Source organism: Lathyrus oleraceus, chromosome 4 (assembly GCF_024323335.1).
Source record: "Lathyrus oleraceus cultivar Zhongwan6 chromosome 4, CAAS_Psat_ZW6_1.0, whole genome shotgun sequence".
Classification (NCBI taxonomy): Eukaryota; Viridiplantae; Streptophyta; class Magnoliopsida; order Fabales; family Fabaceae; genus Lathyrus; species Lathyrus oleraceus.
Genome location: NC_066582.1, coordinates 497,082,331 through 497,154,419, shown reverse-complemented (window position 1 = coordinate 497,154,419; position 72,089 = coordinate 497,082,331). Strand labels below are relative to the sequence as shown.

At 35.7% G+C, this 72,089-nt stretch overlaps 2 protein-coding genes across 2 annotated transcripts; both read left to right on the top strand.

The window, feature by feature from the left end:
- The first annotated feature begins 14,027 nt into the window (after positions 1-14,027).
- On the top strand, positions 14,028-14,774 carry LOC127135703 (uncharacterized). Its single transcript, XM_051062348.1, has 2 exons — positions 14,028-14,241; positions 14,395-14,774. The coding sequence occupies exons 1-2, from the start codon at positions 14,051-14,053 to the stop codon at positions 14,585-14,587; spliced, it is 384 nt and encodes a 127-aa protein (XP_050918305.1). The 5' UTR covers positions 14,028-14,050; the 3' UTR covers positions 14,588-14,774.
- Positions 14,775-30,054: 15,280 nt separating this feature from the next.
- On the top strand, positions 30,055-30,736 carry LOC127135701 (uncharacterized). The gene is made up of 2 exons (XM_051062347.1): positions 30,055-30,306; positions 30,455-30,736. The coding sequence occupies exons 1-2, from the start codon at positions 30,071-30,073 to the stop codon at positions 30,645-30,647; spliced, it is 429 nt and encodes a 142-aa protein (XP_050918304.1). The 5' UTR covers positions 30,055-30,070; the 3' UTR covers positions 30,648-30,736.
- The last annotated feature ends 41,353 nt before the right edge of the window (positions 30,737-72,089 follow it).

Here is a 72,089-nt window from a genome sequence, read left to right as displayed (position 1 = left end):
TCATGACAAACCAGTTCAATTCCAATTGTTGACATTAACCAATAGCTCCTAGTTCACACGACAATCAAACCATATTTTAACATATACTTCATACATTTGATATGGCAAAGAAAGGGAAAATTCAATTGAATCTTGAATCAAAAAATTGCATTGAGTAAGTGTTTATTACATAAGCATGGTCCATAATCATCACTTGCATTTACATGGCACAAGCATACTACATGGTCTTATCCTAATGCTATGACACCATGTTACATCCTAATGACTAATACATGGCTTGAATCAAATATGAAAAGAGTTCGGGAGGACCTTTGCCATGAGGTTTCTACACTTCTATTGGCCATGTTACATCATTCTATCCATTTTCCATATGGGACCTGCAAAATAGACCTGCACAATATCTTAACATCAAGGCATACCCCATAACAAAATCGGATTTAAACCATAATCAAATCAAGAAGTCATTTCATAACAAGAAAGGAATTTCATATCTTACATTTACATTTCAAGTTTTCCATTAACATTGAGCATAGTGCAGGAAAATGAGTCTTCCTTTCATTCAACATGGAATTTCACCAATACATCCCCGCATAGTTTTTCTAGCAGTTTCTTACTAACCATAAACATAGCAAAAGAGTCACTTGAATTTCAAAACAGAATAAAATTCATCAATTAACATTTCATATTTCTCACTAACTTAAGAGACTAACAGTATCTCATCCAAGGTTGTCAAAATCGAGATCTTACATGAGATCGGAAGAGAATATGAAGATCGTAAAATATAAAATCGTAGTTAAGATCAGAAGATCCTACCCAATTATTTTTGTAAAATCGAAAGGGGGTAACAAGATCATAAAACATAAGATCACAACAAAAATCGTAAGATCCTACTAAAATGAAAAAATAATATTATATATTTGAAGTATTTTTACATGTTAGTAGGCAAGTGTATTAGTGAGAAAATGACTTTTTTTTTATATTCTTTAGATATATATGTCTGAGTTTTTATACTTTACTACTACAACATGGAACATTTGTTAGACATTAATGACATATTTAATCAATGACTAGGATTATCATAAGTCAATTAGTTAAAACAAACCCTATAAATGAGATGTTTATTCTCAAAACCTTAAATCTAAAATTTCATAATTTCAAAAGACACGCATTTGTCTCTATCGAACCAAAATTGGCGTGCCTCTGCATCTTCTCATCCTTTTCACATTTTAAGATAGTGGCAAAAAAACGGTCTATCATAGTCGAAACTGGCAAAGATCCCACAAAATCAATGATTTTACGATTTTTTTTCACAATTTGACTACAACATAAGATTTTACTTAAGATCCGGATCGCTAGGGTTGAATAAGATCGTAAAATCTTAAGATTTTAAGATCTAGATCGAGATCTTGACAACCATGATCTCATCAATATAGCAGAACCAAAACTAGTTTCCAACTAAATTCATTTATACTCATTTCACAACAAACTACCAACTGAATTGAGCACTTGTTAACTAACTTGTTAACTAACACTAACAGAATAACTGCATTCCTAACCAACAATCTTAATATAACCCTGCAACTATTTGATTTTAAACTACCTCCTAATTATTCGTTTTTCAGTTAAAAATGATTAACACCAAAATAATTCACAACCTGCCACAGATCAGCATAACATCATATCATTTTTTTCTCTATCAAATAAATCCAGTTGGCATCCAGAGCAGACAAGCATTTGGTATCAGTTAGTAATAAATTGAGGGAAGATACGTGGAAGCATGGGATTCTGAAGCGAAGCTCTGCACCGTGAAGAGCGTGCGCGTGCTACGATATGAGGATGTTTGGGCATGAGAGTCAAGTGTGTGACCCGGGTCATCTGGGGCTTGGGCTCAAGCCCAGGAAATTCCTGAACTCACACCTTCCTCCATTGGATTGTACCCCTAGCCCCATTGATTCCAGGCCCAATCTCCTTTTTTGAACCTTATTCTTTTCTTTTGTGATATAGGATATAATTAGTTAAACAATTAGATATTAGTGTAATCAGGATTAGATTTTAGTTAATTAGGTTATAAGATTATATTAGATATTTTAGATATTAATTTGATTAAATTTTGGAAATTAATTAATTTGATTCAATTTTAAAAAATTATGATATTAAAAGAATTAGTTAGAGATAGGTTTTTAGAATGTTAATTCACTCATTTTCATTGTTTTTAGAAAATTAGAATTAATCAGATTGGAATTTAGAACAGTTAGAATAGTTGAGAATTTAGAATTGATTAGAATTTGCAATGTTAGAATTTAATTCAATATCCATGATTTGTGAATTCATTGTGTTTGCCCCTAGGTTTAGAAATAGTCTAGTCTTGCATGCTCCCTTAGTTTAGAGCCTTGACCAGACTTGTCTGATTTCACGTAGTTGATTAATTCAATAGTTTATTATTGTACATAATTCAACTATTATTTTAATCCCATTCATTAATGTTGACCAAAGGTCACTTTGATCAACCAAATCCTTTGTAATCGTGTTGTAAAACCCAAGCCTATTTCAAGTCATCAAAAGACCCTTGGTCACTTGATATGGAAAGTTCATTGCGCTCAAGCTACTATGGATACGCTGTATCTCAGGAGCTCAAGACCTCAAGGTTCAAATGCAAGATCAAGACTTCAAAGTCAACATCAGTCAAGCATAACTAGCAAAGTGGACTACTTCCAAAGCACAACAAAGGTATCAACACTTGACAAATGTGATTCAAATTATAAGCCATAAGCCTTAAGTAATGAGGAATGGTGAGAAGGAGTTTCTCCTACTCTTATCTAGAATGACTTTGCGTACGGGGCGTAGGCCTAGCTATTTAAAGCATTCACCCTCATTCATAAACTTTAGCATAACTCGTATCATACAATGGTAAAGTCTTCGCAATACAACAAACAACATGACATCATAAAGATCAATAATCAAAAGCCTCTGACAACACTTGTCAATCATGATGAGGGTTACGCGTTATGAGCCTTAAGTGATAAAGAATGATGAGACGGGGTTTCTCCTTCCCTTGTCTAGAATGACTTAGCGTACGGGGTGTAGGCCCTATCTATTCAAAGCACTCGCCCTTATTCGTAGACTTTGGTGCAATTTGAATCACGCGATTGATGTCTTCTTCAAGCCAACACCAATCATTCAACACTTCAACTAGTGAAGCACCATCGCACTTCAATGGTTCTCCTCAATGGATCATTAACCATACTCTCTTTGACATTCAGACATCCTTTGGATCAATTCACTTATGATCAAATATTGAAATCCTATTCAACCAGTCAATCATTTTTTGCCTCGTTAGTCCTCTTGTGCTTTGGAAAACCTTTATTCATTATGAGCCTTATCAGACCTCTTGTGCTTAGGCCCACTCTATTCAATCATTGTTGGCCTTATCAGTCCTCTTGTGCCTTGGCAAACCCCTTAATCATTATTCTCCTTATAAGACCTCTAGTGCTTCGGGGAACCCCATTGAGCTCTCTTGCCTTATAAGTCCTCCCGTGTGTAGGCCAATCATTTCAGAATCTTTGTTCGTCTTATAAGACCTTTCGTGCTTAGAAGAATCTCTTGCCTTATAAGTTCTCTCGAGTATAGGCCAATCATATCTCTTTTGTCCTTGTGGTTGATCAACACTATTGGTTAGTGCCACACCATTGCTTGTTAAGCAACCTACCTTGCCTCTTGGAAATCAATATATTCTCCTTTGTTTCAGCCTTAGTGGGATGAACTACGATTGCTCTGATTTTCTCATTGCACGATGAGAATACCTAGGCACGAGGGTTTGAATTCTCCGCGAGCATACTTATTTATTCCTTCTTCCTTAGGGCATTTCCTCCATTCATCTCCATGGATCATTAATCACGACCTACATTCATATTCTACATTCATTCACTTCAGGTGATATACCATACTCTTTGAGTCGACTACATTATCTTTTTAAGCTCAATCTTGTATCTCTTTCTGAACCAAGAGCCGGTTTGTTTGTCTTGTTAGTCCCCTTGTCGCGTAGACGAACATATCCTTACTTACTTTATAGTCGTATACAAGCAACCCTTTCTTTTTGGTTATTCCAATACAATGATACCATGCCTTATGCCCATCACTTGTTAGTTCATACTAGTTTTACTCTTGGGTTCATATTTTCACCCCTTGTTGAAGTTCAAACAACATTATCCTTTGGTTTAGACCATACCTTGATCATAATTCTTTTCACCTCCTACCACTAGTTCTTTGAACTATGGAGCACTGAACTCCTCATTGCACTATGAGGATACGTAGGCATGAGGGCCCCAATCCTCACCGAGCACTTTATGTATTTCTTTTCTTTTCCCCTCATTCTTTTACGAGTAATCTTTAGATATCACACCCATTCGAGCTTGAACAATCAAAACGGTTCCCATGGAGTACCATGGATGTTTGGGGTGCTAATACCTTCCCCTTGCATAACTGACTTCCTTACCCAACATATCTCTTTCCCCCGGTTTTATCAATGTTTTCCCTTTCCTTTGGGAATAAATAAAGTTCGATGGCGACTCTGTTGTATGTTCGAGCGTGCGATGCATTCAGGTATGTTTCCGCTAGCTTCATCAGGAATCTCAAATCCATATCATCTTCAGTTTCAGGAACAATACAACTTCGACATTGCCTGAGCTCTTGCAATCAGCGACACACTGCACCAACTTGTCAAAATAATTGGTAAGTACTTGGTTTATATCCAACCAATTTTCCCGAGAATAACGTCAACTTATTCCAAAAAAATACAAACCGTACAAATCCTTAGGGAGCATGCCAGGATACTCAACACACCGGTGAATCATCTCTAGGCAAAAAATCGTCTTCCCCCTCAAAAGGAAGCGACCAACGAGAACACCTGACTATCTTCCTTCAAGGATCACACCATTTTCTAACCGACAAAATCCTCGAATCCAACCTCTCTTTAAGTTCAGGAAAAGCACAACATTCTTAAAACAGTTGAACTAGCTAACAAGACACTCTCGCTTGTAGCAACATGATGTCCAAGCTTTATGTAGTTGGAACATCCAAGAGAAGAAACCACTTCTCCCTCACTTGTTTCATTACCAACCTACAAATGAAAAACAAAACAAGCATCGACAGTGTTTTCACACACATTTCCCATACTAGGGAACAAACATAATTAAACAACTTGGCCGAACAATTTTAATGCATACAATTTGTAACACCACTTTGTAACACCCTAAACCCCGTATACAATTTTAACGCATAATTTAATGGAAATTACAACTACAAGGGTGTCACTCACATAAAAAATTAATCCTTCTCCATAACATTGGTTACAAATATCACATAAAACCTGTCATCAGGTGCTCACTTTCTCTTAGGGTATCATAGTAGCATAATCATTATCAATCAATTTAAACATTTAATAATCACCATTCAGGAAATTAAATCTTATAACTTCAACTTCATAACATCTTAATAAGATTTGTAATGATCAACTCATCACCCTTTAAAACTTTACTAAACCTGACTAGAAAATTTAACAAGACAAAAGGAATTAGAGCAAACGTTCCCCAGCCAGATGTTACATTTACCAGAGCAAGACCCTACTAAAATAACGACAACTAATGGGAAGTCCATGTGAATGCAACATTCAAACAGAAGGGGGTGAGAATACACTTCAATAATCGGCGGGAAAAAACAAGTGGAAGTAAATTATTGCATAACATCGACATACAAAATGTTCAATCAATACCGACATACTAAGTATTATCGTCCAATAATACATCTTCAACATTCAACGTAGTGCAACAATTATGCAATGTAAAATTCATTTCAATCATAAACGATATAACATGAAGAGTAGAGTACAACATCTACACAATCATGCACAACAACATATCAAATTCTCACACCCAATTCATCATCAACATCATACACGACAACATCTCGACTATCATTAACATTGTATGCAACTGCATATCAATTATCATTAACATCATATGCAACACATCTCAATTATCATTAACATAATTTGCAACATATCTCAATTATCATTAACATCATATGCAACATATCTATCAACATCATATGCAACACATCTCATCCAAAATCACATCAACAATAATCAATGCAAATGTAATACATATGCAATGTACTCAACATTGACTCTTCCCATTGTACCCTTCAACTTATCATTTCATCCTCATTCTATACTCCATATCTTCCTTATTCCCAACCTTTCCCCCACTTTCTTTACACATCTAATTTCCTCATTATTTTAATTAATTCAAAAATAAATATTATTCTAAATATTCATTAAAATCTTAATAATTCAAAACATTAATGCCCATATCATACTCTCCCTATACCTCTATTTCAAGGACACTTACCGCTTAACTATATCATAAACAATTTAACAGGACAATCAATTCGAATAAAATCTTAAATAATTTGATTAAATCAAATAATTTAACTTGGGGTGTTACATGATTCACCTGAGTTTCTAATCTTGGTTATTTCTAATTTAAGAAATTTATTGCTTTCTTCAGAAAAACCTAAATACTCTTTAAGGTCGGAGGTGTGTTTTCTAAGTTTATCATTTTATACAGCCAACTTAACACTTGTTCTAAAAAATTGCTTATAAGATGGTTTATTTATCTCAATATTATCTTCCTCGTATGATACCTTTAAGTGGACTTCATCTTCTTCGCTGGAAGAAGATTCTTCTATGTTTCTCCTTGAGGTTGATGTTTCTTCTCCTTTTCTTATTTTGAAGATTTGACTTGAAGATACTTATCATTCAGAATTTCTTGCACTTAAGGTTCTTTCATTTGATGTTTAATCTAATGAAGATCGTTCAATTATTGAGTATGTTCGTTCGAAGGAAGCTTTTGGAGTTGTCTGATATGAGTTATATGAGGTTGGTGATTCTTTAGTTTTTGAACTTGTTCCTTCATCCTTATGCAATTGAACTAGTTCACTCAATTTCTCTATGATTTCCCTCTTCCTTGATTTTTCTTGAAATTCATGAAGGCTATTATCTTTCGATTTAAGAATTAGACTAAAATTTCATATCTTAACTCTTAAGTAATGTTTAACGACAAACGTTCCAATATAATTTATATTTTTTTCTAAATTTTGAAAAACATTTAAATATGATATCTTCATGTTCTTCGCTTTGTGTGTTCATCTCCTCTAGCTTGATAACTGGAGAAACTCCATATATCATTTCAAGAGTATCCCACACTTCCTTGGAGATTTTGTAATTCTGAACATAAAATAATTTGCTATCATCTAGAGAAATTACTATAAAACTTTTTATTTTGAAATCTATTTCAAAATTTCTCTTTTCTTCTATGGTCCAAAGAGACCCATGTTTATCTACTACTTCTTTATTTACTTGGTAAGTAGAGATAAACAAACCATTGATTAAGATTTCCCATAATTCATAATTAATACTTTGAATAAATATTCTAAACCTAACTTTCCATAATTCAAGCTTAATACTATCAAAAGGTGGAGATGTGTTTAGAAAAGATCTATTGTTGCAAGTTATCTTCCTCCTGAGATAATTAATCCTTAAACATGAGTTAGAATCTGGTACCACTTGTTGGACATGTGACTTCACATACAAGAGGAGGAGGGGGGATTGTGTGTTTTAGAAAAACTTGCTTTTGAATTTTTTTGGGATCAATTTCAGAGTTTGAAAATATTTTAGAATTTTTTTCTAAATAAGTAGCGAAAAATAAATTACAAAAATAAAAAAGCTATTGGATAAAGAGATAACACCAGAAGTTATATAAGTTTGGTAAAAAAGAAAAGACCTGGTCCTATCCCCAATATTTGTTCTCGAGAGTATCCAATAAACTTAAGAGTATTTAATAGGTTGAATGCGAACCCCTTTATACAAGGAAAATGAAGTTTGTGGCTAGCTTCCAACCAAATAACGAACAAGAAGAGAAGCGACGACTCTTCCTTCCAAACGATGGATCGGAGTGGTTAGTCTTCTTTCCACAAGAAACTTGGAGTCGTTAGTCTTCAAGCTTTAAAAAAAGATTTTATACGGGAAGATCTTGAACCTGGGTGAGCTTTTAAAATGAGCTGAACTCACGAACCTAGAAGATTTTATATCGGGTTGATCTCCAACCTTAACAAGCTTTTAACACCGGGTTGAACTTGAATCGAAAATAGGTTTTACATAGGATAACCACCAACCATGATGAGATTTTAATACCGAGATGATCTTGAACCGATGAAGGCTTTTAAATAGGCTGAGCCTTCAAACCGAACCGATGACTTAGTAACTAAATCCCGAAAACTAAGTTTTTAACGGATTTAACTTCGGGGGGGGGGGGGGGGGGGATTGTGTGTTTTAGAAAAACTTGCTTTTGAATTTTTTTTGGATCAATTTCAGACTTTGAAAATATTTTAGAAAAGTTTTCTAAATAAGCAGCGGAAAATAAATTACAAAAATAAAAAAAGCTAATGGATAAAGAGATAACACCAGAAGTTATATAAGTTTGGTAAAAAAGAAAAGACCTGATCTTATCCCCAAGATTTGTTCTTGAGAGTATCCAATAAAGTTAGGAGTATTTAATAGGTTAAACGCGAACCCCTTTATACAAGGAAAATGAAGTTTGTGCCTAGCTTCCAACCAAATAACGAACAAGAAGAGAAGCGAAGACTCTTCCTTCCAACGATGGATCGAAGTGGTTAGTCTTCTTTTCACAAGAAACTTAGAGTCGTTAGTCTTCAAGCTTTAAACAAAGATTTTACACGGGATAATCTTGAACCTGTGTGAGCTTTTAAACTGGGCTGAACTCACGAACCTAGAAGATTTTATATCGGATTGATCTCCAACCTAAAAAAGCTTTTAACACCGGGTTGAGCTTGAATCAAAAATAGGTTTTACATAGGATAACAACCAACCATGATGATATTTTAACATCGAGATGATCTTGAACCGATGAAGACTTTTAAATAGGCTGAGCCTTCAAACCAAACCGGCGACTTAGTAACTAAATCCCCAAAACCAAGTTTTTAACGGATTTAGCTTCGAACCAAAATAAATATTCCCTAAATGGATGAATTGTTCAACTAATGTAAAAACAAAAACTGCTTTGGTAAACTTACAAATTTACCCTTCCAAAATTATAAATGCCTCACTTGCAAAGCAAAATTTTGAAAGTGCTACAGATAAAATTGAGTGAGAGAAAGTAAATAAAATATTTTAGAGAGAGAGAGAGTAAGGAGTGAGGTATGAGAGCTCACGTTTATGGATGCGAAAATATATGAGAAGGAATCTCTTTTTATAGGCTAGAGGTTGACACAAAAAATGAAAAAAATTGGGCCAAAGTTGATGAGTCAATCGATTGACACACATACCAATCGATTGGTTGGACTAAAAATAATTGATTAATAAGTTTAAAAAGGCAAGCAAAGATATATATTTGTTTCCTATCATTAAGATGTTGTCCTAATTGCTAAGGGCACATTTTTGCACAACCTTAATTGATTGGCTAAAATTTCAATTAATTGGCAAGAGAATAAATTTGCCAAAAGCTTTTCTGACAACTCTTAACTCACCTGGGATGATTTCAAGGCATTTTTAGAAATATTTTCTTGAGTAAAAGAAGTTTTAAAATTTGTGTGTGTGTGCGCGTGCGTATGTGTGTGCGTGTGTGTGTATGTATGTATGTGTGTGTGTGTGTGCATGTGTGTGTGTGTGTGAGAGAGAGAGAGAGAGAGAGAGAGGGAAATTAGTCGTATACTTTACGAGAAAGCCATTATACTTTTACAAAATATATTCACTCATACGTATCAAGGCAAGCTTTCATACACTTTAAGACTTGTCAAATACTTCCAATATTGTAGACACTTGCTTGATATTTATTTTAAGATGAAGCTTAAGTTATATTCCATTTAATTGTCATCATCATAGAGTCGAGTTTATCAAACCCTATTAATTTGTTTGCATTTGAACCGCTTTATACTTAGTTGTTGTCATCATAAAAAACATGTTCATCTCTAAAAGAGCTTCCTTGATCAATAACTAGAAAAATATGGTTCCACTTTCTCTACAGTCTTGGGAGAGTTATTTTTGTAGTAAAAATTGGGTGGTCTTTCTAGCCAAGATTATAGATATTTTGAGTATGGGTTTACTCTTTGGAAATTATTCTTGTAATTAGCCATTTCTTGGTTGGGTTATCCCATTGCATTCACCTAGCATGCAATACTGGTGTGACCAACCACTCCCGAAATCTCACAGGTTGGGGACATGAGGAGTTACAATGCCCAGACTAGTTTTATCAATCATAATACATCAACTTTAACATTAATGTGGTCTTGAGCATTTACCTCATATAAAAGATGATTTCTTTAGCAAGTGCACTTAATCATCGTCAAGTAATAAATTAAAAGTTCATATCCAATAAAATTTCTCAATTTCAACTCAATAATACTAATGTGTTAAAGATGATAAATTGAAGGTTTTCATAATAGTTTGGTTATCAGATAAGAAAATAAAATAGAATAAATTTGACAAAGATTAAAAACGATTAGATATTTTTGAATACTTTATTTTTCACTATTTGATAATTGCATATATTCCCTTTAATTGCTTCTCTAGTATCATAATGAGTTAACAAAACAATTATGATCAATTTATGGACTCATGACCCTCTATTTCAATTCAATTACAATCCCCTAATGTCTTTGGTGAATTTGTATCCTAAAGAAGTTTCATTGAGTGTTAATTCCAATATCACAATTGAATAATTTAATATGTCTAAAGTAATTATGAATTGAACAATCAAATTAGATTGATTTTCAAAAGTTAGGGTCAACAATCAATCTCATCTTGGAATCAATTCATGCATTCGTCAACATATAAAAGACATTGAACATAAATTTAACTGAAAAAATATTAGAATTATAATTTCATAACATAATACTCCACCAGTAATTCAAATAGTTCAAAATAAATTCATCTAAGGACCTAGTCAAAGGGAATTTAATTACTCATACTATAATTATTCATAGTATTTTTTTTTTAAAAATGATATAAGATTTAAAGATGAAAATTGATTTTCAATAGTGTATTGACTTCAATCTTGGTCTCTAAATTCTGGCTATAGTCAAAATCCAGTAAAAATTCGGAATCCCATAAAATTTGACAAAATTTTCCTTTTAAATTAGGTTCATATGCTTCAGAATAACATCACAATACTAAAGCATTGTGCCATAATTTTCTCCAACTCGTGCCATGATCTATAAAAATCGGAGCACAATTTTTCCAACAACTTCTTTCTTCTCTTGCTTATAAATTCTTTTTTTCTTTATTCTTTTGACAAATTTCTCTTCTGTGTCAAATATTACCAAAATCCATATCTGAATTATGTATTTTTCCCTAAGATACTATTAAAAACATTAATAACCACTTACAAAACTAAATACTCAATAATGACAGACTATCATCACAACCTCAAACTTAAACGATTATTTATCTTCAAATAACATATTTGAAAAATGAAAATTTTGATAGTAAAATAATATTCTCACCACCCCAATGATCATCATGCAAATCAAACTCATATGTCAATTATGTTTTTAACTTCAATTATTCAATTATTTAATTAAATATTAATATGGTGATTATTCAATTAACACACAATAGCAATCAATCAAAGTCAAAATTCAAATACCCATTTTTAAAATCTTTAAATGTCAATATATATGATATATTTTGAAATAATTGAGTTAATATTTTGGAGTTAAAGTCTTGCTATTTTTCTTTATTATACAACCATCTTTCCCTTTTAACACATATACTAATTAAAAATTCTAGAGAATATTATATATATATATATATATATATATATATATATATATATATATATATATATATATATATATATATATATATATATATATATATATATATATATGTATATATATATATATATATATATATATATATATATATATATATATAATCAATCTGCACTTTATTAAAGTTGTTTTTATTAATATTATTAATAAATATTATATATTAGTATATATATAATAATAATTTAACTTTCATTATTATATATTAGTATATATATTTCTTTATTATAAATATATTCATCAATATAATATTATCACTATTATTATTAAACACTGTCAAAATTAATAAATGCATTACTATTGTAAAATTTTAATGTAGAGATCGATCCCTCAAATTCTAGAGGAATATTTAGGGCGATAAAACCCTCCCTTAAGAAACAACAATGATATATTTTCGAGGCTGATTTTAAGATTTAGTAGTAATGCATTATCTTAAATGAATTTAAACTGAAACTTCTAATTAAGTTATAATAGATTCGTGTCATTTTATCCATGTTTTGTTGACTAAAATTTTTGTTCTTAGATTCATTGTTTCTTGTCTTAAGAAAATTCATTTGAGTATAATTAAAAAGTATATTCTTTTAATATATAAAAATAACCCCCACTCTTTTATTCATCTCCAATTTCTCTCTTCCAATACTCTTACTAACTCTAGTTCATAATGGATTCTACGAATCCAAATGATGAAGCCAATAAATAGTTCAACTCCTTCGACACAAATAAAAAAAACATTCAAATAAATTTATCTAGTGGCCTAATCAAAGAATATTTCACTACTCATTCTATAATTTTAGCCAAAAAATTAAAAAAAATGATACATAATTTAAAGATAAAAGTTGATCTTTAATGGTGTAAAATGTTTTATATTTGATCTATGAATCCTTGTTGTAATCAAAATCCTGTAAAGATTCTTAACCCATTAAAATTTGACAAATTTTTTCTTTAAAATTAGGTTCACATGTCTTATAATCGCGCAACATTATGCTAATTTTTTTTCCAAATCGTATCACGATCTATAAAAATTCCACCACAATTTTTCTAGCATCTTCTTTCTTCTCTTGCTTCAAAATTCTTATTTTCTTTATTCTTTTAACATTCGATTTTATATGTGTCTCAAAAATGATCAAAATTCATATTCAAATCATGCATTTTCCCCAAAAATATTAGAACAACATTAATAATCATTGACAGTTTGTCATCACAATCTTAAACTTAAAATGTTACTTGTCCTGAAAGAACATACTTAAAAAATAAATTTTTTAAAACGAAAGTAACATTCTTGTCCAACTAATAATCACCACGCAAATCAAACTCAAATATCAATTATGTTATTTGCTTCAATTTAGACTAGTCCAATGAAGTCTTTCCAACTTCAAACATCATCAACTTTTTTATCATTCTTACATTTTTTTTCAAGTGAATGATACGGTCATCACTCAATTAACACGCAACAATTATTTTATGATAGACTTGAACTTTTTTTAATAGTCAATCAAAGTCAAAACTCAAATACCCACTTTTAAGATATTTAAAATACGAGATATTTTAGAATTGTAAACTTAATATAAGGGTAGTTCTGGAACTTGTGTAATCCATTTGTATACTTTATATATATATATATATATATATATATATATATATATATATATATATATATATATATATATATATATATATATATATTATTAGCATAATCTCAATTATGATATTATAACCATTATTATTACAATATTATCAATAAAAATAAAAATATTATTATTGTAAAAAATATGTACATTTTATTTGTGGTATAAATCAAATATCATTTACGTGTAATTGAAGAGACCGATTCATTAAATTGCATAGGATTATCTAAGATGACAAAACTCTTAAAAATTACATTTTCAAGACTAATTTCAAATTTTAACACTATTTTATTGTCTTAAATGAGTTCAAATTCAAAACTTCTAGTTAAATGATAATAGATCTGTGTCATCTCATCCATTTGTTGTTGACTAAACATTATATCCTTACATTCATTGTTTCTTGTCTTAAAAACTTCATTTGAATATAATTGAAAAATGTCATATTTTCATCTATAAAAATAACCCCCACTCTTTATTCCTCTCCAATTTCACTCTTTCAATACTCTCCCTATCTCTATTTCATAATGGATTCTACAAACCCAAACAATGAAGCCAATAGTTCAACTCCCCCAACACAAATCGAAAACACATTCAAGCTAAACCCAAATGCACAAGAGTGGACTCGAGTAAAGCAAGAGGATAGGTGTCTCTTCCTAACACTTTCAAAACATAACACATCAACCACAACAAGAGATATACATACCTACTTTACCAAGTATGTTCCTTTTTCTTCTTCTTCTCAATTTGGATAAATTTACCTTATACTTTATGATCTACTAATTATTTATATGTTCGAGCTTCATTTCATGTAACCCTAGCTTTTTTTCTATCCAATTTATATATGTCATTTCTTATGAATTTTTTCCAGAACATATGGTGACTGCCTGCAATCAATTGTGATGTTTGGAGGTCAAGATTCACCACTTTGTGCTAAAGTGCTTTTCAAGTCTTCAATTATACCAATGATGTTTTTGGACAGATCAAATGAAGTTTATATACACATTAAAGGACAGAGAGTGTTGTGCAAGAAGTATGATCCAAAGAAGAAACAACACCATTAAGAATCGATCCAGAATATGGAATAAAAATTTAAGAAATAAATGAAGATGGAAAAATAATTAATAATAGTGACATCAATGAGGGTTCAGGGTTGGATCTAGCTAGTTATATATCTTTTAATATTGTGATGTTCTTAAAATGTATTTCAGACTTTTCCTTCAAGGATGTTTGAATTGGAATATCTCTTTTAATTATATCCCTATTTACCAATTAAATTACTTGATGCCTTTAATTTTATTTAAAGTTACATTATTTTTTATGAAAAAAGGAAAAAACTGCATATATCTTCTTTAAATTATGCATTTATTCTCCATCTTCTGTTTTATATCTTAACAAAAAAATCATTTAAAAAAATGAAAAAAAAAATGGAATATAAATCGAACTAATGAAAGAAAAAGTGTTACCAGAATTCTTCAAATTAGTTTTTGACCATTAAATTAGTATTATGAAATTTGTGTTTCTTCTTTACTTTGTTTGTCTTTGTTTTAGGAATCATTTATGTAAAAAAAACTCTTCAATTATAGTATAATAATTCTACATTTTTTTAAAAATAAAAATGATATATTATCCCCGTTTTTTATTATAAATCGTTTTTAACTTTTCACATGTATTAAAAAAAAATTTGTTGTATAGAAATGAGAAATCATGAATATTTTTATAAAATTGTCTTTCATTAATAATATGAGAAAGATAAATTTACATAATTGAAAGTGGAATGAATAATAAATTTTTAAGGGTATAATAGAAAAAATATTATTAATTATTCATTGATAATATAAAATGATTTATATTGTGATACAATTTCTTTTTCTAAAATAACTTATAATAAAAAACGAAAGAAATATTAAATAAGAGAAAATAGTAGATGCTTACTAGAAATGAAAAAAAGTATTAAAAAAAAATAAACAACCAACATAAAGATATACACAACTACCTAGAGCCTCATCAGGTCAACTACAATATAATAAAATATAAGAATCCTCTACAATAAGTTTTGAGAAATTACACTTTTGTTCAATTAAAAAATATGTATTATATTTATATTCTTTTAATATAAATAATATTTTATGGTAGCATTTAATTTAAAGTCATCATTTAATAAATCAAATTTCTTATATGACTTTCAATGTCAATGGAGACTAATTTTGAACAATTTATTACTAGTTTATAGGTTTTAGAATATAAAATTCATTTTTAAATAGTTTTTGGTATTGAATTTAGTTCATAATTTATCAACAAAAATTATTTAATCTTGCATTGTATTTTTATTATTTTATAGATTTTAAATTTATATGTTAATGATATTTATTGTACTTTTTACTGACTATATAATAATAATAATAATAATAATAATAATAATAATAATAATAATAATAATAATAATAATAATGTGATAAGAAAATATACTCGAATACAAAAGTGTCCACAAACTCATATAAACTTAAAATAAGAAGCATCTGATAAAGGTGAAACGTAAATTATACCAAAAGAAAAGCTCCGAAAAAAGGATAGGATAACATAAAACAACAATCACCCGCAAAAATACCACAAAAAAAGATGAAAACTACTTATGAAATCACAGATAAAACCAACAGCAATGAGAATCAGAGATCTGAGCAGAATCCTCCACAAGAAGAGGAAATAAAACATTCATCCTGAAGCAAGTTAAAGGCACATAAGAGCCCCATAGACCCATAATAAGGGTAGTTTACTTCAACCAAGTAGAGAAAGAACAAGAATAATGCGGAAAATTTTTCATATACCATTTATAGATGAAAGTGATGCCCATGACCTCTATGTTCTTCACTTTCACAACTTTTCCTGAAAGAATCAAATCATTACACGAGACATCCAGATAACGCATACCATGAAAAGACTCCCTCTTTTTTTATTCGAAACTCCTAAAGTACCAAAAGACTCAAAAAGCGACTTGATATCCCCATTAACAACAAAAAAACAACCCGGACACCTAAATATCCTATATGAGAGTTTAGAAAACATCATAAGTGACAAAAAAAATGAGAAGTTGACTCTACAACACTCTAACAAGGACTACAAGACACCTTTACATAATGTAGGAGGACCTTGCACTTGTTCAAATTAACTATAGAAGGGAACTTATCTAGAAGAAGTTGCTAGGAAAAGACAGTTTGGACGGAGCCCAATTGAGTCAAGTAGAGGACAAAACATAATATATTATGATCAAGGATAGAAAATGTCAGAGCTTCTCATAAAGGAGAGAGCTATAAGTAGAATCAACCAAGTATACTACATCCTTCCCCAACTTCAACCACTAATAATCAATATATATATATATATATATATATATATATATATATATATATATATATATATATATATATATATATATATATATATATATATATATATATATATATATATATATATATATATATATATATATATATATATATATATATATATATATATATATATATATATATATATATATATATATATATATATATATATATATATATATATATATATATATATATATATATATATATATATATATATATATATATATATATATAGAGAGAGAGAGAGAGAGAGAGAGAGAGAGAGAGAGATCCCTTGAAAAAATAGAAAAAAACTATCTACTAACACTTGTTCCCGAATAAAGAAAGGTTTCCTCCATTGGGAAACCTACCTCAACTGACCCCCCAATCAGTTCCACCTCACCCAATAATCTACTAGGATCACAGTTAATGAGATACGCTCTAAGAAACCTCTCTTTTAGAGAGATTAATCCCAACCAAAAGGAGGTGTACAAACCATCCCCTACTTTCCTACTTATACCATCTACAAACCAGTTAGAGACACCCCCTGATTTAAAACCTAAGAAAGAGACCCCTTCCACCAAGATGAGGCTGAATGGAGATTAAAAGATCTACCACCTCTAAGGGAAGAAATAATAGGCTCACCATGTCTAGCATATAAGACCCCCCTCCATAGACTAGTGGAGTGAGATAACAATCTCTAACACCACTTTCTAAGCAAAGCTAAATTAACAAGGTGAATCCCCAACCCTAAAAAACTCTTAGGCTTACAAACATCACACCAAAATACCCAAGGAATATTAGCTTTGTCTTTCACCCCCTCCCATAGAAACCTTCTTTGAATCCTCATTATTTTATTCTAGACCTTAATGAGCATCATAAGAAAAGAAAGGTAAAACACTAGGATATAATTAAGGATTGAGTTCAACAGAACCACTCTTCCCCCTCATACGCACACACCTATGACACCAAGTAACCAACCTCCTAGAAATATTATTGATCATAGGATCCTAAGAAGACTCATAATGGGGATTAACTACCAAAGGAAGACCAAGATACTTAAAAGAGAGAGAACCCAATCTATAATGGAGAAAATTGCTCACTTTCTCCAAAAAAGTGGGTCCACACTAACATCTATAAGACAACTCTTAAAAAATTAACACTGAGAACTGAAGCTAACTCGAAACCCTGAAGGATAGATTTGATCATCCAAATATTCTCTATTGACGCTTCAACTAGAATAAGAGTATCATATGCATACCGAAGGTGAGAAACCAATAAATCAGAAGACCCAACTCTAAACCATGAGAAAACGCCAAACTCTAAGGCCTTGGAAAACATCTGACTTAGCCTTTCAACCACAATAAGAAAAAGTAAATTAGAAAATGAGCCACCTTGTTTCAACCCTATCTTAATACTGATTTCATGAGTCAGGCTCACATTAACTAAAACAACCAAATTTCCTAAAAACACACTGATAAGCATCCAAGCACACCACTTCTGATCAAAACCAAATCTAGATAGCATATAGTCCAAGAAGCTACAACTAATGAGTCATAAGCCTTCTTAAAACCCACCTTAGCGATGAGACAATCTTTCTTAGATCTCTTGGAAAATTCCACTAATTCATTAATAACAACCACCCTATCAACCAAGTGCCTCCCTTTTAGGAAAACTAGATTGATTTGGAGTGATATGATTCTCCATAAATTTACCCAACCTAGACTCCAATAATTTGGCTACATGCAAATAAAGTGAGCCTAGGAATGAAATAGGCCTAAAGCCATATAGATGGGGCGTAAAGTCCACATTTAGAATCAAGTCACAAAGTAGGAAGATAAATCCATAAGGAGAGAAGCTTGGGAATCAAATTACTCAAATAATAACCCACTGTCTTCTTTCAAAAGATACCAAAACCTCCTAAGGAAGGTAAGATTGAAACCATTTGGACCATGACTCTTATACCCATAATTGAGGGAGACTTCCATACCAATCTCAGACAAAAGAAAAGGAGAAGATAAAATCTCAACATTATTAGATGAAAGAGACTGAAAAAGAACATCATCCCACTGAAGCTTAACCAGAAAAGGTTCCTTAAAATGTCAAGTAAAGAAATTAGACACTTCATCGCGAAACTCACTCACACCTTGAATCTAGCCTTCTCCTACTTGAAGAACCAAGATTGCCTTTTTCCTCTTCATAAGTAAGGACCACAACTCTGATAATGCTTTAGATCTAGCATAAATATCTTCCTTAATAAGTAACCTTTGTTTAGCTTTAAGGTCCCAAGTTTTAATTTTGTCACTTAATTCCTTTAACCCAAAATCCAAGTTACAAAAATCTTGCCTATTCCAAACTTTCAGAGCATTTTTCAAAGGATTAAGCTTCTCTTTAATAACAAAGGCTTTCCACTCTAGGAAATTAGAGGAAGCCCAACTCAACTCCACCACCTCGCACATACTAGAATTGCCAAGCAAATGATTATCAAATATGAAGTTTTAGGCACAAAATATGATTAGCATAACAGAGGTGTTAGCCTGGAATTTCTATTTAGGAAAAAGTAAATTGAATATTGCATTGGGAAAATGCTAAATGTTAGCATTGATTGACACAAGTCGACAAAAATGAATACGTTGACTGGAGCATTTCGACTAGCATCTTGAACCATGGTTTGGAAGAATCCCATGAACATATCTTGAAACATGGTTTAGAAAAATCTCAAGAGAAGATCTTGAAACATGGTATGGAGGAGTCTCAGGAATAAATCTAGTAGATCTCTCGACACTGTGTTGAAGTCTAAGCGTTCGACGAACTTCAAAGACTTAGAAGATTTTGGAAACCAAAGACTTGAGATGAGTCTTAGCACTTTCAATAATAACCTTCATCGAACAGACAATTATCTAGTCAATAAGAGCAGTTACAAATGCTGAATACTGGTTTTCAGCAGTTTTCAAGTATTGATAACATGGAAATGCATCAAAAGATTAAGTTGCATGTTCTTGAAGACGTGTCTATTTTTTAGGAATAAGCTATCGGAGATAGTTCTTTAGTGCCGCATCTCGAAAAATACGATCCTTCGCGATGGTCGCGGAAAAATGGTTCGAACAGAGTCGCTACCAAAATTTATTTATTCCAATGTGGGAATAGGAAAATATCGATAAGACCTTTAAAAAGGAAGAAGATGGTCTTTGTAACACCCTTCTACCCAAACGACATATTTAATAGATTATCAGAGTACAACATGTAGAAGAGTTTACATTTCTTACAACATAACACTTATCGCATCACAACATAAATCATATTATTTATTTTATTAAAACTTCGCAGCGGACAACAACATAAATATTATAAAAATGCTTCAACATTTTCTCAACAAATTAGTCATCATAAACAACGTAAATAATGATAATAATTTAGCTATCGAATCCCATAATCCCCGGTGTCACATGACCAGAGCATTTGACTCGACTCTGTAGAATAACTCTACACTTATTCTTCGGACCTCAACAATAGCTACTCCACTTTATCTGCACATTGCTCATCATAGATGAACATAAACACATGCAGAAGGGGTGAGAATTACATTATTAAATAATAATATAACGACAGAAATATAAACATAAATATATATTTCACATAGGCACACACAACTCATCATCATCATCAACATTAACAAACTCATGAACATCAACAAAGCAACACATCAAATGCAATGCACAAACCCATGCATGACTCAACACGACTCGGTATACCCATTTTGTGATCAACTACAGGATCACCACTCCCAGATTCATCACCATAGAATCCGAGTCCCCCGTAAGGAACCAAGCCTCTCAACAAGCCCGGAGTCAACAACATCATTGGAACTCATGTCCGTTCATCACTAGGCATCGGCCTTTCATGAATGCATGCACATCAAACATGCATCATAATCATCATAGCAACAACAACATCATATAGTCATGTTATCATCATCATTAATATCATGACATACAACTCAACAAAACAACAACAACATCATAACGATATCACATCTTCACATAACATATTCATAATTAAACACATAAGTTCAACATAGCATCATCATAACACCTCATACAATTCATATAATCACTATTAATGGTTTATAGTACAACTACAGCGACTTACTAAGAGTCTCGCAACTCGACGTACTCCAACCCATCAACATTAGCTTCTGCATTTCACCAGTTCGCGCCGCCAACATAGGGACGCGCCGCGAACTCTCCAACACAACACAGTTCGCGCCGCGAACGAAGGGTCGCGTCGCGAACAACTTATTTCGCTTCAGTGCGCGCCGCGAAGCAGGGTTCGCGTCGCGAACAACGAATTACAGAACCCCTCTAAATCCTGCCCAGTTCGCGCCGCGAACTAGGCTTCGCGCCGCGAATCGCGCGCAACCAGAACCCTCTGCTGCAGAATTCAGCGCAGCTTTGCTCTTTTACTCGCCATAATCCGTACTCCACAGCTAACAAACCAAAATCGACATTTAACAGACATATATACACAACATACTTCGATTACAGGGCATATAATACAACAAAACTCACAGATCGATGCAATTTCCATCAAAATCCCAACTCTCCCAATCTCCCTAAAATTCCCAAAATCCATCAACAATCACACAAATAACACGAAATTGATCGCATATTATCGTTTAATAATGGTTCAGACCCCTTACCTCTTTGGATTGAAGGAAGCTCCGAGCAATCTTTGGCCTTTTCCTCTTCCTTCTCTTTCTCTGCAGCTTTTTCCCCTTTTCTCTGCCTCTGAAGCACAACACGTGAAAACCAACTGAGTTCTCCTTTTGGCCTTTTATATCCAATTCCACCTTTACCCTTCCACTCTTCATATTCCATTTATTTTATTTATTTAATTATTATTAAAATAAATAACATCTATAATAATAATAATAATTCCCAAAATCTCAACTTTATTTAATTAAATTAATAACATAATATTAACTTAATTAAATAATTCTCTTATTTTAAATCGGGGTGTTACAACTCTCCCCCACTTTAGAAGTTTTCGTCCTCGAAAACATACCTCAAGTAAATAGAGCCGGATACGACTCCTTCATCTGATCTTCACGCTCCCAAGTCAAGCTCTCACCAGCTGGACCTCCCCAAACAACTTTCACTAAAGCAATCTTCTTACCTCTCAGGGTCTTCTCTTCTCGGTCATCTATCCGAATTGGCAACACCTCAACGGTCAAATTATCCCTCACCTGGATATCATCCAACTGAACAACATGCGAAGGATCCGCAATATATTTTCTCAACTGAGATACATGAAACACATCATGTAGATTAGAAAGCGACGGCGGTAAAGCTATCCGATACGCCACTTCCCCGACCCTCTTCAAAATCTGATACGGACTCACAAACCTCGGAGTAAGCTTTTTAGACTTTAAAGCTCTACCCACACCTGTCGTCGGAGTAACTCTCAAGAACACATGATCTCCCTCTTGGAACTCAAGTGCCTTTCTCCTATTATCATGATAACTCTTCTGACGACTCTGAGAAATCTTCATTTTCTCCTGAATCATCTTAACCTTTTCAGTCGTCTGCTGCACAATCTCAGGTCCGAGTACAACACTCTCACCTGATTCGTACCAACACAATGGAGTCCTACACCTCCTACCATACAATGCTTCATATGGAGCCATACCGATACTAGCATGAAAACTATTATTATAAGTAAACTCCACCAACGGCAAATAACTATCCCAAGAACCACTCTGCTCCAACACACAAGCTCTCAACAAATCCTCCAAGGATTGGATAGTTCTTTCAGTCTGACCATCAGTCTGAGGATGATAAGCTGAACTCAACCTCAACTTAGTCCCCAACGCTTTCTGTAAACTTTCCCAAAATCTAGAAGTAAATCTGGGATCTCTATCAGACACAATACTGGATGGAATACCATGCAGCCTCACTATCTCCTCAATATACAACTCTGCCAACTTCTCTAAAGAGTGATTAATCTTCATCGGCAAGAAATGCGCCGACTTAGTCAATCGATCCACAATCACCCAAATAGAATCATTACCTTTCACCGTCCTCGGCAATCCCGTCACAAAATCCATGGAAATGCTATCCCACTTCCATTCAGGAATCTTCAAAGGTTGCATCATACCTGCCGGTTTCTGATGTTCAATCTTTGACTTCTGACAAGTCAAACAGGCATACACAAACTTAGCAACATCTCTTTTCATACCAGCCCACCAAAACAATTTCTTCAAATCTTGATACATTTTAGTTGCACCTGGATGGATACTCAATCCACTCCTATGGCCCTCTTCAAGAATACTCTTTTTCAATTCAGACACCTCAGGAACACAAACTCTACCTTTAAATCGCAGGATGCCATTCTCATCAATCTCAAAATTACCACCATTACCCTGGTTAACCATAGTAATATGATCAACTAGAGCGACATCAACTTGCTGACCATTCCGAATATCTTCCAGAATTCCACTAGTCAACTTCAGCATACCCAACTTTACACTATCAGCGGAAACTTCACAACCCAAACTCATATCACGGAACTGTTCAATTAACTCCAGCTCCCGAACCATCATCATAGACATATGTAGAGACTTTCTACTCAGCGCATCTGCAACTACATTAGCCTTACCGGGATGATAACTCAATTCAAAGTCAAAATCCTTCAGTAATTCTAACCACCTTCTCTGCCTCATATTTAACTCTTTCTGATCAAACAGATACTTCAGACTCTTGTGATCACTGAACACTTCGAATCTGGAACCATACAAATAATGCCTCCACATTTTCAACACAAATACAACAGCTGCAAGTTCTAGATCATGCGTAGGATAATTCCTCTCATGAACTTTCAACTGTCTAGAAGCATAAGCTACAACTTTACCATTCTGCATCAAAACACCACCAAGACCCATCAAAGAAGCATCACAATAAACAACGAAGGACTCACCAGGTTTAGGCAAGATCAACACTGGAGCACTAGTCAACCGCCTCTTCAACTCAACAAAACTCGCTTCACAAGCTGCATCCCACACATACACTTGACCCTTCTTAGTCAACTGCGTCAACGCCAATGCCAACTTAGAGAAGCCCTCAATAAATCTGCGATAATAACCAGCTAACCCCAGAAAACTGCGTATCTCAGTAGCAGACTTCGGAGTCTCCCACTGTAATACGGCATCAACTTTAGCAGGATCAACAGAAATCCCACCACTCGAAATCACATGGCCAAGGAAACTCACTTCCTTCAACCCGAACTCACATTTAGATAACTTTGCATATAATTTCTTTTCTCTTAACACTTGCAAAACAATTCTCAGATGTCCTGCATGCTCTTCTTCCGTCTTAGAATATATCAATATATCATCTATGAACACCACAACAAAATTATCAAGGTACGGATGAAATATACGATTCATATATTCCATAAACACACCTGGAGCATTAGACACACCGAATGGCATCACAGTGTATTCATAATGACCATACCTCGTACGGAAAGCAGTCTTCGCAATATCATCTGACTTCACTCGAATCTGATGATAACCCGACCTCAAATCAATCTTACTGAAAACATGAGCTCCAACCAACTGGTCCATCAAATCATCAATCCTCGGCAATGGATACCGATTCTTGATAGTCACCTTATTCAACTGCCGATAATCGACACACAACCTCATCGTACCTTCTTTCTTCTTCACTAACAATACTGGTGCACCCCAAGGAGAAACACTTGGACGCACAAACTTCTTCTCAAGCAATTCTTCAAGTTGCTTCTTCAATTCAACCAATTCAGTCGCCGACATTCTATAAGGAGACATCGACACTGGACTCGTACCTGGTACTAAGTCAATGGCAAATTCGACTTCATGTTCTGGAGGTAATTCACTTACATCCTCCGGAAACACATCCTGAAATTCACAGACAACAGGCAAATCTACACTCACCACTTTCTTATCCGCTTGCAGAGACGCAAATAAAGCGAATATCTGAGCTTCATCTTTCACAAAATCCCCCACCTGCCTAGCAGATAGAAATCTTGCCTCATCATTCTCATCAACTTCAGAAAACCGCACCGTCTTACTATAGCAGTTGATAAACACGCCATAGAATTCTAGCCAATTCATTCCCAGAATAATATCAATTTGGTGCAAGGGTAAGCACACAAAATCAACCACGAACTCTCTCTCAAAGATCGTCAAATGACACCCTCGACAGACAACAGAAGTCTGCACAGAACCATTAGCAGGAGTATCTATCACCATACTTCCGCCTAAGGATGACACAATCACACCAATCCTGGTCGCACACTCATACGAAATAAAAGAATGCGTAGCACCAGTGTCAATAATAGCAAGCAATTCAACATTATTAATCAAGCAAGTACCTTTAATCAGATTATCTTCTTTAGGAGCTTCAGTCCCACTCAGAGCAAACACCCTACCAGTAGTATGAGCTGCAGTAGCCGCCTTCTTCGGTTTCGAGCACTGCGAACTGATATGGCCTTTCTCGCCACAATTAAAACATGTCGGACCAGCATCCTTACATTCAGTAACTCTATGACCAGCCTGACCGCATCGGAAACATCTCAGCACTTTCTTGGTACAGCTATCAGCACGGTGGCCTGGCTCGCCACACTTGAAACATTTACCAGCTATGGAAGATCCTCCCCCACTTGGCTTCTTCTCATCTACCACTTTCTGCTTACCTTTACCATTCGGGGATGCATAAGGACTACCACGATCCTTATTCTTCTTCTCACTAAGATTCTTGTAGTGAGCAGTCCTAGCCTTGCTATCTTCATCAAATATCCTGCACTTGTTAACCAGTGTAGGAAACCTACGAATCTCCTGGTAACCAATGCCTTGTTTGATCTCGGGACGCAACCCGTTCTCAAACTTGACACACTTGGATCCCTCAGCACCAGCATCATTATAATGAGGACAATACTGCACCAGCTCCTCAAACTTCGAAGCGTAATCAGCAACAGACATGTTACCCTGTTTCAGTTCTAGAAATTCCATCTCCTTCTTACATCGCACATCAGCAGGGAAATATTTCTCCAGAAAGGCCGTCTTGAACCTTTCCCAAGTCATCTCAGCACCTGGTACTTCAATCCTCTGGCGAGTGTTATCCCACCAGTTCTCAGCCTCCTCAGATAACATATGCGTACCAAACTGCACCTTCTGTGCTTCAGTACACGTCATCACCCGGAAAATCTTCTCAATTTCCTTCAGCCAAATCTGAGCACCATCTGGATCATAGCGCCCCTTGAATGTAGGAGGGTTATTCTTCAGAAACCTTCCCAAATTCTTAAACTCGTCGACCGGCGGATTCTGCTGCGCCTGCATAGCCTGCGCTATAGCAGCCAAAGCCTCAGCAATCGCACAGTCATTTTCTCCAGCCATACTCTACACAACACAACCACAACCGTTAAATATCGACAGTGTCATTTACACTAATCGACCAACAGGGAAAACATCACATTACGACTCGACTGGACTGACCATGCTCTGATACCACTAATGTAACACCCTTCTACCCAAACGACATATTTAATAGATTATCAGAGTACAACATGTAGAAGAGTTTACATTTCTTACAACATAACACTTATCGCATCACAACATAAATCATATTATTTATTTTATTAAAACTTCGCAGCGGACAACAACATAAATATTATAAAAATGCTTCAACATTTTCTCAACAAATTAGTCATCATAAACAACGTAAATAATGATAATAATTTAGCTATCGAATCCCATAATCCCCGGTGTCACATGACCAGAGCATTTGACTCGACTCTGTAGAATAACTATACACTTATTCTTCGGACCTCAACAATAGCTACTCCACTTTATCTGCACATTGCTCATCATAGATGAACATAAACACATGCAGAAGGGGTGAGAATTACATTATTAAATAATAATATAACGACAGAAATATAAACATAAATATATATTTCACATAGGCACACACAACTCATCATCATCATCAACATTAACAAACTCATGAACATCAACAAAGCAACACATCAAATGCAATGCACAAACCCATGCATGACTCAACACGACTCGGTATACCCATTTTGTGATCAACTACAGGATCACCACTCCCAGATTCATCACCATAGAATCCGAGTCCCCCGTAAGGAACCAAGCCTCTCAACAAGCCCGGAGTCAACAACATCATTGGAACTCATGTCCGTTCATCACTAGGCATCGGCCTTTCATGAATGCATGCACATCAAACATGCATCATAATCATCATAGCAACAACAACATCATATAGTCATGTTATCATCATCATTAATATCATGACATACAACTCAACAAAACAACAACAACATCATAACGATATCACATCTTCACATAACATATTCATAATTAAACACATAAGTTCAACATAGCATCATCATAACACCTCATACAATTCATATAATCACTATTAATGGTTTATAGTACAACTACAGCGACTTACTAAGAGTCTCGCAACTCGACGTACTCCAACCCATCAACATTAGCTTCTGCATTTCACCAGTTCGCGCCGCCAACATAGGGACGCGCCGCGAACTCTCCAACACAACACAGTTCGCGCCGCGAACGAAGGGTCGCGTCGCGAACAACTTATTTCGCTTCAGTGCGCGCCGCGAAGCAGGGTTCGCGTCGCGAACAACGAATTACAGAACCCCTCTAAATCCTGCCCAGTTCGCGCCGCGAACTAGGCTTCGCGCCGCGAATCGCGCGCAACCAGAACCCTCTGCTGCAGAATTCAGCGCAGCTTTGCTCTTTTACTCGCCATAATCCGTACTCCACAGCTAACAAACCAAAATCGACATTTAACAGATATATATACACAACATACTTCGATTACAGGGCATATAATACAACAAAACTCACAGATCGATGCAATTTCCATCAAAATCCCAACTCTCCCAATCTCCCTAAAATTCCCAAAATCCATCAACAATCACACAAATAACACGAAATTGATCGCATATTATCGTTTAATAATGGTTCAGACCCCTTACCTCTTTGGATTGAAGGAAGCTCCGAGCAATCTTTGGCCTTTTCCTCTTCCTTCTCTTTCTCTGCAGCTTTTTCCCCTTTTCTCTGCCTCTGAAGCACAACACGTGAAAACCAACTGAGTTCTCCTTTTGGCCTTTTATATCCAATTCCACCTTTACCCTTCCACTCTTCATATTCCATTTATTTTATTTATTTAATTATTATTAAAATAAATAACATCTATAATAATAATAATAATTCCCAAAATCTCAACTTTATTTAATTAAATTAATAACATAATATTAACTTAATTAAATAATTCTCTTATTTTAAATCGGGGTGTTACAGTCTTCGCAACCATATTCGGGTTTGGGAGTCGATTACGCAAGGGGAAGGTATTAGCACCCTTCACGTCGTTTGTACTCAATGAGAGCCTTTTAGTCTAATTTGCGATTTGAATGTTAACTAATGTTAATTGTTTTCCTCGAGTGAATAAAAGAGATTGAAAAGAGAAATGAAAGGAAACCTCAAAAGGGTAAATGAAGTTTTTTTATTAGTGTGCTCGCCAAGATCTCACAATCTCGTTACTATGTATCCTTATAGTGCAATAAGGAAATCAAAGCACTCGTAGTTCGGGGTACTATGATTTGTTGGTGCTTTTTAATGAATAACTGTTTATATCGCGTTCTAAAGGCTAAAAATTGGCTTGTCTATTCTCGGCGGAGGCTTAAGCACTAGTTTGTTATGCGCGTTAGAAGGGATTGAGCAATGTTCTTTCTAGAAAAAGTTTTGATCACACGGGGGTGACAAGTTAGATTAATATGTTGGAAGTTTTATTTGAATGACGATTACTTAGATGACCGAGTAAGGCAACTCGTATCCAAATAATCGAGGAGAGGAATCAAAGTCTCTAGACCATCTTCCTTTTCATCCTTAATTGCAACATAATTTGATATAGTTAAGGTATTTTAAATGGATGACGAATACTCAAATGACTTAGTAAGGCAACTCGTATCCAAGTATTCGGGAAATGAAATAGAAGGCTCTAGACCACTTTCTTTTTCATCTAAATTATTATTATAAAAATACAGGTTTGTGTATGATTGATATTTTTTAGATAAATGACGAATACTCGAATGACTGAGTAAGGAAACTCATATCCAAGTATTAGAGGAGAGGAATCGAAGGCTCTAGACCATGTCCCTTTTCATTTAATTTATTATGAAAATGATTTGATTTAATCGATTTATAACTTTTTTTAGAGAAATGAAAATTGCTTGACTAATCGAATAACATTTTTTTTCAAGTGAATGATATGGTGATCACTCAATTAACAAGCAACAATTATTTTATAATAGACTTGAATTTTTTTTAATAGTCAATCAAAGTCAAAACTCAAATACCCACTTTTAAGATATTTAAAATACGAGATATTTTAGAATTGTAAACTTAATATAAGGGTAGTTCTGGAACTTGTGTAATCCATCTGTATACTTTATATATATATATATATATATATATATATATATATATATATATATATATATATATATATATATATATATATATAGATATATATATATATATAGATAGATATCTATATCTATATCTATCTATCTATATATATATATATATATATCTATATATATATATATATATATATATATATATATATATATATTAGTATAATCTCAATTATAATATTATAACCATTATTATTACAATATTATCAATAAAAATAAAAATATTATTATTGTAAAAAATTTGTACATTTTATTTGTGGGATAAATCAAATATCGTTTAAGTGTAATTGAAGAGACCGATTCATTAAATTGCATAGGATTATCTAAGACGACAAAACTCTTAAAAAATACATTTTCAAGACTAATTTCAAATTTTAACACTATTACATTGTCTTAAATGAGTTCAAATCCAAAACTTCTAGTTAAATTATAATAGATATGTGTCATCTCATCCATTTGTTGTTGACTAAACATTATATCCTTACATTCATTGTTTCTTGTCTTAAAAACTTCATTTGAATATAATTAAAAAATGTCATATTTTCATCTATAAAAGTAACCGCCACTCTTTATTCCTCTCCAATTTCACTCTTTCAATACTCTCCCTATCTCTATTTCATAATGGATTCTACAAACCCAAACGATGAAGCCAATAGTTCAACTCCTCCAACACAAATCGAAAATACATGCAAGCTAAATCCAAATGCACAAGAGTGGGAAGGAACCAGCAAAAAAAAGCTAAACCCAAATGCACAAGAGTGGACTCGAGTAAAGCAAGAGGATAGATGTCTCTTCTTAACACTTTCAAAAAATAACACATCAACCACAACTAGAGATATACATACCTACTTTACCAAGTATGTTTTTTTTTCTTTCTCAATTTGGATAAATTTACCTTATACTTTATGATCTACTAATTGTGTATATGTTTGAGCTTCATTTCATGTAACCCTAGCTTTTTTTCTATCCAATTTATATATGTGATTTCTTATGAATTTTTTCCAGAACATATGGTGACTGCCTGCAATCAATTGTGATGTTTGGAGGTCAAGATTCACCACTTTGTGCTAAAGTGTTTTTCAAGTCTTCAATTATACCAATGATGTTTTTGGACAAATCAAATGAAGTTTATATACACATTAAAGGCCAGACAGTGTTGTGCAAGAAGTATAATCCAAAGAAGAAACAACACCATTAAGAATCGATCCAGAATATGGAATAAAAATTTAAGAAATAAATGAAGATGGAAAAATAATTAATAATAGTGACATCAATGAGGGTTCAGGGTTGGATCTAGCTAGTTATATATCTTTTAATATTGTGATGTTCTTAAAATGTATTTCAGACTTTTCCTTCAAGGATGTTTGAATTGGAATATCTCTTTCAATTATATCCCTATTTACCAATTAAATCACTTGATGCCTTTAATTTTATTTAAAGTTACATTATTTTTTATGAAAAAAAAAGAAAAAAAAGTGCATATATCTTCTTTAAATTATGCATTTATTCTTCATCTTCTTTTTTATGTCTAAACAAAAAAATTATTTTAAAAAAATGAAGAATTTTTTTTGGAATATAAATCAAACTAATGAAAGAAAAAGTGTTAAAAGAATTCTTCAAATTAATTTTGACCATTAAATTAACATTAAGAAATTTGTGTTTCTTCTTTACTTTGTTTGTCTTTGTTTTAGGAATCATTTATGTAAAAAAAACTCTTCAATTGTAGTAGAATAATTCTACAATTTTAAAAAAAATAAAAAATACATACTATTCCCGTTTTTTATTATAAGTCGTTTTTGTTTTTTCACATGTATTAAGAAAAATAATAATTATTGTATAAAAATATGAAATTATGAATATTTTTACAAAATTGTCATTCATTAATGACATGAGAAAGATAAATTTACATAATTGAAAGAGGAGAGAATAATAAACTTTTAAAGGTATAATAGGAAAGATATCATTAATTATTCGATAATAATGTAAAATGACTTATATTGTAGTATAATTTCTTTTTTTAAAACGACGTATAATAAAAAACAAAGAGAGTATTAAATAAGAGAAAATAGTAGATGCTTACCAGAAATGAAAACAAAGTATTAAAAAAAGAAATAAACAACTAACATAAAGATATACACAACTACCTAAAGCCTCGTTAGGTCAACTAAAATATAATAAAATATAAGAATCCTCTACAATAAATTTTGAGAAATTACACTTTGTTCAATTAAAAATATGTATTATATTTATATTCTTTTAATATAAATAGTATTTGGTGATAGCATTTATTTATAGTCATCTTTTAATAAATCAAATTTCTTTTATGACTTTCAATGTCAATGGAGACTAATTTTGAACAATTTATTACTAGTTTATAGGTTTTAGAATATAAAATTCAATTTTAAATAGTTTTTGGTATTGAATTTAGTCCATAATTTGTCAACAAAAATTATTTAATCTTGCATTGTATTTTTATTATTTTATAGATTTTAAATTTATATGTTATTGATATATATTGTACTTTTTATTGACTAATAATAATAATAATAATAATAACAATAATAATAATAATAATAATAATAAAAAACTGATAAGAAAATATACTCTAATACAAAATTGTCCACAAACTCATATAAACTTAGAATAAGAAGCCTTTGATAAAGGTTAAACATAAATTGTACCAAAAGAAAAGCTCTGGAAAAAAGATAGGATAACATAAAACAACAATCACCCGTAAAAATACCACATAAAAAGACGAAAACTACTTGTGAAATCACAGATAAAACCATCAACAATGAGAACCAAAGATCTGGGCAGAAATCTCCACAAGAAGAGGAAATAAAACACGCATCCCAAAGCAAGTTAAAGGCACATCAGAGCCTCATAAACCTATAATAAGGGTAGTTTACTTCAACCAAGTAGAGAAAGAGCAAGAATATTGCGAGAACTTTCCATATACCATTTATAGATGAAAGTGATGTCTATGACCTCCATGTTCTTCACTTTCACAACTTTACCTGAAAGAATCAAATCATTACGAGACATCCAGACAACCTAGACCATGAAAAGACTCCGTCTTTTTTTCATCAGAAACTCCTAAAGTACCAAAAGACTCAAAAAGCGATTTGATATCCCCATTAACAACAAAAAACAACCCAGACACCTAAATATCATATACCAAAAATTAGAAAACATCATAAGTGACAAAAAAATGAGAAGTTAACTCTATAACATTCTAACAAGGACTACAAGACACCTTTACATAATGTAGGAGGACCCCACACTTGTTCAAATTAACTATAGAAGAGAGCTTATCTAGAAGAAGTTGCTAGGAAAAGACAGTTTGGACGGAGCCCAACTGAGTCAAGTAGAGGACAAAGCATAATCCATTATGATCAAGGGTAGAAAAGGTCTGAGCTTTTCATAAAGGACATAACTATAAGTAGAATCAACCAAGTATACTACATCCTTCCCCAACTTCAACCACTAATAATCACTATCAGGAGAGAGAGAGAGAGAGAGAGAGAGAGAGAGAGAGAGAGAGAGAGAGAGAGAGAGAGAGAGAGAGAGAGAGAGAGAACAATATCCAACACCACTTTCCAAGCAAAGCTAAATTAACAAGGTGAACCCCTAACCCTAAAAAACTCTTAGGCTTACAAACACCAGACCAAAAAACCCAAGGAATATTAGCTTTGTCTTTCACCCCTCCTATAGAAACCTTTGAATCCTCATTATTTTATTCCAGGCCTTAATGAGCATCTTAAGAAAAGAAAGGTAAAACACTAGGATATAATTAAGGACCAAGTTCAACAGAACCACTCTTCCCCCTCATACACACACACCTCTGACACCAAGTAACCAACCTCCTATAAATCTTATTCATCATAGGATCCTAAGAAGACTCGCAATGGGGATTAACTACCAATGGAAGACCAAAATACTTAAAAGAGAGAGAACCCAATCTACAATGGAGACAATTGCTCGCTTTCTCCAAAAAAGTGGGTCCACACTAACATCTATAAGACAACTAGAATAAGAGTATCATATGCACACCGAAGGTGAGAAACAAATAAATCAGATGACCCAACTCTAAACCATGAGAAAAGGCCAAACTCTAAGGCCTTGGAAAACATCCGACTTAGCCTTTCAACCACAATAAAAAAAAGGAAATTAGAAAATGAGCCACCTTGTTTCAACCCTCTCTTAATACTGGTTTCATGAGTTGAGCTCACATTAACTAAAACAACCAAATTTCTTGAAAACACACCTATAAGAATCCAAGCACGCCACTTTTAATCAAAACCAAATCTAGAGAGCATATAGTCCAAGAAGCTACAACTAACTAAGTCACAGGCCTTCTTAAAATCCACCTTAACAATGAGACAATCTTTCTTAGATCTCTTGGAAAAGTCCACTAATTCATTAATAACAACCACCTTATCAACCAAGGGCCCCCCTTTTAGGAAAACTAGATTGATTTGGAGTAATCTGATTCTACATAAACTTACCCAACCTAGACTCCAAGAATTTGGATACATGAAAATAAAGTGAGCCTAAGAATGAAATAGGCCTAAAATCATCTAGATGGGGGCGTAAAGTCCACTTTTAGAATCAAGTCACAAAGTAGGAAGATAAATCCATATGGAGAGAAGCTTGGGAATGGAATTACTCAAATAATAACCCATTGTCTTCTTTCAAAAGATACCAAAACCTCAAAAGGAATGCAAGATTGAAACCATTTGGACCATGACTCTTATCCACATCATTGAGGGATACTTCCATATCAATCTCAGATAAAATAAAAGGACAAGACAAAATCTTAACATTATTAGATGAAAGAGACTGAAAAGGAACACCATCCCACTGAAGCTTAACTAGAAAAGGTTCCTTAAAATGTCCAGTAAAGAAATTAGACACTTCATGGCGAATCTCACTCACACCTTGAACCTAACCCTCTCCTACTTGAAGTGCCAATATAGTCTTCTTCCTCTTCATACTCTTAATACATGCAAGTAAGTATTTATATTTTGCATCCTCTACTTTGAGATCTAGGAGAAATATCTTCCTTAATAAGTAACCTTTGTTTAGCTTTAAGGTCCCAATTTTTAATTTCGTCACTTAATTCCTCTAACCCAAAATCCAAGTTACAAAACTCTTCCCTATTCCAAACTTTCAGGGCATTTTTCAAAGGATTAAGCTTCTCTTTAATGAAAAAGGCTTTCAACTCTAGGAAATTAGAGGAAGCCCAACTCAATTCCACCACCTCACACAAACTAGAATTGCCAAGCAAATGATTATCAAATCTAAAGTTTTAGGCACAAAAGCTTATTAGCATAACAAAGGTGTTAGCCTGGAATTTCTATTTAGGAAAAAGTAAATTGAATATTGCATTGGGAAAATTCTAAATCTTAGCGTTGATTGACACAAGTCAACAAAAATGAATATGTTGACTGAAGCATTTGGACTAGCATCTTGAACCATGGTTTGGAATAATCTAATGAGTAGATCTTCAAACATGGTTTAGAAGAATCTCAAGAGAAGATCTTGAAACATGGTTTGAAGGAGTCTCAGGAACAAAACTAGTGGATCTCTCAATACTGTGTTGAAGTCGAAGCATTCGACAAACTTCAAATACTTAGAAGATTTTGGAAACCAAATACTTTAGATGGCTCTTAGCGCTTTCAACCATGACCTTCGACGAGTAGACAATTATCTAGTCGCTAAGAGCAGTTACAAATGTTGAATAATGGTTTTCAATAGTTTTCAAGTACTGATAACATGGCAGTGCATCAAAAGATTAAGTTTCATGTTCATGAAGACATGTTTATTTTCTAGGAAAAAGCTGTCGGAGACAGTTCTTTAGTGTCGCATATCGAAAAATACGATCCTTCACGATAGTCGCTGAAAAATGTTTCAAATAGAGTCGCCACCAAACTTTGTTTATTCCAATAAGGAAATAGGAAAATATTGATGAGACCTTTAAAAAGGAAGAAGATGGTCATCTCAACCATATTCGAGTTCGGGAGTCGATTACGCAAGAGGAAGGTATTAACAACCCTCATGTCCATTGTACTCAACGAGAACCTTTTAATCTAATTTGTGATTTGAATGTTAACTAATGTTAATTGTTTTCCTTGAGTTAATGAAAGAGATTGAAAAGAGAAATGAAAGGAGACCTCAAAAGGGGAAAAATGGAGGTTTTTTATTAATGTGCTCGCCAAGATCTCGCAATCTCGTTCCTACATATCTTTATAATGCAATAAGGAAATCAGAGTATTCGTAGTTCGGGGAACTGTAATTTGTTGGTGCTTTTTAATGAACAACTATTTATATCACATTCTAAAGGATAAACATTTGCTTGTCTATTCTCGACGGAGGCTTAAGCACTAGTTTGTTATGCGCGTTAGAAGGGATTAAACAATGTTCTTTCAAGAAAAAGTTTTGATCACATGGGGGTGACAAGTTAGATTAATATGTTGAAAGTTTTATTTGAATGACGATTACTTGGATGGCCGAGTAAGGCAACTCATATCCAAATAATCGAGGAGAGGAATCAAAGGCTCTAGACCATCTCCCTTTTCATCCTTAATTGCAAAAGGATTTGATATACTTAAGGTATTTTAAATGGATGACAAATACTCAAATGGCTGTGTAAGGCAATTCGTATCCAAGTATTCAGGAAAGGGAATAGAATACTCTATACCACTATCTTTTTCATCTAAATTATTATTATAAAAATAGGTTTGCATATGGTTGATACTTTTTAGATAAACGACGAATACTCGAATGACTGAGTAAGGAAACTCATATCCAAGTATTAGAGGAGAAGAATCGAAAGCTCTAGACCATCTCCATTTTTATTTAATTTTTTATGAAAATGATTTGATTTAATCGATTTAGAAGTCTTTTAGAGAAATGACAATTGCTTGACTAATCGAGTAAGAGAACTCGTTTTCAAACAATTGAGGAAAGAAGTAGAGGGCTCAAAACCATCCCCCTTTTCGTTTCTAAATTATGTTCAAGTATAATTAGAGTATATTCGTTTCAATTTAATAAAATACTAGACGTTGAATCGAGTTTTTGAATTTGCATTTATAAATGAGTTAAAGGTATATTGGGTGAACTAATCGTCTAATTAATTAACTAAAACATAATAGGCCTCATTGTAAGAAAGTCCAAGAGTAAGCTATGTAAGATTGATGGCGATGCTAAAAGCAATCGACTTACATAGGTGCTGAAAATGGATTCGACTTTGAATTGAGAATTATTTGACTTTTAAATGGTTTAATGTGATCATTATGTTTGAAGTAATTAACAAATTAATATCATAAATAAAGCTTAATGCATGGTTTATTCAAAATGAGAATTATACAAGTTAATGGATCAATCAAACACAAAATGATAAACCCATCCCAATTTCACAAAAATAAATGGCTAAATAATTAAATAAAAACTATTTAATAAAATTAATCAAAATGTTAATTAATTAAATTAAATAAGATTATGTAACAAAATTTAATCAATATTTTAATTAAATTTAGCAAAATTAACTATTCAATTTAACAAGAAAAATATAGAATAGAAACAAAACAAAATAATAAAAAAACAATTAAATGGTCCAAAAGAAAAAAAAAGAAAATGGGAGGTGTGATCAGAAAGTTTCCAAGGCCCAAATAAAATAGGGACCCAACGCAATCAGGGTTCACCATGGAATCCAGTCAACAATGGTTGACTCTAAAACAATCCTAACGCGTTAGATCTTGGATGAGTCATACCTTGACTCATATCAAAGGGCCATATGGGGAGGGTACATGGCACGAGAGTGAGGATGCACACGTGGGATCAAGGAGAAAGGCTGCAAAATTGGTGACAAGTTTCCCAGGGGTGGAGACACGTGTCTGTCATACCCCAAAATTCGCCCGTTAATTTTGCAAGACATTTTTTAAGGCACCCCAACTTATTTTCCAAGGCATTGACCTTAAAGGAACCAAGACCTAGCTCACAGATGGCCAAATCCAGAAAATGGCCCAAACTGGCATGCTCGCTAGGCGAGCAATTCCTTCGCCTAGCGAACCCTTCGCTACGCCACTCGCCTAGCGAAGCTTGCGAATACCAGAAAATTCTGGGCTTCATTCTGAGCCCATTAGGTCACAACAAACCATTATAAATACCAACATTTCAGTCAGAAAGAGGGACAACAGAAGGAGACGAACCGGAACCCTAGCAATCAAACCTTGGAGGCTAACCAAGAGAATTCAGAGCAACCCTAAAGGAAACCCTGAAGGCAACTCATCTGCACAAAGGTGACCTCCGCCCAACTCAATCCGATACCAAAAGTGATCTGCCAATTCAACGTTGCAATTCAATTGCAAACAGGTTTGCGCATCACTACTGTTTTATGCTTCCAATCTGTATCCTCTAAATACATAATGCATCATGATTGAATTTTTGGATATGTAATTAGATTTTGCATGTGAGTTTAAGTATGCCTGAATATCCTAAATGTTTGACCATGTTATTTCTGTAATTGAATGCCATAGGGTTCGGAGTTCCGGAAATCGTACTGCTGTCAAACTCCAAACCCGTAGCCGCTCGCTGAATTTTTCTGTTCTGTTTGTGCCTACCTGATCTGATTCATTATAATCATGCATTATTTCGCCTGACATTATTACTGTTGTGTTTCTTTTATAGTGCAATTCTCAATTGCCCTTGGTCTCGATATTCTAACCCGTTTGCTGAATTTTGTAAGGGCTTACATATTCCCGGAAAAGTAGCTTGCTAGGTATTCCACTTTATTTGTGGGATACCCATGTGGAGATTCATCCTAGTTACTTAATTGATTATAATATGGACCTAATTACCTAATTGATTACAACTACCTAATTGATTGTAAAATATTGCCTTTGAATATGTGATCTTGGACCTCTCTTTGTTGCCTCACGATATTACGGCATTATGGTCATGTCCCGCGAATGTGGGGATACACTTAGCAAAGACCCTTCGGTTAAATCATCATGTCCCTATAAAATAAATCATAGTCCCTCGGATGTTGCATGCGGATATATGATTTTGTCCCTCGATGACCCTTCGTTGTAGCCTACGGTTAAATGATGATCGTCCCTTCGAATGCTAAGGTATCCTTACAAATGTTGCCTTTAATGACCAATCGATGACCCTACGATGACCCTTTTACATCCAAAGGATAAGACTACTTACTTCTCAATAGTAAGGACAATTTTACCCTCATAAGGATAGGAAATGCCCATAAAGACCTTGGGCAGGTATAACTCTTAATTGCTGGCTCACAACCTAAAACATTTTTCATACTCCACACTTTGCAAATACTAGAAAATCACCACTTGGTATACATTCGTACTAGAATCATTGCCAAGTTATATTTTTTTAAAACCGCTTTCAAAATTAAACAAGATAAATACTTTGTATACATTCGTACAAGAATCATTACAAAGTTAAACTCTCTTTTCAAAATATTTTTTAAGCAATCCACAAACACTTTTCAGACAAACATAAGTGATCAAGCAATTAAGAGCCCATGGATAACCATGGATACAAAGGGTGCTAACACCTTCCCTTTGTATAATGTACCTCCCGAACCCAAAATCTAATTAAGGTCTTTCCTGTTCTTTTCCACCTTTCCTTATTGGATAAAAGAAAAGTCGGTGGCGACTCTTGCTATCCGCGACATTTGCTTTCCAAAGCAAAACACACAAAGTCAGTTCACCGTATGACAGAACAGGCGACTCTGCTGGGGAACCTTAAAAAGAGAGGTTACCTTAAGAACAAGATCACTTATTCAAATTGTCTGATTTACTTTTAAGGGATTGCTTGGGTATTTTACGCTTGAGTGAAAGATCCTACACCCGGATCTAGTGTACCTTAGGTAAGTAGCAAAAGATCATCGCGACTATCCGGCGTATACTGGAATGGTTAAAATGATGGCTACGGTTAATGTGACACTTTGGATGTCCTGATGTTCCTCATGTTTACTTGAGGAAAAATTTGGCTTCCGCGTGGTGTCATCAAAGCATTAACCAGACCTTTAGAACCCTAATTGACTCATCCTAGCCATTAGAAAGTAGTGAGATAACTGGCTTCGGTTCCGACTGGGGTTGGTTGATACTCGATACTACACTATTTGAGATTGGACCTTTAGGGAAGCTTCGGTCAACCACTTGGTGTTGCACTGAGGTGGACTTAAAGGAAGGTCAATGATTTGAGATCCTTCTAGAACCCGGTTACTATTCTAGGACAGGTTGAACCAAACAAAACTTCAGTGGGGAGGGTACTTACCTATGGAACGCATGCAAGCCTTAAAACCTAAGAATGATTGTTGTGTGACTTGTTTGTGCTTGTTACTTATTTAACATCATAACATCATAACATCATAACATCATAACATCATGGCATTGTACTAACCATTTCAAGGACTTAGGGATTTAACGTTGCTCTATTTTGTAAGGCTATGACTCCCAGGAAGACCATCCGGATCAATTTGGTAGCCATCTCTCCTCAACTCAAGGATTTAGTGTCAAAACTTCCCGATCAGGCTCAGTTCATCAAGAAACATGGTTCTCTCCTCAATTTGGTTACCACTGGTTTCAAAGAAGATATGATGAGAGTCCTATTCCAGTTCTTCGATCCTAAACATCATTGCTTCACATTCCCAGATTATCAGTTGGTACCCACATTAGAAGAATTCTCCAGGATGCTTGGGATACCTATCCTTGATCAAACACCTTTCAGTGGTTTAGAAAAGATTCTGAAGTCGGAAGAAGTTGCCGCGGCTTTACACATGACAAAGTTCGATATTGAAACCAATTGGGTAACAAGAAGTGGAGTTAAGGGTTTACTTGCCAAGTTTCTGATAAATAAGGCCCGAGAATTCCTCAAAGTTATGAATATCCATGCTTTCGAAGATGTTCTAGCATTATTAATCTATGGTTTGGTGTTATTCCCTAATCCAGACCAATTCATAGACGTGAATGCTATTAAGATATTTCTCACTCATAACCCTGTACCTACCTTGCTTGGAGACATTTTGCATTCCCTTCACACCCGTACTATGAAGAGACAAGGGACTCTCATATGCTGCATACCTTTATTGTCTAGGTGGTTTATTTCGCACCTTCCTCAATCAGTCTTGAAGAATGGGCAAAATCTGAAATGGTCTCAAAGGATAATGTCGCTCTCCCATTCAGACATCCGCTGGTGTCCTCATCTCGAAGAAAATGTTATCCTCATCGACCGTTGTGGAGAATTCTCTAACGTACCACTCCTGGGGATAAGAGGAGGTATTACTTATAACCCAGCTTTAGCCCTACGCCAGTTTGGTTATGCTCGAAGAGGCGGTCCACATGAAATAACTATTCAAGGTACGGTGTTTGACTATGACAACGATTCCCAAGGTCTCCGTCAAAGATTTGTACGAGCTTGGGGCATGGTGAAAAGAAGCACTTTAGGACAGAAAAACTCTATTCCTATGGAACCTTATCTCAGATGGGTACGCGCCAGAGCTCGTGAACTTGTCATGCCATATCTTGCAGTCGGACCGCTGGTTGTTGAACCAGAAGTTGAAGGAGGTACTCCCCAGATCATTCCTTATCCAGATATGCCTACCGATGTTGAAGAATTGAAAAGATCCTGGATCCAGTTGAGAGAGGAGAGGGATACTTTTGAAGCTCAGTTCTGTGCTGAAAGGAAGAAAGTGTTAGAGCTCACCAGCCAGCTTAATGAGGAACGAAGACTCAATGCATATCTTCGCCCAAAAAGAAGCCGCCCCTGGGAGACTTGAGCTTTTATTGTATTTTATTAGTTATTGTAATGAATATTGATTAAAAATTATTAATAAAAGTTCCCTTTTTTTGGTAGTTTACGCAAAGTTAAATTCCGAAAGTCCTTGGAAACATTTCATACATTGCATAGCATAACATAACATGGCATAACAGGTATTCTAAAGGATCAATATTCTCACGGTCTTCCTATTGCAAACAGAAAAATGGCCCTCGAACAAACTGTCAAAGATCTCCAGGCTCAGAATGCTCAATTCTAGGAGATGATGCTGAGCTTATCCAAGGGGCAGGAAGAACTGAAGGCTCTCTTGCTCGAGAAGAAGAAAGACAAGAAACCTGTGAGTTACATCAACCCGGGGAGAAGGCTTAAAGGACAGGCTGCAGGAGTCAAGATTAGACTTCCGAAGGATCAAGAAGAGGAGACAGAAAATGATTCAGGAGAGGAGGATGTTGATCTCTTTAACTCTGAGGACGACGATGAAGATTATAAGAATGAACAGTACTCTCCAAGAGATGGCAAGTACAAGTTGCTGGAAGAACGTATGCTAGCTATGGAGGGTCAGAAGGCGCCCGGTCTGGATTTCGAAAGCTTGGGACTGGTCTCTGATGTGGTCATTCCTCGCAAATTCAAGATCCCCACTTTCACTAAGTACGATGGTGCGTCTTGTCCTCAGATGCATCTGAGAGCTTACGTGAGAAAGATTCAGCCGTATACCACTGATAGGAAGCTATGGATCCATTTCTTCCAAGAGAGTCTATCTGGCACACAGTTGGAATGGTATTATCAGCTCGAAAACTCTAACATCCGCACCTGGACTGATTTAGCGACAGCTTTCTACAAACACTACCAGTATAATTCTGAATTGGCACCTACTCGGCTATAGCTGCAGAATATGACTATGGGATCTAAAGAAAGCTTCAAAGAGTATGCTCAAAAATGGAGAGATTTGGCTGGCAGAGTCAAACCCCCTATGACTGGTCGAGAATTAGTGGACATGTTCATGAGTACATTGACTGGCCCGTTCTACATCCATCTATTGGGAAGTTCTTCATCGGGTTTCACTGAACTTATATTGACAGGTGAACGTGTTGAAAGCGGCATCCGAAGTGGAAAGATACAGGCGACTACCTCTGCAAGCACCAAAAGGTCCTACCAGGGGAGGAACGAATCAAATGCTGTGTACGGTCAAAGGGGTCGTAACAAGAAAAATCGTGACCATACCATTGGAGCAGTTACGATTGCAGCACCGCCATCTCAAAACTTCCAGCACAGACAAGACAGGCCAAGAAGGCAATTTACCAAGATCAATATGACTTTAGCACAGGCACTGCAGGGTATGCTAAAAGCAAATTTGATTACCCTCAGAGATCCTCCTACGAATCCCAACACTACTTCTTCTCGTTATAATCCCAATGCCAGGTGTGCATATCACTCTGATAGCCCCGGGCATGATACAAACGATTGTTGGTCGTTGAAGAATAAGATTCAGGATATGATCGACGCTGGTGAAATTGGATTTGATCCTCCAGGGACTCCTAATGTCATCACTGCACCTATGCCTAACCATGACAAGACTGTTAATGCTGTGGATGACAATTCTCACATTTCTAATGTAGCTGATTTAACATCTCCTCTCCTGATCATCAAGAAGAATTTATTGCAAGCTGGTTTATTTCCAGGTTGTGCTGAAAATTGCGATCGCTGTATACTCCGACCCAATGAGTGCTTGAAGTTGAGGAATGGTATTCAACGGCTGATGGATGATCGCACAATTCTCTTCGAAAAGGTTCCTAAGGTAGAAAACCCTACCAAAGAAATATCTGTGATTGCTAGGTCCAAAGTTCCAGTGAAGATTACCGCTACCAGAGCACCTGTGAAGATTACTGCTGAGCCCAAGGTAGCTCCCCTAATCATTACTGCACCTGGCCCAGTACCGTATTCCTCCAGCAAAGCCATTCCGTGGAATTATGGAGGTGATGTTTACATCCATGGCGTAAAGCAAGTTGGTAATTCTGCTAATCCTAATGACATTGCCGGGACTAGTAAAGTTACTCGAAGTGGAAGGATTTTCTCTCCAGAAATCTCACCTCCCGTCCCTGAAACTCGAGGCAAGGAACCAGTAACCAACCCTTCTCATTCAAAGACACCGGTCGAAGTTACTACTGAAGATGTTGCCAAGCAGGAAGTGGAGGAAATGCTGAAAATCATCCGTAAGAGTGATTTTGATGTGGTAGAACAGCTGGGGCATACTCCGTCTAAAATTTCGATGTTATCATTGTTGTTATCTTCTGAATCTCATGCCAATGCATTGATCAAATTCTTGAAGACCGCTCATGTACCTCAGGAGACATCTGTCGATCAGTTCGAAAACTATGTTGCTAACCTGACTGTTGATAATGGCCTAGGCTTTTCCGATGCTGATCTGACACCAGCAGGAAAGAATCATAACAAAGCTCTGCACATCTCCATTTAGTGTAAGGGGATCACCTTGGCTCATGTGTTGATCGATAATGGCTCTTCTTTGAATGTGCTACCGAAAGCTGTACTCGATAAGCTTGACTGTAAGAGCATCGAATTGAAACCTAGTGATACTGTGGTGCGTGCGTACGACGGTGCGAAAAGTGTTGTCCATGGTGAAGTGGTTCTCCCCATCAAGATAGGACCTCAAGTCTTCAACACTATCTTTCATGTGATGAACATCCGTCCTGCCTATTCATGCTTGCTGGGACGCCCTTGGATTCATGGGGCAAGTGCCGTAGCTTCATCTCTCCATCAAAAGCTGAAGTATCCAATAGAGGGTAAGATTGTCACTGTGTATGGAGAAGAAGAGTATATTGTCAGTAGTGTGCAGGCCTTCAGATACATCGAGATGGATGGCGAATTCTTTGAGACTCCCACTCAGTCATTTGAAATGGTTCACCCGCCCAGTCCTGTCCTTAAGCCAACTCCCCTTGTGCCCAAGGTTATTCGTGCTCCTCCTGCCATGATTTCTCTGAAGGACGCTCAAGCCGTGGTTGAAAATGGTGGTCGTACTGGTTAGGGTCAACTGATCAGCGTACCATACAAGTCTGACAAGTCTGGTCTGGGATTTAACTCTGAAAGGATGGTCAAAGATCAGGTTAATGCTGTAGAAGATGCTGATAGCGATTGCGACCTGGATAGCTGGATTTTTCCAACAATTGGTGACAGACTCAATAATTGGAGGGCTGAAGACACTATCCCGATTTCCTTTAGTCAGGAGTAATTGTTATTGTCTATTTTAGTGTTGCAAATTGTTTTAGTTTTTACAATTGAACTTCTTAAAGCATTGTGTCTATGCCCAGGGCACAATAGCTAATTTGTTAAGGGTTTTATCATTTTCATAAGCATATTCACATTCAATAAATCAATGGACTTTTTGCATTCAAATATTGCGCTCTTTATCTTTCCTGTCATCTTCCAAACAAGCTATGTTTTCTTACACACACTCACGTAACAAATTGCAGATCCATACCCACTCTGGATCCTGTTGATAATAGTTCGACTACTGTTCATTATGACTTTGAAAATCCGATCTACCAAGCCGAGGACGGAAGTGAGGAAGATTGTGAAGTACCTGGAGAACTTGCCAGACTGTTACTGCAAAAAGAAAGAACTATACAGCCGCATGAAGAGTCAATCGAAATTGTAAACCTGGGTACTAAAGTGGACAAGAAAGAAGTCAAAATAGGAGCAGGCTTGGGAGACAGGTCAAGGAAAGATTGATTCAGATGTTACATGACTATATGGAGATTTTTGCTTGGTCGTATGAAGACATGTCAGGACTGGATACTGATATAGTAGTGCATCGTTTGCCAATGAAGGAAGATTATCATCCTGTTAAGCAAAAGGTTCGTCGCATGCGTCCTGAGATGTCCGAGAAAATCAAAGCCGAAGTTATAAAACAATTTAACGCCGGTTTCCTAGCCGTTACTTCTTATCCTCAATGGGTTGCTAATGTGGTACCGGTACCGAAGAAGGATGGTAAGGTGCGAATGTGCGTCGATTACAGAGATCTGAATAAAGCGAGTCCCAAAGATGACTTTCCACTCCCGCACATTGATGTTCTGGTAGACAATACCGCTCAACACAAAGTATTCTCCTTCATGGATGGATTCTCGGGTTATAACCAGATCAAGATGGCACCTGAAGACATGGAGAAAACTACGTTTGTGACGCAATGGGGCACTTTCTGTTACAAAGTAATGCCATTCGGTTTAAAGAACACTGGGGCAACGTACCAGCGTGCTATGGTGGTTTTGTTCCATGATATGATTCATCATGAAATAGAAGTATATGTGGATGACATGATAGCCAGATCTCATACTGAAGAAGAACATCTCGATCATTTGTACAAATTGTTTGAGAGGTTGAAGAAATATAAGCTGAGATTGAACCCGAACAAATGCGCCTTTGGAGTAAGATCCGGTAAACTCTTGGGATTTATTGTCAGTGGTAAAGGAATTGAGGTTGACCCGGCTAAGGTGAGAGCTATTCAAGAAATTCCAGTGCCCCGTACAGATAAGGAAGTCAGAGGTTTCTTGGGACGTTTGAATTACATCGCCCGGTTTATCTCCCATTTAACTGCTACCTGCAAACCCATCTTCAAACTACTGAGGAAGAATCAAGAGATGATATGGAATGACGAATGTCAAGAAGCTTTTGACAAAATCAAGAAGTATCTCCAGGAACCTCCGATCCTGATACCACCAGTTGAAGGAAGACCTCTAATCATGTATTTGACCGTGTTAGAAAATTCAATGGGGTGCGTGTTGGGGCAACATGACAAGTCTGGTCGAAAAGAGCATGCCATATACTACCTTAGCAAAAAGTTTACCGACTGTGAAACAAGATACTCACTGCTCGAGAGAACTTGCTGTGCTTTGGCCTGGGCTGCTCGCCGACTAAGACAGTATATGTTGAATCATACCACTTTGTTGATTTCTAAGATGGATCCCATCAAATACATATTTGAGAAACCTGCCCTCTCCGGAAGAATAGCGAGATGGCAGATGATTTTAACAGAGTATGATATCCAGTATACTACCCAGAAAGCAATCAAAGGAAGCGTGCTAGCTGATCATTTGGCTCATCAAGCAGTGGATGATTACCAATCTATGAATTTTGAGTTCCCAGATGAGGATGTCATGCTTGTTACTGATTACGAAGAACCTGGACCAGATGAAGGACCCGAACTGGGATCCCGATGGACTATGGTTTTCGATGGATCTTCTAATGCGTTGGGTAATGGTGTTGGTGTTGTAATTATTTCTCCCAAGGGTTGCCATACGCCTTTCACTGCTAGACTATGTTTCGATTGTACCAACAATATGGCCGAGTATGAAGCATGTATTTTGGGACTCAGAGCTGCTATAGACCTGAGAATCAAGTTTTTGAGTGTGTACGGAGACTCAGCATTAGTAATCATTCAGATCAAAGGAGAATGGGACACTAAACATCCGAGTCTCATCCCTTATCGAGAGCGGGTGTTGACATTAATCCCATACTTTGAAAAGATTACATTCGAACATATTCCACGAGACGAGAATCAGTTGGCAGACGCCTTGGCCACCATGTCATCTATGTTCAAAGTCAGATGGGACAATGAAGCTCCCATGATCACCATTGAACGACTAGATGAACCAGCATATTGTTATGAACTTAACGCTGCTGAAGTAGAAGAGAAACCTTGGTTCCACGAAGTAAAAAGATATTTAGAAGCTCAGGAATACCCTGAAGGGGCGTCCATCAATGACAGAAAATTCCTGAGGAAGTTCTCCGCTAAATTCTTTTTGAGTAATGGAATATTATACAAACGTAATCATGATTCGACTTTGCTTCGTTGTATGGATAAAAAGGAAGCAGAAAAGATTATGGAAGACATGCATGACGGTATTTTTGGGACTCACTCTAGTGGACATACAATGGCCAAGAAGATTCTGAGATCAGGGTATTATTGGTCTACCATGGAAGCTGATTGCCACCATCACTCCAGAACTTGTCACAAGTGCCAGATCTATGCGGACAAAGTACATGTGCCTCCTGCTCCATTGAACGTGTTGACAGCCCCTTGGCCCTTTGCAATATGGGGAATTGATATGATCAGGGAGATTAAACCTACTACTTCTAATGGACATCGTTTCATCCTTGTTGCTATTGATTACTTTACAAAGTGGGTAGAGGCAGCCTCATTTGCTTCTGTCACTAAGAATGTGGTGGCACGGTTCATCAAGAATAGTCTTATTTGTCGATATGGCGTCCCTGAAAGAGTTATCACTGATAATGGCACTAATTTGAACAACAAGATGATTACTGAACTCTGCACGCAGTTCAAGATAAAACACCATAACTCTTCTCCGTACCGGCCAAAGATGAACGGCGCCGTGGAGGCTGCTAATAAGAATATCAAGAAGATCATACAAAAGATGACAGTAACGTACAAAGACTGGCATGAGATGTTACCATTTGCTCTTCATGGTTATCGCACTTCAGTACGCACTTCGACAGGGGCAACTCCTTTCTCTTTAGTCTACGGAATGGAAGCCGTCTTACCAGTGGAAGTTCAGATTCCCTCCCTAAGAATCATGAAAGAGGCGGATTTAGACGAGAATGAATGGATTCAGACTCGACTCGATCAGATAAATTTGATTGATGAAAAGAGACTTGCGGCTGTTTGTCATGGGCAGATATATCAGAAGCGCATGACCCAGGCATTTAACAAAAAGGTCAAAAGACAGGTGTATCAAGTCGGTGACTTGGTGATCAAGCGTATCATTCTACCACAAGGTGATCCCAGAGGCAAATGGACCCCCACATACGAAGGGCCATTTGTAGTTAAGAAGGTATTCTCTGGTGGAGCCATGATACTTGCTACGATGGATGACGAAGACTTCCCACATCCCGTGAACGCGGACATAGTCAAAAAATACTACGCATGAGAGAGACCCGCTAGGTCGACGTATCTAGGCAAAAGTAAGGGCATCCCGGCGAACTAAAAGGGTTCGGGCAAAAATCAGGGATTAACATATAAAAACGTACACCCGGCAAGTCGAAAACCTGAAAAGGCGGCTTGGGCAGAAAAGGGTATCCCGGTGGACTGAAAACCTGAAAAGGCGGTCCAGGCAAAAATTAGGGATAAAAGCGTATGACTATGTCCCGTTCTCGGTCAGCTTCACCCAAGTCAAAGGGACTGTACAAGCCAATCACTTCCATCCGACAGCAGGAGATGAGATGCTTGAAGACATAATGACAGTAGCAGAATTAAAATCGATAGGACTTTTCCTTCATAGCTTTTTCTTTATGTTCTTGACAGTTTCCTCTTACTAGGATTTTTGTCTCTTTGTACACAAATTGCCTGTTTGTAGGCCCTCTTTCAAAATCAATACAATTTTGTTTCCAAAAAAAAAATGCTTTTGTTTTACTTTTTCTGTTTGTTTGCGTAAACGTCCATTGATTTAATTGGAATTGATATATGCATTTGAATATGATCGATGTTTATCAAAAATACATGCATAAAACGGAAATAACGATTACTACAAGACTTCAGGATCGAGGAGAAGGTCTAACCATGCGTTCCAATGAATCCGGTTGCTAATTCCATTCCCCAACAAAAACAGCTATTTCCCAGGAGAGGTTGGCATCACCAGACATACTGGTCACCTCTTCCGTCCCCCAGCCAGGCTCTGTTTAGTGTTTCCACCATCAGACAAAAATCAAGTATCCCCAGCCAAGAAAGGGTCATCAATACAAGCATCTCCAACCAGAAGATGGGGATTTATTTTCCCCAGGGAGTCGCCAGGAAAAACTTTTCAGACGCATAATTCATTCATTACATCATTTCACAGCATACGCATGCATACATTGTTCGCATTTATTTTCGTAAGCATAAAACATCTCATGCATCATGACATAACATGAAGCTGACTTTATTTTTCAGGTTAATTATCCTCCTGATACAGTCAAAACAAAGGTCCATTCAGACGGACATCTGTATCAATTACATTCAAGATTCAACTACATCTCTAGATACAACCCATATGAACATTCATTCTGACAAGCACTCTGATATCCGCCCAATGGTGGCATCTTTAAGCCCACCCCAGATATTCATTGCAAATACAACATATACAAATACTATCAGATATAGCCTGGCGTACGGTTCACTCTGATTCAGCTCAACATATGACTCCTTCAACTCAGATACGATCTAACGTACGATCCATTCTGACCTTCAACTACTCCAATACGGTCTAATGTACGACCCAGTTGGACCTTCAAATCCTCAGATGCTGCCCAGCGTACGGTACATTCCGGGGTGTAGTCTAGCGTACGACTACTTTCTTCTTCAGATACAGCCTAACGTACGACTCATTCTGCAACTCCAATACGGTCTAACGCACGACCCATTTGGATCTTCAACTCAGATACGATCTAGCGTATGATCCATTCTGATTCTACCTTCGTCAGATACAGCCTAACGTACGGCTTATTCCGCAACTTAGATACGATCTAGCGTACGATCCATTCTGATCTTTCCTCCCCGACGAAGTCATCCGCCTAATGAACAACTCACTTTGCTATTCAGATACGGTCTAGCGTATGATCCATTCTGATCCCTTATCCCCAGCAACGTATAACACACTTTGACTCCCCGGCGAAGTCGACAGCCTAATGGATAACTCACTATATGGTCTAGCGTATGACTCGGTATGACACCCATGTCTTTAGATATCATCTAATGTACGACGCACTCTGAAGCTCTCATCATCAAACTTCCTGGATGGCATCTTTAAGCCCATCTTCATCAAGACTAACTGTTGATTAACAAGTGAAAATTTTGGGGCATTCTAAGTGTTCAATAATCTTCCACCTCCAGACCACGAATGACATACATACCATCCTAATTCTCTCGGTTCAAGAAAATTGAACAAGGGCAGCTGTCATACCCCAAAATTTGCCCGTTAATTTTGCAAGACATTTTTTAAGGCACCCCAACTTATTTTCCAAGGCATTGACCTTAAAGGAACTAAGACCCAGCTCACAGATGGCCAAATCCAGAAAATGGCCGAAACTGGCATGCTCGCTAGGCGAGCAATTCCTTCGCCTAGCGAACCCTTCGCTACGCCACTCGCCTAGCGAAGCTTGCGAATACCAGAAAATTCTGGGCTTCATTCTGAGCCCATTAGGTCACAACAAACCATTATAAATACCAACATTTCAATCAGAAAGAGGGACAACAGAAGGAGACGAACCGGAACCCTAGCAATCAAACCTTGGAGGCTAACCAAGAGAATTCAGAGCAACCCTAAAGGAAACCCTGAAGGCAACTCATCTGCACAAAGGTGACCTCCGCCCAACAATCCGATACCAAAAGTGATATGCCAATTCAACGTTGCAATTCAATTGCAAACAGGTTTGCGCATCACTACTGTTTTATGCTTCCAATCTGTATCCTCTAAATACATAATACATCATGATTGAATTTTTGGATATGTAATTAGATTTTGCATGTGAGTTTAAGTATGCCTGAATATCCTGAATGTTTGACCATGTTATTTCTGTAATTGAATGTCATAGGGTTCGGAGTTCCGGAAATCGTACTGCTGTCAAACTCCAAACCCGTAGCCGCTCGCTAGCACGTCGCTAAGCGAGCATGTAGCGAGCACTCGCTAAGCCTTCGCTAGGCGAGGCAGCAGCGAACCTGACAGTCGCTGAATTTTTCTGTTCTGTTTGTGCCTACCTGATCTGATTCATTATAATCATGCATTATTTCGCCTGACATTATTACTGCTGTGTTTCTTTTATAGTGCAATTCTCAATTGCCCTTGGTCTCGATATTCTAACCCGTTTGCTGAATTTTGTAAGGGCTTACATATTCCCGGAAAAGTAGCTTGCTAGGTATTCCACTTTATTTGTGGGATACCCATGTGGAGATTCATCCTAGTTACTTAATTGATTATAATATGGACCTAATTACCTAATTGATTACAACTACCTAATTGATTGTAAAATATTGCCTTTGAATATGTGATCTTGGACCTCTCTTTGTTGCCTCACGATATTACGGCATTATGGTCATGTCCCGCGAATGTGGGGATACACTTAGCAAAGACCCTTCGGTTAAATCATCATGTCCCTATAAAATAAATCATAGTCCCTCGGATGTTGCCTGCGAATATATGATTTTGTCCCTCGATGACCCTTCGTTGTAGCCTACGATTAAATGATGATCGTCCCTTCGAATGCTAAGGTATCCTTACAAATGTTGCCTTTAATGACCAATCGATGACCCTACGATGACCCTTTTACATCCAAAGGATAAGACTACTTACTTCTCAATAGTAAGGACAGTTTTACCCTCATAAGGATAGGAAATGCCCATAAAGACCTTGGGTAGGTATAACTCTTAATTGCTGGCTCACAACCTAAAACATTTTTCATACTCCACACTTTGCAAATACTAGAAAATCACCACTTGGTATACATTCGTACTAGAATCATTGCCAAGTTATATTTTTTTTAAACCGCTTTCAAAATTAAACAAGATAAATACTTTGTATACATTCGTACAAGAATTATTACAAAGTTAAACTCTCTTTTCAAAACATTTTTTAAGCAATCCACAAACACTTTTCAGACAAACATAAGTGATCAAGCAATTAAGAGCCCATGGATAACCATGGATACAAAGGGTGCTAACACCTTCCCTTTGTATAATGTACCTCCCGAACCCAAAATCTAATTAAGGTCTTTCCTGTTCTTTTCCACCTTTCCTTATTGGATAAAAGAAAAGTCGGTGGCGACTCTTGCTACCCGCGACATTTGCTTTCCAAAGCAAAACACACAAAGTCAGTTCACCGTATGACAGTGTCACCACCGTGTCGGGCCATCAAGACACTTAATAAGACACCCCAACCCAAAAGCTCAACCTCATTCTTACATTATCTTTCTCTCTCTTCACTCAAAACAAACTTTGAATGCTCTGCCATCTCTCCCTTTCTTCTCAAAGCTATCCTTGCTGGAGAAGACGGTGGTTGCCAGCCAAAGATGGCGGCACCATCTTCTTTTCTAGTGAACCACTATCCCAATGACACTAATTTTCTACCTTACCCATGAGGAACTTAATTGTACCCTCATATTCTCTCTCTCTCTCTCTCTCTCTCTCTCTCTCTCTCTCTCAATATATATATATATATATATATATATATATATATATATATATATATATATATATATATATATAATATATATATATATATATATATATATATATATATATATATATATTAAAAAAACACAAATAATAAACTTCTATTTGCCTAAGCCAAACAACAATGAAATAATGCATTGCTTATTAGATAAAGATACACTAGGAAAATAACAACAGTGAGACCAATCGTTTAAACTATATAAGGTAACTAAAATGTACTTTAACTTGAATGCTTCCGGTTGAGCACTAACTAAAATGTACTTTAACTTGAATGCTTCCACTTGAACAATCTCTTCCCTTTTAACCATCCCATTATTTTCTTCAGAAACTTCTAACCTTAATGCCACCTTTAAACTCTCATATAGCATCACAATATTAATCCTTTGCTCCGCAAATAATCACCATGCAATAAGTGGAACAACATTAACAATGCTCTCAAGAATTTAATTCCATCCACAATGTGTTAAATATCTACCAATAGATTCATGACTTAATATCTCAATTTGAGGTGTCCATGATGAAATAACTAAACCATTATCTTATGTTCTCTCCAAAAACCCATATGACAAATAATTTAAATTATCATTATTTATTTTCATTTCATTAAGATAAGCACCATTTGGTAATTTTTGTGGAACCCTCACAACCAATAAAAACTTCACTCCACTCAATTTTAAACCTAATGCAAGCTCAAAAATTTGTTTTTGATTTAATGTTTCACCACTTCCAAATGAAACATAAAAAACTGAGTTACATGGTTGATTATCTAACCAACCAATCAAATATTTGGAATATTGGGTAGAATGGAGGAAACTTGGCTTCTTTTTTTAGCAGTTTTCAAGTACTGATAACATGGCAGTGCATCAAAAGATTAAGTTGCATGTTCTTGAAGACGTGTCCATTTTCTAGGAATAAGTTGTCGGATACGGTTCTTTAGTGTCGCATCTCAAAAAATACGACCCTTCGCGATGGTCGTGGAAAAATGGTTCGAGCAGACTTGCCACCGAACTTTATTTATTCCAATGAGGGAATAGGAAAATATCGATAAGACCTTTAAAAAAGAAGAAGATGGTCGTCGCAACCATATTCGGGTTCGAGCGTCGATTATGTAAGGGAAAGGTATGAGCATCCCTCACGTTCGTTGTACTCAACGAAAACCTTTTAGTATAATTTGCGATTTTAATGTTAGCTAATGTTAATTATTTTCTTCGAGTGAATAAAAGAGAAATCAAAAGAAACCTCAAAAGAGGAAAAATAGAGGTTTTTTTTATTAGTGTGCTCGCCAGGATCTTACAATCTCATACCTACGTATCCTTATAGTGCAATAAAGAAATCAAATCATTCGTAGTTCGGGGGACTAAGGTTTGTTGGTGCTTTTTAATGAATAACTGTTTAGACCGAGTTCTAAAGGCTAAACATTGGCTTGTCTTCTCTCGGGGAAGGCTTAAGCACTAATTTGTTATGCACGTTAGAAGGGATTGAACAATGTTCTTTTAAGAAAATATTTTGATCACACGGGGGTGACAAGTTAGATTAATATGTAGGAAGTTTCATTTGAATGATGATTACTCTAATGACCAAGTAAGGCAACTCGTATCCAAATAATCGAGGAGAGGAATCAATGGCTCTAGACCATCTCCATTTTCATCCTTAATTACAAACATATTTGATATAGTTAAGGTATTTTAAATGGATGCCGAATACTCAAATGGACGAGTAAGGCAAATCGTATCCAAGTATTTGGAAAATGGAATAGAAGGCTCTAGACCACTTTCTTTTTCATCTAAATTTTTATTATAAAAACAAGTTTACGTATGGTTGATATATTTTAGATAAACAATGAATACTCGAATAATTGAGTAAGACAACTCATATCCAAGTATTAGAGGGGAGGAATCGAAGGCTCTAGACCATCTCCATTTTCATTTAATTTATTATAATAATGATTTGATTTAATTGGTTTAGAAGTTTTTTAGATAAATGACAATTGCTTGACTAATTGAGTAAGATAACTCGTATTCAAACAATTGAGGAGAGGGGTCGAAGACTCGAAACCATTCCCTTTTTTTATTTCTAAATTATGTCCAAGTATAATTAGAGAATATTTGTTTTAATTTAATAAAATACTCGACGTTGAATCGAGGTTTTAAATTTGCGTTTACGGATGAATTAAAGGTATATTGGGTGGATTAATCATCTAATTAATTAACTAAAACATAATAGGCCTCATTGTAAGAAAGCCCAAGAGTAAGCTATGTAACGTTGATGGCGATGCTAAAATCAATCAACTTATAAAGGTGTTAAAAATGGGCTCGACATTGAATAGAGAATTATTTGACTTTTAAATGGTTTAATGTGATCATTATACTTGAAGTGATTAACAAATTGATATCATCAATAAAGCTTAATGCATGGTATAATCGAAATAAGAATTACACAAGTTAATGGATCAAACAAGCACAAAATGATAAACCCAATACAATTTCACAAAAATAAATGACTAAATAATTAAATAAAAAATATTTAAGAAAATTAATCAAAATGTTAATTAATTAAATTAAATAAGATTATTTAACAAAATTTAATCAATATTTTAATTAAATTTAGCAAAATTAACTATTCAATTTAACAAGAAAAATGTAGAGTAAAAACAAAACAAAATAATAAAAAAAAGTAAATAGTCCAAAAAAAGAAGAAAATGGGAGGTGTGATCAGAAAGTTCCCAAGGCCCAAAAAAAATAGGGGCCCAATGCAGCCAGGGTTCACCCTAGAACCCAATCAATAATGGTTGACTTTGAAACAATCCTGATGCGTTAGATCTTGGATGAGTCAGACCTTGACTCAGATCAAAGGGCTAGATGGGGAGGGTATATGGTACGAGAGTGAGGACACACGCGTGGGATCAAAGAGCAAGTCTATAGAATTGGTGACAAGTGTCCCAGGGGTGGAGACACTTGTCACCATCGTGTCAGACCATAAATACATTCAATAAAACACCCCCAACCCAAAAGCTCAACATTGTTCTTGCTTTATCTTTCTCTCTCTTCACCCAAAATAAACTTTAAATGCTCTGCAATCTCTCCCCTTCTTCTCCTAGCTACCCTTGCTGGAGAAGACGGTGGTTGTCGGCCAAAAGCGGCAGTGCCACCTTCTTCTCCGACGGACCACCACCCCAAAACCTAAAATACCAAACACTATCCCCCCTCAATTTTCATGATGAGTTGAATTTGAACTCAAACAAACCACAAACCTCTTCAAATAACTGGATCGGCCCCTAGCAAAGCTCAAAACACCTAGTCATGAAAATATCACCTCTCAAGACAAAACCTACCTCAAATTCTCCCCTAAACACAACTCAAATCCTGATTCACAAATAAATAAAGGTCAAAAGGAAGAAACCCTAATTTTGAAATTAGGTTCCAATAAGCACGAGTTTTAAGAAATCAGCACGGGATTATCAATCAAATCATCATGGCGAAGAAGATGATGACAAGAACATAAAGAAAAGAGGCAAATTTACAAAATTGGAGCTAGTCCGGTGACTTTTGCGGCAAAAACAGATAAGTTCCTTCTATGATCCTTTTATGCTTTTCAATGTCTTCTTCTTCTTTTCTTTCTTCTTTTTCATGCGTTGTTGTGTTTAGTGAGTATTTTGATTTAGGCCGAGCTCAACTAACTTAGAGTTTTAGTGTGAAACTCTAAGAAGTTTTCTGAGAATTTGAGCTTTAGGTAAATGTTTTTTGATGAATTTTTGCAGAGTAACAATGTATAGATCCTCTCTATGTCATACCCTAATTTTTAACCCTAAGATCCCACATACCATTTGCATTCTTGCATACAAACAAGGTCACATCTTGGTCCTCTCCCTCTCATCTTCTGGGCTTGCCTTTTGCAGGGATCATCAATCACCTCTTTGTTAGTGTTTTACCTTTTGTGTTTATATGTTCATTACTTATCTAACCACTAATCAAAATAGAAAAAATATGTTTTGTTTTCTTTAAGTCTATTATGCAAGGTAGAACTTTCCAATAAAAAACATCAAGCATAGCTCCTCAGTTAGGGTTTTTGTTTTAATTCCTCAACAAGGCTGCTCAACCATTGATTCTCAAGGGGCTTATATCTAAAACATGATCTCTAAGGATCTCAAGCACATTTCAATATCATTTAGATCAAGATCATCTCAAAGTCTTGTGGTTTACTTCTCAAGAAAATTCAAAGGTTCATGTGTTTATTTCCATGCCTTCTTCAACAAGCTACCTCAAACTTTGAGCAATGAAATTAAGATACATTCAAGGACACCTCATTTTGAGTTCATATAATCATCAATGTACCTTGAAATGCAAGGAAAGTTCAAGTGCACAAGTTTTATTCCAAGAGGTTTGACCAAAAAGTCAACATTTGAAGTTAAAGTTCAAAATATCACAACTCCTTCTCAACATTTTTGAATGATTCTTTTTTCATATGTCTCTTCTCAATATTCTTTACATCTTATATTTACATGACAAGAGCCAATTATGCTTGGAGGATCATCAAAAGTTTGAAGACATTATAGATCATTTGTGAACTTAGTGAAATTTGACCTATTTTCCAGTGACTTTTTCTCAAATTTCAAGGATTATAACTTCTTAAATTTTCAACATTTGAGGATGATTATTTTTGCACAATATTATTTGTGATGCACTCTACAAGTTTTATTCAAATATTAAATTCAAATTATGCAAGGCCATGGAGTTCATTGAAACATTACAGGTCGTTTTCAACCATTTGAGACTTAGAATTTTCTAAGTTACATGACCGGGTTTTCGTGCCAACTTTAAGATGCCATGCATTTTTTCTCAAGCATCCAAATGCAATGTTTCTTGGCACATTTTAATCTTTGTTATAATGTCAACATATTGCAAAAAGAATGGGATCAAAAAGCCTCATGAGCAAGATGCCCCAGTAAGTTAAATATGGTGACTTGAAACTGAAGAAATCAACATGGTCCGAATTTGAACTTCACTAATTCTCAATTACAAGCCAAATTACCATGCGTTTTGAACCTAAACATGTTTAACCAAGTCTCCAAAAGTTAATTGACCCTTGAAACACATGATTTGGCTGAGTTTTGATGGATTGCAAGTCACACTTTCCACACATTCTGATCAAATTCGTTTTGCACAAATTAAGCTTGATTCCACACGTATTTGGATCCAAACACATTCCCTATAAATAGAGAAAGCTACTGCATTCATTTCCAAGATTTTGAGAGCTAAGAAACCCCTACTTCACTCTGAAATGTTTCCAAAAAATTCAACTATCGTGTTTTGAATTCCAGCCTATTTCAATCCAATTTCTTGATTCCATTAGCACCTCCGATCTTCTCAGAAGCTTTTGCAACAATTCCCAAGCTCCAAGACCTCCTGGATCACTTTAACCAAATCGAGCTTTATCAACTTGTGATCACCATTTGGACAAGGTAGTTCTGAGCATCATTTGAACTTAAATAAGTTACCACAATATAGTCATACACTCTCTGATGCTTTCCCCTAACTTATCTGATGTTGATTGATCATGTTCATCATTTAATTTTATTTTACGTGGCTTGCTTGCTTCTGAAACTTCTCTAAAATTCCCCATGCTCAGTTTAGATAAATGAATTTGAAGCATGAGGTTCAATTCGTGATGAGGACGCGATCACATTGGTGGTGGTTTCGGGTTCTGAACTTACCAAACGATGAACCTTCGGTGAGGGATCATCGAGGAAGATGACCAGAGTTTATCTCAGGTCATCTGAGTTTGGAAACACGCTGGACATTTGAAATGTTTTGAATGGTCCAATTTGAATTAGATCCCGTGTTTTATTTTGGCTAATTTCCACCGTGCACCTCAACCTTGTGACTGTTGGATTTGCCACATCAATTAATGAAGTCAGATCCAACGCTTCGTGTTTTTTCCGATTTTATTTCTTTCTCTTTTTTATTTTAAATTACATTTTCTTTTAAAATTCATATGAAATTCATTTTACATTCAAAAAATACCAAAATAATTTCCAAAATTCTCTTTTATTTTTCTTCATTTGATTTTTATTTTTCAACATTTTATTTTCTTGATTTTCTATTTTTCTTGAATTTTCTTTTTTCTCCTTTGTTTTAATTGGTTTAAAAATAATTTTATGCATTTTTAAATTCTGAAAAATTCATTATATGCTTATTATTTTATTATATTATTTTATTTCCAACCTTCCATAATTTTCTTAGCCATTTATTTGGTGTTTTGAAGGACTTTATGGATTTTCTCTTTTATTTCACTTTTATAATTCATTTTAAAAATGCTTTTTCTATGCATTTTATTTTATTTTATTGTATTTTATATTTTTTTGACCCTTGTTGACTTCTGTTGGCCTTGGATCATGGTTGTTTTGATCATAGGTCTCATCAAACTCAATGGATCTTAGGTGTTGATGGGGTGAAAATCCTAATCCACCAAAATAGATTATTGATTTTGATGATGACTTGATTAAACCTTTGATCCAATTTGGGTTTGATCTCTCTTATCCTCTTGTTCTTCATATATTTATTTTCCTCTTGATCAATTGGATGGTTTGTGTCCATCTTATTCATGATGTGTGGGTTGATGCTTGATGAACTTTCGTCATTTCAAATCTACCTCTTAATTGGTCATGGATCATTTTGGGTACTCTGGATTGATGCATAAGTTTGTCTTAATTATTATGAAGTATGGATTAATGTAATGGACCACTCTCATAGCCTTTGTGCTTGATCATTTCTTTTTTCTTTTTTATGTGGCACAACTTTAGGAGAATGATTTACATATCATTTCTCTAGCATGTATTAACACAAAAATTATTATTGACCGATCTCAGATAGTTGTGACTTCTATATAAGTCCAATTACGATTGCTTAACATAACGCTAAATTTTTCCTGAAAGTAAGTCACTTTCATAAGTGAGATTGTAAGTCTCCTACTCCTCATGATATTGTGTGAAAATATTGCCTCCTTTTCACTTTAGAGAGCTAGTGACATACTTGTTGATTTTATCTAAGTTTGAGCCCTTCTCATAGGTGATGTAAAGGTCCATATTTTCATGCTTGTGGGTGAATAGTTGAGTATTCTCCAAAAAATGACAAATTGCCTTTCCCTTTTTAATTACGAACATCACTTACTAACATTAGTTTGTATTAACTTTACTTTAATGACATTTATCTTTTGCTCTTTATTCTTTTGTCATTTACTTTATGTTTTATATTTTAGCATCCCATATCATATTGTCTATGCTCTTTTGCTCTTTGTCCATTTAAACTTTTCTTTTTCTTTTAAAGACATTAATAAAGGAGGAACCCTAAAAAAACTTGGTTCTCTTGATTCATGGACTTGAGGTTATTATCCTTAGCATTATTATGGAGTTATAGACTTAGAACTAGGACCTTGACCCTTGCTTTGGGAGCTTGTGATTTGATATCTTGGGATTCATCTGGTACCTTTGACTTTGGACTTCTTCTAAATACTTGGCTTGGTCATCCTGGTTTCATCTGATACATGATTTATTCTTCGTTTATTTGGCTTGCTTGAGGCTTAATCCAAAAGAGGGAGTTCTTACTTGACTTATGTCATAAAGTTTGCTATCTATTGGTTATATCTTTCCTCCCCAACTTTTTACTTTATGCTCTAGGATAGTCTCTTCTTCTCCTCTCCTTCTTTAATTTTCAAAACCTTATCTCTTTTCCAAAACCTTCTTGTTTTAAAACTTGAATCACTTTTCTCAATAAAATCTTGACTTTTGTCAAGTGATTTTCAAAACCCTTTTTTAATAAATGCTAACATATCTTAAGCATATTCAGACCAATTTCAAAAAGATTAAAAAAATGCATAACCCATTCAAATCATTTTGTGCCCTTTGTGCACTTTTTCTTTTAAACTTTTCTCAAGGTTTAAACATGAGTCATTTCCATAGTTGAGATGTAATTCTCCTATCTCCATAGTAATGATGATAATTATTTTCCACCCAAGAGAGCTAATGGCATACTTGTTAATTTTCGTCCAAGTTGGAGCCCTTCTCTATAGTAATGTAAAGTTCTTATACTTACGGGTGACTAGTTGAGTGTTCACCTTAAAATGACAAAATGTCTTTTCATTAAAAATGAATTAAAACAAACATTTGTGTTATCTTTACCATGAACTATGAGGTTTTGATCCTCCATTTCACTTTGTTGGTATGTAGGCGTGAGACTCAAAAAGTCTTGGCAAACACAAAAAATGATAAAGAAACATTTCTTTTCTCAACTCTTCAATCTTTTGCAAACAACACCATTTTAAGCCAAAATGCACAGATTTTCAAAGAGGTTCCTATAGAGTACTATAAATGTTTAGGGTTCTAACACCTTCTGTTTGCATAACTAACCCCCATACCCTAATCTCTTTTTATTAGTTTTGTTTTAAAACTTCTTTGGGTTTTGTTCGTACTTTTTCCCTTTCCTTTGGAAATAATAAAAGCGTGGTGGCGACTCTTGCTTTGTGAGTTAATTTAATCAATAACTTAATCTCAAATTTTTTACCACTACACTCTTTCTTGTGAATAGAATATTGTTGTATTTATAGGGAGTGAATTGATAAGTGAGACTCGTCTGAATTTTTTTGCGATTGTTTAGATTTTTCTCCCAAGTGTGTGACAATTTGTTTTAGAAGGGTGAGTTGGTGATTTTGCAAATCAAACAGTTGGTGAGAATTTTGTATATCCTTGATTTTGTTGAATGATTCATGAGTGGAAATGCATGATGCTTTTTCTTGCTCAAAATTCCTTTTCTCTTTCTGTATGTTTTGTACCTTGCTGTCATGTTTTATGTGGTCCCCTTTAATTGCTGCAGTAAGATAAAATGTTAGTTAATTTACTAGTTGTTGTTTATGGAATGTTTTCCTTGTAGCCTTAATGTGATACTCTGCTATGAACCAAGTCTATTAGTGATGACCCTTTTTATTGGTATGCTATTATGAAATGTCTTGGTTTTTGTATTGCTGTTTGACTATGCACTGCTAGCTTGCTTGTATTTTATTGCTATGATGGCCTTGGTTTGTTGTTCCTGGATTATATTTGAACTAGTATGGTAGTTGTTGCATTTTTGTAGGTGAGTGCATTGTTATGGACTCATGAATTATTATGGTTGATGTTTTGCAGGCATTGTTGTCATCGTTGGAGGTGTAACACCCTTCTAAAATACCCCAATTATTTAATTAAAATAATAAACATATAACAATTCAGAGTAATTATGCCCTTCAAGGGTGTCACACATTTTATTCACACCATTCAACAATATAACGGTCATGCTCTTTTATTAAATCAAAACAGTTGCATAAACACAGCGGATGTAAGTTTCATCAAAGTTTCATCAATCATGTAAAACATTACATGTAAAATGGTTCTCAACCAACAATAAACATTCGAAACAAGTTAAACAACCCATCCCGATGTTACATCTATCAGAGCACGACCCAACTAAGGAGACTACACTAGACTCCAAGCATTCGCTTCTACTCAACTCATTTCTCGTTACCTGAAAAATAGTTGTAAGGGTGAGTTCCTCAATCAATATAATAAGTATTATAAAATATCATGTCATGTTAAGTAATCTAACACACTTCATCACCCTAATCCAAACATATATTCAGTAACAGCACATCAACTCAACAGAATACTCAACACCAACACAAACACACGTATAATACTGGAATGCATCTATTCATATTATACGCCATACATATATTATGCAATGAGACTCCATGCATGCGGTACCGACTATTTGTGAACATATAGTTCAACCTCACCGTCCAGATCCAGGCACGGCTACCAAGCTCACTAGTCCCACTCATTTGAGACATAGTGACCCACTCACTAATCCCTCACCATGGGAATTAGCTACCACCCCAAATGGGCCATGCTATGCACGCTAATCACCTAGCATGCAAACATTCAACAACAATCAAAATGATTTACTCACTAATTCCTCACCATGGGAATTAGCTACCACCCCAAATGGGCCACAATATGCATGCTAATCACCTAGCAATGCAACAACAACAACAACTCAAGCATAGACGTATGCTCACACTCTAAGCCATAAAACAGTCTATTCACAAATGCATACATAACTGATACATTCACAACATCATGCATACCATCACACATCATCAACACATTTTATCACAAAAGCATATCATATCATGCCGCATAATCAAACACAATATTAGCGCACTCTACTAATACCTATACTACTCAAACCACGGGAAATAATCCCCACTACGTCATACATCAGCTAAGTCACAGCACTCAGCCTAAACAACCAAAACTGCACAACAACAGTTCAGAAAAACCACAAGTCTGCCCATACGCGTATCGCCTATGTCCATACGCGTATTGCGCATTTCCTCGCCCAACCCATACGCGTATTACCCACGCCCATACGCGTATGCTACGCGTACCACATTCTCATACGCGTATCAACAGAGACAATTCTACGTTCAACAATGTCATTTTCCTCACCCATACGCGTAAGGCCTCATCCATACGCGTACCAGCCATCTCATACGCGTATTGCCTAATGCCATACGCGTATGACCAGAAACCAGAAGTTCCAGATCTGCAATGGCTTTTGCTGCTACGAGATCTCTACAATTCCAACCTTCTACAGTCCAATTTTCATACATGTTCGTTCGTTTTATCAATTACAGATCATACACATTCGGCTTCCCAAATCGCTAACCTTACTACCTCTAATTCCTACGAGTTTTCGTCAATTATCATCCAAATTCGTTCATCAAATTTTTCACAATTTCAGCATGCATCATTCAAATCAGAGTCAAAATCCATGGTTTATCACTACCCATTACATATTATCCCATAATCCCCATTAATCGATGATAAACCCCCCTTACCTGAGTTAATCCGGCAGTCTCTGAGCTCTAAGCTTTCCTTTCCTTCAACCTTCGTTCTCTGGCTTTTTGCCCTTTTCCCTTTTCTGCCTCTTTTCCCTTTTCACGTGAAAATAATCTTTTTTTTTACCAAAAATGGGATTTTTTTCTAATTCCAACTTATATAATTTCCAAGTTATATTATTATTCCAATAATAATAATAATAATTTACAAATTCCAAAATAATAATAATAATAATAATAATCCAATTATCTAATTAAATTAATAAATCCATTATTAACTTAATTTAAATAATGATCATATTATTATCGGGGTGTTACAACTCTCCCCCACTAAAAGAGTTTTCGTCCTCGAAAACATACCTCAAGCGAACAACTCTGGGTAAGACTCCTTCATCTTACTCTCAAGTTCCCAAGTCACATTGCCACCTGCTGGTCCTCCCCAAGCTACCTTCACCAAGGCAATCTCTTTACCCCGCAACTGCTTCAACTCTCGATCCTCGATCCTCATAGGTGATGTTTCAACAGTCAGGTTATCTCTCACCTGTACATCATCTACTTGGACTACATGCGACGGATCATGAATGTACCTCCTCAACTGAGACACATGAAAAACCTCATGCAAATTCGCAAGCGACGGCGGTAAAGCGACACGATAGGCTACCTCCCCTATCCTCTCCAAAATCTGATAAGGACCTATAAATCGAGGTGTCAACTTCTTCGACTTCAAAGCTCGACCAACACCGGTTATCGGAGTGACACGAAGAAACACATGATCTCCCTCTTGGAACTCAAGTGACTTCCTCCTCTTGTCATGATAACTCTTCTGACGACTCTGAGCAATTCTCATCTTCTCCTGAATCATCTTAATCTTTTCTGTGGTCTGTTGAACAATCTCCGGTCCAACCACAGCACTCTCACCGGACTCATACCAACATAAAGGTGTCCGACATCTCCTACCATACAAAGCTTCAAACGGTGCCATACCAATGCTCGAATGAAAACTATTGTTGTAGGTAAACTCAATCAAAGGTAAATAACAATCCCAAGCACCTCCCTTTTCCAAAACACAAGCTCTCAAAAGATCCTCCAGTGACTGAATCGTCCTCTCAGTCTGACCATCAGTCTGCGGATGATATGCAGAACTCAATCTCAGCTTAGTTCCCAAAGCCTTATGCAAACCTTCCCAGAACTTCGATGTAAATCTAGGATCTCTGTCCGAAACAATACTAGACGGAATACCATGCAAACTTACAATCTTCTCAATATACAACTCGGCCAATCTCTCTAACGGATAATCCATTCTGATCGGAATGAAATGAGCCGATTTCGTCAATCTGTCAACAATCACCCAAATAGTTTCAAAATTCTTATTTGTCCTCGGCAAACCAGAAACAAAATCCATACTGATACTATCCCACTTCCACTCTGGAATAGCCAACGGTTGCATTAGCCCAGACGGCTTCTGATGCTCAATCTTTGACTTCTGACAAGTCAAACAGGAATAAACAAAACTCGCAATTTCTCTTTTCATTCCCGGCCACCAAAATAACTTCTTCAAATCATGATACATCTTCGTAGCTCCAGGATGAATACTCAGGCCACTACGGTGTCCTTCCTCCAGGATACTCTTCTTAAGCTCAGTAACATCCGGAATACACACCCGATTACCAAATTTCAAAACACCATTCCCATCAACTCTGAATTCACCACCTTGACCTTGATTCACTAAAGTCAACTTATCAACCAAAAACACATCGGATTTCTGACCCTCTCTAATCTCATCCAGAATATTACTCGTTAACTTCAACATTCCCAATTTAACACTATTGTGAGTACTCTCACACACCAAACTCAAATCTCTAAACTGCTCAATTAAATCCAATTCTTTAACCATTAACATCGACATATGCAATGATTTCCGACTCAATGCATCAGCCACTACGTTTGCTTTACCCGGATGGTAATTCAAACCAAAGTCATAATCCTTCAGAAATTCTAACCATCTCCTCTGTCTCATATTCAGCTCTTTCTGATCAAACAAATACTTTAAACTTTTATGGTCACTGAAAACCTCAAATCTTGACCCATACAAATAGTGTCTCCATAACTTTAGAACAAATACCACAGCTGCCAACTCTAAATCGTGGGTCGGATAGTTCCTCTCATGAACCCTCAATTGTCTCGAAGCATAGGCTATAACCTGCTTATTCTGCATCAACACACCACCCAAACCCAACAATGAAGCATCACAGTAAACCTCAAATGATTCCGACGAACTCGGTAATATCAGAATAGGAGCAGTAGTCAACCTTCTCTTTAACTCTTGGAAACCTTCTTCACATTTCGAGTCCCAAACAAACGCTTGCCCCTTTCTAGTCAACATCGTCAACGGCAACGCCAACTTAGAAAATCCCTCAATGAACTTCCGATAATACCCAGCCAAACCAAGAAAACTCCTTATCTCAGAAACTGACTTCGGAGCTTCCCACTTAGATACCGCTTCTATCTTAGAAGGATCAACAGCAACACCATCTCTTGAAATCACATGACCAAGAAAACTCACCTCTTCTAACCAAAATTCACATTTGGACAGTTTAGCAAATAACCTCTTTTCTCTTAGAACTTCTAAAACCACTCTCAAATGCCCAGCATGCTCTTCTTCAGATTTCGAATACACCAAAATGTCATCAATAAACACCACAACAAACTGATCTAGATACGGATGGAAAATCCTATTCATATACTCCATAAATACTCCAGGCGCATTAGTCACACCAAAAGGCATTACAGAATACTCATAATGTCCATACCTTGTTCTGAAAGCAGTCTTCTGAATATCCTCAGTTTTCACACGTATCTGATGATACCCAGATCTCAAATCTATCTTACTGAACACACTCGCACCAACCAACTGATCCATCAAATCATCAATCCTCGGCAAAGGATACCGATTCTTGATCGTCACTTTATTCAGTTGCCTGTAGTCCACACACAACCTCATAGTACCTTCTTTCTTCTTAACCAACAACACTGGTGCACCCCACGGTGACACACTCGGACGAATAAATTTCTTATCCAACAGATCTTCCAACTGACTCTTCAATTCAGCTAACTCAACAGTAGACATACGGTACGGAGCCATCGATATCGGTCTAGTACTAGATACCAAATCAATCGAGAACTCAACTTCACGCTCTGGTGGCAATTCATTCACTTCTTCAGGAAACACCTCAGGAAAATTACACACCACAGCTAGATCACCATTCACCAGTTTATCTTTAGCCTCCAAAGTCGCTAACAGCATAAACAACTCTGCCCCATCTGCTACTTCCTCATTCACCTGCCTCGCTGATAGAAATAAACTCTTTCCTTCTTCGATCTCAGGAAAAATCACAGTCTTATCAAAACAGTTAATAGAAACTCGGTTAAACACCAACCAGTTCATTCCCAAGATAACATCAATCTGCACTAGTGGAAGACACACAAGGTCTATCCCAAAGTCTCTACCAAAAATACTCAAAGGACAATTCAAACAAACTGAAATAGTAGTCACTGAACCCTTCGCAGGAGTATCAATCACCATACTTCCAAGCATCTCAGATATCTCTAACTTAAGTTTCACAGCACAATCCAAGGATATAAAGGAATGAGTAGCACCTGTGTCAATAATAGCTACAAGAGGAAAGCCATTAATATAACACGTACCTCGGATCAAACGATCATCTGCAGAAGTCTCAGAACCCGATAAAGCAAAGACCTTGCCTCCCGACTGGTTCTCTTTCTTCGGCTTAGGACACTGTGGACTGATATGACCCAACTCTCCACAGTTGAAACAAGTCACAGTCTTCAACCGGCAGTCTGCAGCCAAGTGACCACCTTTTCCACACTTGAAACATCTCTTCTCATTACTGGTACACTCATGGATACGATGTCCAGCCTGACCACATCTGTAACACTTAGCAGGAGCACTAGAGTCTCCCCCACTAGGCCTCTTCATCCCACTCTGTCTCTGAAAACCTTTGCCAGCTGCATACGGTTTTCCGCGATCATTCTGATTCTTGCCTTTCCTATCAACCCTCTGTTGATAGCTCTCTGCTCTGGCTTTGGAATCCTGTTCAAAAATCCTGCAACAGTCAACCAAGTCAGAAAACACCCTGATCCGCTGGTATCCAATAGCCTGCTTGATCTCGGGACGCAACCCGTTCTCAAACTTCACACATTTCGAAAATTCTCCAGCAGCTTCACTATAGGGAGTATAATACTTTGACAGCTCTGTGAACTTAGCAGCATACTCAGTAACAGACTTGTTACCCTGCTTCAATTCCAAGAACTCTATCTCCTTCTTTCCTCTGACATCCTCTGGAAAATACTTCCTCAGAAATCTCTCTCTGAACACAGCCCAAGTGATCTCAGCATTTCCAGCAGATTCCAACTCAGTGCGGGTAGCAACCCACCAATCATCTGCTTCCTCTGACAGCATATGCGTACCGAACCTGACCTTCTGGTTATCGGCACACTCCGTCACTCGGAAGATCCTCTCAATCTCCTTCAACCACTTCTGAGCACCATCTGGATTGTATGCTCCCTTGAACATTGGAGGATTGTTCTTCTGGAACTCACTCAATTGACGAGCAACTCCCATTCCCACAACATTCGGATTTCCTCCAAGTACTCCAGCCAGCATACCCAGAGCCTCAGCAATCGCAGCATCATCTCTACCTCTTCCAGCCATCTCTATTATGAAAACCCAAACAAACTAAAACAATAAGTACTGATAGGGTTACTCAACACCCATACCGTACAAGGAAACAGAATAATTACGACTCGACTCGACCGACTATGCTCTGATACCACTAATGTAACACCCTTCTAAAATACCCCAATTATTTAATTAAAATAATAAACATATAACAATTCAGAGTAATTATGCCCTTCAAGGGTGTCACACATTTTATTCACACCATTCAACAATATAACGGTCATGCTCTTTTATTAAATCAAAACAGTTGCATAAACACAGCGGATGTAAGTTTCATCAATCATGTAAAACATTACATGTAAAATGGTTCTCAACCAACAATAAACATTCGAAACAAGTTAAACAACCCATCCCGATGTTACATCTATCAGAGCACGACCCAACTAAGGAGACTACACTAGACTCCAAGCATTCGCTTCTACTCAACTCATTTCTCGTTACCTGAAAAATAGTTGTAAGGGTGAGTTCCTCAATCAATATAATAAGTATTATAAAATATCATGTCATGTTAAGTAATCTAACACACTTCATCACCCTAATCCAAACATATATTCAGTAACAGCACATCAACTCAACAGAATACTCAACACCAACACAAACACACGTATAATACTGGAATGCATCCATTCATATTATACGCCATACATATATTATGCAATGAGACTCCATGCATGCGGTACCGACTATTTGTGAACATATAGTTCAACCTCACCGTCCAGATCCAGGCACGGCTACCAAGCTCACTAGTCCCACTCATTTGAGACATAGTGACTCACTCACTAATCCCTCACCATGGGAATTAGCTACCACCCCAAATGGGCCATGCTATGCACGCTAATCACCTAGCATGCAAACATTCAACAACAATCAAAATGATTTACTCACTAATTCCTCACCATGGGAATTAGCTACCACCCCAAATGGGCCACAATATGCATGCTAATCACCTAGCAATGCAACAACAACAACAACTCAAGAATAGACGTATGCTCACACTCTAAGCCATAAAACAGTCTATTCACAAATGCATACATAACTGATACATTCACAGCATCATGCATACCATCACACATCATCAACACATTTTATCACAAAAGCATATCATATCATGCCGCATAATCAAACACAGTATTAGTGCACTCTACTAATACCTATACTACTCAAACCACGGGAAATAATCCCCACTACGTCATACATCAGCTAAGTCACAGCACTCAGCCTAAACAACCAAAACTGCACAACAACAGTTCAGAAAAACCACAAGTCTGCCCATACGCGTATCGCCTATGTCCATACGCGTATTGCGCATTTCCTCGCCCAACCCATACGCGTATTACCCACGCCCATACGCGTATGCTACGCGTACCACATTCTCATACGCGTATCAACAGAGACAATTCTACGTTCAACAATGTCATTTTCCTCACCCATACGCGTAAGGCCTCATCCATACGCGTACCAGCCATCTCATACACGTATTGCCTAATGCCATACGCGTATGACCAGAAACCAGAAGTTCCAGATCTGCAATGGCTTTTGCTGCTACGAGATCTCTACAATTCCAACCTTCTACAGTCCAATTTTCATACATGTTCGTTCGTTTTATCAATTACAGATCATACACATTCGGCTTCCCAAATCGCTAACCTTACTACCTCTAATTCCTACGAGTTTTCGTCAATTATCATCCAAATTCGTTCATCAAATTTTTCACAATTTCAGCATGCATCATTCAAATCAGAGTCAAAATCCATGGTTTATCACTACCCATTACATATTATCCCATAATCCCCATTAATCGATGATAAACCCCCCTTACCTGAGTTAATCCGGCAGTCTCTGAGCTCTAAGCTTTCCTTTCCTTCAACCTTCGTTCTCTGGCTTTTTGCCCTTTTCCCTTTTCTGCCTCTTTTCCCTTTTCACGTGAAAATAATCTTTTTTTTACCAAAAATGGGATTTTTTTTCTAATTCCAACTTATATAATTTCCAAGTTATATTATTATTCCAATAATAATAATAATAATAATTTACAAATTCCAAAATAATAATAATAATAATAATAATCCAATTATCTAATTAAATTAATAAATCCATTATTAACTTAATTTAAATAATGATCATATTATTATCGGGGTGTTACAGGAGGCACTGTTGTTATGATGTATTTTGCAGGGCTGATGTGCTTGACATTTGATGCAAGCTGTTGGACTGAGTTGATGATTGGACAAACCATGTTTTGCGGGTCCAAAGATGAATTTTGGATGACAAGGCCAATGTATATAATTGGATCATCATGGTGACATTAGGGCAAGGGCAACAAAACCCCTTCTTCAATTGGAAATCCAACCAAAGTATCAGGTCTTGTGGCATGTTATATAATTAGGATGTAATGTATTAAGATGATAACTCATGTAATATGCTTGTACCATGCAAATGAACACTTAATCAAATGTAAATTATGATTCAATTTTTAATCAAATTTCCCTCTTTTTCACTAGACTAAATTGTATGATGCTTTGTATGAAGTTATATGAAATGACCTAATTTTACTTAGAATCATCCAATGCAAAATGGACACCAAATTGACTTAATGAACCACTTCATGCCATGACCTAAAATTATTCATGGTAATTGTCCATTGAAATAAAATGTCAGGAGTTAAACTTTAGAAAAAATTACCATTTGATTTGTTGACTTTGGTCAATTGGTTGACCAAAAAGCTAACAGTTGACCAAAAGTTAACTTAGATGGAAAAGATGAAATATAATATACAATGCTTGAAATGAAATGCAATGGACCAAAATGATGAACCAATCCTTATAAGCCAAGCCACCCCAAGGATTTGTGTTTGCAAGATACATCTGGTGCTCATGAACCATGCAACGCTTTCAAATGAACTAGAATTAATGAAATGTAAGCTTTAAGGTAACTTATGAGTGAAGCAAGTGATGACATGAGTTGTGATGATATGACCAATAACCAATGCAACAGCTAGTCAGGTTTTAATCAAACATACACCAATGTAATGAACCAATAATCAATAAATGAAACCCAACTTGACCTAAGGATCCAAATGGATTCAAAGCCCTAGTTGTGAGGGGGTCAAGATGAACATTGTAAAAGGTATAAGAAAATTAGGGTCCTAATGCTTGGTTAAGCACACATTAAGATGATAACAAGAAAACCCTAGTTTTCTCTTCAAGTAAAACCACCATGCCTTGAGTTTAGGTAACATGCTTTCTTGTCTTGAATGATAAATTTTTATTTTATTTAAAAATGTCCGGACAAAATTGGGGTATGACATTTAGGTTAGTATATATAGCAGATTCATATGTTGTAGTCGAGGTCGCAAAATTCATATACTTTCTCTATAGAACATGAGTACCTAACTCAAAGTGCAAAATAGTTTTTGAGTAACATGTGAGTCTGCGTCTTTTTTCTTCTTCTTTATTATCTTATGTTTCCTTAACTAAAACACTTAAATTTTATGTCATTTAATGCGTTTATTCAATGTCATTTATTGTAGTGTTCTTTTACTTTAATTCAAGATTTTTCATCATCAAAGTTTGTCTTTATTCTGTCTACCTACAAACATTCACAGTCACTTCACATACATACATTTCTTCACATATGTTTTCACAAAATTGTGAACTACAATAGGAGAATACACTCACTTAAATAGAGATAAATCTAAACCTAATGAGTTTATTTAATGAGTATCATACTTATAAAATAATATAACAAAAGAATAGTATTTTCGAGAATACACTCACTTAAATAGAGATAAATCTAAACCTAATGAGTCTATTTAATGAGTATCATACTTATAAAATAATATAACAAAAGAATAGTATTTTCAATAATTAGCACCTTATGGAAGATCGGTGTTAATAATTTCAACAATTATTATCACATGG

What these genes read in the sequence shown, in the direction of transcription:
- LOC127135703 (XM_051062348.1), top strand. Translation starts at nt 14,051, where the DNA reads ATGGATTCTACAAACCCAAACAATGAAGCCAATAGTTCAACTCCCCCA. An exon ending in ATACATACCTACTTTACCAA is followed by an intron (nt 14,242 to 14,394) that starts GTATGTTCCTTT and finishes AATTTTTTCCAG; the next exon opens with AACATATGGTGACTGCCTGC.
- LOC127135701 (XM_051062347.1), top strand. Translation starts at nt 30,071, where the DNA reads ATGGATTCTACAAACCCAAACGATGAAGCCAATAGTTCAACTCCTCCA. An exon ending in ATACATACCTACTTTACCAA is followed by an intron (nt 30,307 to 30,454) that starts GTATGTTTTTTT and finishes AATTTTTTCCAG; the next exon opens with AACATATGGTGACTGCCTGC.